Raw genomic sequence first — 69960 nt, 5'->3', positions numbered from 1 at the left:
CTGGATGGAAATTATGTATATAAAAATGTACCACTTCCTCAATGATTGTTCATTGCATTAGTTGTATACAGTGGGTACGGAAAGTATTCAGACCCCTTTAAATTTTTCACTCTTTGTGTCATTGCAGCCATTTGCCAAAATCAAAAAAGTTCATTTTATTTCTCATTAATGTACACTCAGCACCCCATCTTGACAGAAAAAAACAGAAATGTAGAAATGTTTGCAAATTTATTAAAAAAGAAAAACTCTACTCTAGTAAACATTCTTTTAAGGACAAATTAAAGATTTGTTTCCTTATCAAATATAGTTTTATTTTTTAATAAAATGACCATGCCCATTCAAATTTCTTGATTTATTGAGATTGATTTTTAACCTGAACAGCCAAAAAAACCATAAATACACAGATTTCAATATAAAGACGACTTCTTAAGTATCCTTGGAAAACCTGGCAAAATAAGCAAGTTTATTTACCTGGGGAAAAAAACAAACTGGGGGCAGACAGGCCTAAAAGTGCTAAACTAGTTAACCGTTGTACATGTGGATGAAATGCAAGACTAAACCGGTTCTTACGTGGATGGGGGGCCGGTTTTAGCTGGCTGCGTTGTCATAGTAACGACTTCTCTATAAATACTGTCAGGCTCACCATCTACCGTCTGCTCCAGTTTTAATCCTTGTAGGGAAGTGACGCAGGTCCAGCAGCGGGCTGACTTGTGAAGGGCTGCCTTGCGCGTTTTTTTTTATCCCATCTTTCGGGTGTAATGGACAAACTCTTTGTAAATGCTTTTTAAGGTAAGCGGTTTTTTGATGTCGTATTACTGAAGTAATGCGGAGAACGTTAGATTTGATCTTAAGCTTGTCAGCTAGCCCGCGTTAGCAAACCATATGCTAACAGCTAACGTTAGCTTGCAGGCTTGCTCAGTGAGATCTTAAAAAGAACAATGAAAATGGGACTCTTGACTGCAGGGTATTCATGATATTTCTTCGTATCCGTAGGAATTGCATGTGTAAGTCAACTGAATGGTTTTGGAGGGTTGACTAACTTAGTACTAACGTTACGACGTGGCCGGTGTGGTATGCGGCTAGTTAGCGGCCAGGTTTTCTATTATCTGTGTTAACTTTAGGTAGCTAGGTGAGTAACAGGCATAACATTTGCTTGTGATGGTAACTCTTCAGAGCAATCGGATTCTGTGTGTTTACGCTACTCTCAACAAGTTACTTTTTTAATTTTTTTTTTAAAGAGTCGTGTTAGTGCTAACTTTAAGTGATGCATTGCCTCATGGCACGAAAAGCTGTAAGCGGAACCGGCACATTGACGTCGGCGTAATTTGTTAGTCGTTGATTGGTTCATTTTCATGCCATTCTACTAACTGGTGGAGGGTCTAACTTGTAATTGCACATGGTGAGACTTAACGACTTTGACTTGTTTAGACATATGGTGTCAAGTTGTGATAGTTACAAGACGAATCGGCATTGATGTTTAAATGTCTTGGGCGTCCCTGAAGCCTCGCGTCTTGTAATGTGAACGGCGCTTTAATGCCACTAAAGTGAAGTGAGTTAATAGTTATATGGTGACATTCTTCGCCCTGCTTTATTCTCCCGTTGACTCAGTAAAAATATAAACATGTTTGTTTACAGAATCATCACTCTAGGAAATTACACACTGGCCACTCTGCAGGCCCTGGCCTCGAGTCTTATTTGAAGGGATTTAACTTCACCGGTGAGCCACCTTGGCTTTTCTGCACCTAAATAACAGACGTACCAAATTCCATCTCTTTCGTATCCAAGTAAGTGTATCGCCATATGTGAGTTGATTCACTACTGTCGTTTCATTCCGACAGCGTTTTACAATCATTCACTGAAGAATCATTCTTTGGGATTTATGTAACATTTTAAGAATTTCCCATGAGTGGGGAACAAAAGACTTTTCTCCAAGTTGAATGTAATCGCTGTGTTGCATCCCCCTTCTTCCAGTTCACTAGTGACCAATCAAAAGAACTTGTGACCATGAACACTGCCACACCCACTGAATTCCCATTTGAATTTGCTTTCCTGGAGGAGGGCTTCTCTGCCAAAGATATTGTTGAACAGAAGATTAACGAGTCATCCATGACGGTGAGTGTCCTGTGCTGGCATTGTTTATAACCGTAGTTGTTAGGTAAGCAATGTCAAAAAGGTTCAACTGAAAACAAATGGCAAACTGAATTCTAAGTAAAGTTTCTGGTATTGTTGGTGTGCATGACAATATTTTATTTATATATATATATATATATATACATAATTTATTTTAAATTGGATATTAATTGGTATTTAAAATCTGCTCAGGATGACAGGGATGCCTTCTACATCTGTGACTTGGGAGATGTGTTGAAGAAACACCTTCGCTGGATGAGGGCCCTACCACGTGTCACTCCTTTCTATGCTGTCAAATGCAATGACAGCCAAGCTGTGGTTAGGACCCTGGCATCCCAGGGGATTGGTTTTGACTGTGCAAGCAAGGTGTGTTGAGAAATGCACCATAGTTTGTCAGAATAACATAATGCAAAGTTTATCTAAAATTTCAGTGGTAGCTTTTTTTTTTTTTTTTAATTGTTAAACGGACACTTGTGTTGCTGAGTTGGCATATTCTTTCTGTAGGCAGAGATTCAGATGGTTCAGTCTCTGGGAGTGGATCCAAGCAGAATCATCTATGCCAACCCCTGCAAGCAGGTTTCTCAGATCAAGTATGCAGCCACCCATGGGGTCCAGATGATGACCTTTGACAGTGAGGTGGAACTCATGAAAGTGGCCCGTTGTCATGATAATGCCAAGTAAGCCATTTTATATTCATAATGAAGGCTTTCAGTTTTAGGTTTTTTTTTTTTCTTCTTTTTTTCCTCTCCCTCCCAACACAGTTTAACGACTTGGTGTTTTTCTGCTCAGGCTGGTGCTGCGTATTGCCACAGATGACTCAAAAGCAGTCTGTCGTCTCAGTGTAAAGTTTGGGGCTCCACTCAAAGCTTGTCGAAGTCTTCTGGAGAGGGCTAAAGAACTAGGGCTGGATGTTGTTGGTGTGAGCTTTCATGTTGGAAGTGGCTGCACTGATCCTCGGAGTTTCACCCAAGCTATTGCTGATGCCCACTGTGTTTTTGCTATGGGGGTAAGTTGTGACTGCACTATATGCATCTGAATTGAGGGTTTTTACCCAACAAAGGAAGAAAAGTCACCAAAAACTCCTAATTTTGTGACCTAGAATGAGCTGGGTTTCGGTATGAACCTTTTGGACATTGGTGGTGGATTCCCTGGGTCAGATGATAGTCCAATCAAGTTTGAAGAGGTATGTATTTTGAAATTTATCGGTATCACTGCTGGGGCTTGTTTTTCTTTGCTAGTCTGATTTGCCTCTGGACATTTACTTCTTTCTAGATCACAGCTGTAATCAACCCAGCCCTGGAGAAGTATTTCCCTGTTGACACTGCCGTTAAGATAATTGCTGAGCCAGGACGCTTTTATGTAGCCTCTGCTTACACACTGGTTGTCAACATCATTGCCAAAAAGGTCATCATGGATGAGGAGTCAGGTTCTGATGGTGAGAGTAGTGATTAAAACACTAATTTGCAGAGTTTGATACTGGGGGGGAAAAAAAAAAAAATCCATAGTAATTATTCTTGCTTTACAGAGGAAGATGAAGGAGCCAGTGAGAAGACACTGATGTACTATGTTAATGATGGAGTGTATGGATCTTTCAACTGCATACTCTTCGACCATGCTCATTGTTTACCAACACTGCATAAGGTTAGGTGATATTCAAGGATATAAATGGCCACATGTTTCAGATATATGGGTGAATGAAAGGTGAAACAAATGTGAATGTTTTTCTCCTCCTGTCTTTAATACTAATAGAAGCCAAAGCCTGATGAAGTCATGTACCCATGCAGTATCTGGGGCCCAACCTGCGATGGCCTTGATCGCATTGTTGAGCAGTGTAACCTGCCTGAGCTGCAGGTGGGCGACTGGCTAGTGTTTGAGAATATGGGTGCCTACACTGTGGCAGCTGCCTCCACCTTCAATGGTTTTCAAAGACCAGACATACATTATGTCATGTCCCGTAATGCCTGGTGAGTAGATTTTTACTAAAGCTCGAAAGGGTAGTTGATGGATGGCTCACTGAAAGTGTCTAAAACATTTGTAGGCTTCAGTAGCTTGTCTTTCTGGAGAATCTAACTTTGTATTGCTTTTTCCAGGCAACATATGCAGCAGATTCATTCCCAGGGCCTGCCAGCTCCTATGGAGGAGTCCTCTCTCTTTGAAGTACCAGCCTGCTGTGGTCGAGAAAACTGCTTGAAGATGCCCACCCACTCTTGCCAGACTAATGTGGTTTAAACACATACTGTACATCACAGAAGTGTTCAGCCTAGCGTTCTTCAATTAGTGGGGAAGGTTTCGCTCCCCAAATGTATGTGAAATTGCAAGGCCAGTTACTTGACAGGAGAATGAGAGGGATATGTTGCGCACATTTCTGTATGGAAGCTGGGGGTCAATTCCCAATGCAATGAGGCTGAATCACACTTAGGTTTCTTTGTGGGTTCCAGGCAGTGTTACAAGGCAGCTTTGTACTTGACTTTCTGCAGTCTTCCCGCCTTACTTTAGGGAAACAACTATAAGAACTACAATTTGTTGGAATCAGCAAACTAGTTACTCTGCAAATTAAATCACTTATCACTGAAAGTTTTCCTTCACCATAGATCTCAATTCTTGACACTTTCAGGTGGTGAAGGGTTAATGATAATGGTAGCAGTGGGTTGCTTAAAGTTTCAGCAATCACCAGTTTTGGGGGTGAGATTAAACTAACCCTTCAAATCTGTTAACAGTGGAAGCCACATCCTTAGCAAGTGACTCTCAAAGTGGTGGGTGGAGGGGTGATTCTTTTCCTCATTAAATAGCTGCTATATTAATATTTATCCTTTCCATGACTGTACAGAACCCCACAAGTGTTAAGATGTTAATGTCAAGGCCCATATTTGTTTTTGCTGGCATTCCTACAATAGCATCAGTGTGTTTGTTTTGTAAATGCTTCTCTGAACTAATTCCCATGCAAAATTTAAATACATATACTTAGAGGCCATATTCATTAATCATACTCTGCACGTTACAAAACCATCATGTACTGACTGTGCTGACATGGCTGCAGCAATTGCAACATCTTTTCAAACTGTAGTATAGATTCATATACTAAGACATTACAGCTGCATGTCAAGCTTGTGATCCACACACGTTTCAGACACTACAGGTGCCTCTAAAAACAAATCAAGATAAACACCTAAAAAACAGGGACTCAAAAGGGCAGACTGCACCTCCTCTCCTTATTTTCTTTTATGTTTTGTATGTTCAAGGCAAGAAATCTGTTTAAGCAATGTTTACCCATAGATTTGAAATGGATATGAAAGAGATGGGATTGCAAATTCATGCTTTCCTATGGAAAATTTTTTTGTATTTTTTAACAAATAAAACATTAGGTGCAGAGCCAAATTACAGATGTTCTGTTTTATTCAAGTGGGACCAAATAATTTCAGTTGCTGAAATAACTACAGCACCCGGGGCCTTAGAAATCTGTTTACAGAATGTGACTAGCCCCATCTATTGGTTATAAAAGGATATGCTCAGATTTTTGCATATGTGCAGTTAAATGCTTAGTTAACGCTTATCTGACATCGATGAATGTTCTTTCATTTCACTGCTGTCTGCTTGTCGCTTGCAACTGTGCTTCAGTAACAGCAGAGTTGACACTCAACAACAAACCCAATCACACAAATTACTCACACTCAGGTATGGGATGTCAAAATACTGGAAGCCCTGAAGTCAAATTTGGACTTTAACACAATGCAGGAAATAGATTGTATAACGTAGTTCTCAGTTCACAAAGTTTCATTTGTCTGTTACTAGAGGTTAACATGAAGTGAGTACATATTGATATTCTAATAATTCTGTAATCAGTGATCTAACAGTTCCTTATATTAAGTTTTGTATTTTTCTCTCTTTATTTTTGAATTAACTAATTTTATCTATTATCTAATTTTAACTATTTTATCAGCAAATGTTAGGTCTCATAGCGTATCATAAATGGAGAATTTTATGTTAAACTGGTGTTCTGTTTTTGTAGTTTATTATGCCAATACACCCAATACATTTTTAGGAACCACAGTGCTACAGATGATCATTATCTCAGTTTTTTCTCAGACATCATCTGGACTGTTGACCAGACCAGTAATTTATACACCTTGAAAACAATTCACAGTGTAAACATGTTTCTTCAAGCCACAGGTTAAAAGGATATTTCCTAAAGGAGTTCACAAAATCAACTATAAACTCATGCCATTTGTCGATTCAACAGCCTGACTCATATCTGACAATATAATCAAAAAAAGGTTTGCATCTAGGTCTTTATGTAGTTTGCAAATACAGGAGTTTTTTGTTTGTTTTTTGGTACCAATTTTTAAATTGAAAATAAGAATCACCACTTATTTTAATTTCATTACAAGACATCTTAGTAAGCAACAGTGACAGCAGTGAAGCAGGAGAACAAAAAAATAACAGCATCTGTATCTGCCAGTATATGTAGCATAAATACATGCTGTACACAGGTTGTATGACCATACTCTAATTGCTAAACTGTAAAGGCTGGTTTCTGCTCAGGTTTATAATTTCAGCACAGCCATGCCATTCTTCTCGTAATGCTTCCTGATGTACTCAGTAATGGCGGTCTCGTCGTTCATTTCTTTCCTGAACAGCATAATGTAACACTTTGGGGCCAAGTGACCTCCGAGGATGCTGTAGCTGGAAATGAGTATGGCTGTACATTCCACAGCTCGTTTGTACTTTCCTACCAAATTGATATAAATGGGGATGAAAAGGATCCAAATAATTAAAAACACCAGCATACTGACAGTGATTAAACTTGCATTTTTATACAAATCGGGCAGCTGTTTGCCTTTGAACGCAAACAGGAAACAAATAAGGCCCAAGAAAGCATTGTATCCTAACATGGCTATAAAGAGTTCTTCAGAACCTTTGTGACAGTGCAGCACAATGGACGTGCCTACTATATCCATATATGGATATGGGGGGTAGTAGTACAGCCATGGCACACACAGGGCCAACTGGATCCCAGAAACTACGGTCACCACAGCTGCTGGCTGATTCAGCTTCTTCATCCAGGATCCTATCTTCAAGTCAAAGCTGAAGCCCACCAAGATTTGGAGCAGGTTGGCCAGAATGCATGAGATGCAGAGGGAGAAGGCTATGCCAAAAAGAGGCAGGCCTGCCATGCAAGAGGCCCTAGTGGGCCTTCCTGTGAATGTAAACGCAAGGCAGAAGCAGGCCAGCAGGGAAATAAGCTCCAAGAAACACAAGTAGCCTCCAACTGCCTTGACGATGGGACTGTTACGATAGATCATAAACAGAACGGCAAACACCACAGTAACAATTATCCCAAAGGATTCCAAGAAAGTCAGAATGATAATTAAGGGATCTGACCAGTGGAGGAATTCTTCAGTTTTATCCAAACATTTATCCTTTGCTGGAGATGAATAACTGGTATTACTGCAGCTCTTGCACTTGTCACCTGTAAATGTAGACAAATGTCTTTATTTTAGTATTTTCATCAGAAAGAATAAATTTCTTTGAATTCCTGAAATAGATAATACTTTGTTTAATGCAAATAAGGAAGCAACCAAGCGAAGTAACGTGACAGTATTTGCAAATGAATGTAAAACTGGCAGAACAACAGCTTTTCTGTTGAACAACAGTATGTTAGAAAGAATTCTAGGTTAGAAAACTCACCATTTGCAGGGGAATATTCTCCATCTGCACACTGAACACAGTCTTTGCAACACTTTTTGCTGGTCCCTTTTAGTTCGTACCCTGGTTTACATGTTTTAGAGCAGTTGTAAATAGTTACCTTAAAGAGATAAAACAGAATCAGTGAAATTGGTGTTCAGAAATGATTGTGGGAAACATATGATAAACAAATGACCTCACATTGACTCTGAGCATTTTAGAAAAATGCTTATCGACTTTGATTGTTCCATCTGGCCAGTATTCTCCAATGGATTCTATGTGTTTGCAATGACTGCATTCAGGCGTACTCCAATGTACTATATCATATGGCAAACTGGGGTCTCCACTGGCATTGAAGAATATGTTTGTGCTGTTCAAAGTGAGCTTGATATTCTGGATTTCCTTGAGAAGCTGAGGAGACAAAAATAAATAAAACTGTATTTACAATCAAGATATGTTATTATTGCTTCTACTACGAGTAAAACAACAAATCATGATGCAGCATAGGAAATACACTGATCAACAATAACAGTATGACCACTGACAGATAAAATGAATAACACTGATGATCTTGTTACTGTGGCATCTGCCAGCATGTTGGGTCAATAAGCAGCAGTGGACATTAAGTCCTCAGAGGTGATATGTTGAAAGCAGAAGAAACAGGCAAGACGAAACAGTAAAAATGTAAAATATGTCAGCAAGGTATCTTCACTATACCTCCAAGGCTGTAAAACTGGCACTACGTTCACACCGTTGGCTGTCACACTTTAGCAAGTTCCTGAGACCCTCAGCAATGACTTGAACAGCTACATAGGCATTGTATGATTCATCCTGGTCAATGTAACCAGCCAGGCAACTTAGGGGCAAGCATTGCTCTTGGCCCAGTTGTCTGTTTGTGCAGTTAATTTTTCCTTCACTCTCAGCCTGCTCAGAACAAAGTTTGTAGCGAGCATTAAAATCATCAAGAAATGCGTTGGTGGTTTTGTTAAACCGTGACTTCACATAAGCATCAAAACCAGGCACCTCATTCCTCTTAGAGATGAACCCAAAAACCTGCCCAGCCAACTCGATGCCTGGCATTTTAGAGACCTCTGCAGACGTGGACCACGAATCACTTGCGATCCAAGTTCTGTTGAAGTTGTATTTAATAGCTGCTTCCATGATGATGCCAACATTGGCGTCCTTGGTGAAAATGATGATGGCCTCTGCAGTGGACTCATTGATTTTTTTCACCAGTGTATTAAGCCATGTATGGGTTTTGGAATTGTTCTGGGAAAAGTCACCAGGCAGAATGTCAACAAATTCAATGCAGATGAGCTCTTGATTGAAGATGACTGTAAGGGCATCGCTCCCATACTTCCCATACTCATCATCACTTCCTATAATGGCTACTGTTTTCCAGTGAAACAGCTTCACCAGTTCTGCAATGGCCTTTGTCTGAAATTTATCACTTGTTATTGTTCGCAGAAAAGTGGGGAACTTCAACTTCTCACTGAGCAGCCCACTTGTTGATGCATAGCTTATCTGTGACAAGCAAGAATAAAATCATATTAAAATTCTTCTGCATGTAGTTTGCAAAACTGACCTATGAAGTTTATCAATAGATTATATTTATTCACATTAATGGATTTGCAGAGATTCATATTTCGTTAGGAATTCAGCAATTTAGAAATTAGCTTTGTGTGTATTTTTAACTGTAGTGAACAGGTACAGAGAAGACAAACCTGTGTAACTGAAGACAGAGCAACAACTCGTGCGACAGCTATTGATACTTCAGAATACCTGTCACCAATCACCACCTTTGTTTTGGGTTCAGTTAAAGTAGATTGAATGTCTTCATTTAGTTGACAGCTCTGAGGGTTTGGCTGCTTCTGCAGCAGTTGAAGTGTTGCTAGGATGGCAATGCTGACATCTCCACAAGTGTCATAAATGTCATATCCTAAGGTGATGTTGGGTAGAACCTTTGGTGTGCGCTGGTTTATTTCTCTGATGGCATATATCAACACTTGAGTGTGTAAGAATGTTCGGAAATCATATCTGCAAAAGATGAAATTTACAACTGAGTTCATTTTGGCTACAGCATATGTTTTCTAAAAAGGCTTGTCTAATGAGGCTTTACTTACTGAATACAGGAGAGTGGTCCGAGTGTTGTGCTTCTGTTGGTCGAAAGGTGAACAGGGACCAGTCCTCCAATGATAATATCTCCAGCAGAGTATGCATGCCGAAGGCCTGTCCCTCCTGAACAAGGGTGAAATACAGTCAGGATGCTGACACACACACATAAGAACATTGTGGATATGCTGGGGCTCAACAGATACGTGGAATCATTAGCTTCTTGTTCTACATTATGACTGTTTTTGAACAATAGCTCACATATATCATCCCTGTGTGGGAAGTATTAAAGGGTCATTTGCAATGTCAGCATCTGAATTTGAATGCAAAACACTCATTCTTACTAACACATCCTCAAAACAATGGATAGGCAAGAACGGAACAACATGATTTGAATTGTTCATAGATGAGGATTTGCTCATGGCTACAAATAGCTCATTATCAGTTTGTATGATCTCTCATCTTCAGCTGGACGAGGCAGCAAGGCAGCATTTAGTATATTTGCCCGTATTTTAAATCATGCATTGTCTCCTTTAGTAGTGCAAACTGTGAATGTTTGCTCTATTGTCCATGAGAGGGCAGCATACAACACATCAGCTCCACTCATTTAATCTGTGTTTCAAACAGCAACTTAAACTATAGTAATGTGCCAATAATGCTGTAAATCCATAGCAGAGATATATTTTGCAAATTAATTCAAAACGTGTTAATTATTGGAGAGATATCCTGCAGGTGCCCAGAATTTTATTGTCAGTTCCATCACAAAATGAGCAAAACTCCATCTGCTAAATGTGCAAAGTTTATTATGGTCACAATCTCCAGAAAAAGCGAGTGAGCCTGGAGTTTTTTGGCTTTAACAGCCATCAAGAATCATCAACTTCAAACCCACTTCTTGGATACTTGTTATATAAGCAGTGGTTGGAAACTAGTCCATTACATATAAAAGTCCTGCATTTGTGATTTTATTTAATACATATGGAGAAGTAGCAGCAGCAAAATGTGTCAAAAATATCAAAAGAAAACTTGGCCTTTAGTTAGACAATGGACTCTGTCAGCAAGAGTAATATATTCTATAAAATTGGGTCACAGTATTTAAAGGTGTAAGCTAAACTTTTGTTTGAGGTTGACCAAATTTTACCTCATTTACACGCGGGTTGGTAGATTAATCTGCATGTATCATATTTTATAAGATGATCACATGAAGAATTATAATTGTCAAAGCAACTCTTGTCATTTTAATGTAGGGGAGGAAAAAGCACAATACTTGCCTCTGAAATGTTGTCAGGTTGAATTATAAACGCTCATGACTATAAGAGTACAGTGTTTATAAATGTAGATTCAAGATTGCGTCTGAAAATGATGAACAGATGGTTAAATTACACCTTTTAAGAAAAATAAAAAAATAAAAAATTAATTTTTACCACAAAAATTATTAAAATAATAAAAATCATTTGAGTTTGAAACAGGAAGTGGCTTCTACATGTGCCAGCTCATTACTTGTTACCTTACAATCGGCAGCAGAAAAAAAGTAGTGGGTAAGTGGGAAACTATTTGCTAATTGAGTGCACTGTAGTCCACTATATAAGGCTGGACATTCAGACACAGCCAACGTGTGAGTAGATATTGATATTCTAGTAATTATCCATAATCAGTGATAGTTTTATGTCATGATTCCCCTTTGGGACTTCCAGCCGGGGGACCTGTATTTTGTAGAGAATTCCTGTCTTCCCCCTGCTCTGGTCTCCGGTAGCTTTACTTTAGTTATTTGTGTTCATTAGTTTCACCTGGTGTCTATTGTTTATCCCTTTCACCTGTGTTTAATCACCCTTTGTGTTTTCCCTATTTATACCTCCCTCCTTCCTTTGTTCCCCGTTGAAGCATTGGTTGTAATTAGTGAACTAAGAAGTGTTGATGAGGATGTTTTTTATGTTGACCGTCTCACCCGGTCTTGTAAGCTTACTGTCTCACCCGGTTCTCGTGGGCTTAGTTTGTTTAACCCTGGAAATCCCAGGTGGAATAAAAACCTTTTGTTGTCCAGCATTTGGGTCCTACCGCCTCTCCTTTCCTCCAGCACCTCACCAGCTCATGACATTTTAGTAGTTCATTTCATTAAGTTGTTTTGTATTTTAATGCACTTTTATATCTTTTTATTTTTGAGTTAACTCATTTTATCAGCAAATGATGTTAGGTCTCGTAGTGTATCATAAATGGAGAATTTTATGTTCAACAGAGGTTTTTTTCTAGTTTATTATGCTAATGCACACAGCAATTCATGTTTAGGAACCATGGTGCTGCAGATGATCATTGTCTCATTAGTTTTTAAATAAATCAACTCTGCGATTAGCCATTCGTCAGATTAATTGTCTATACAGTGAACATTCATTGGAAGTGAGAAACTTCACAGTAAAAATTAAATAAAAAAAACAAACAAAACAAGCCCAACCTAACTATACAAATGAACAAACTTTAACGATACGATGGATTATACACGTTCCCATAAAATTTGATCAGTTCCATTTATGTGGTCATTTAAATAAATCTGTAAACTCATGCCATTTGTCGATTCAACAGCCTGACTCATATCTAACAATATAATCAAAAAAAGGTTTGCATCTAGGTCTTTATGTAGTTTGCAAATACAGGAGTTTCTTTTTAACAGTTTTTTTTTTTTTGTATAATAAGAATCACCACTTATTTTAATTTATTTACAAAACATCTTAGTAAGCAACAGCAACAGTGACAGCAGTGAAGCAGGAGAACAAAAAAAAAACAGCATCTGTATCTGCCAGTATATGTAGCATAAATACATGCTGTACACAGGTTGTATGACCATACTCTAATTGCTAAACTGTAAAGGCTGGTTTCTGCTCAGGTTTATAATTTCAGCACAGCCATGCCATTCTTCTCGTAATGCTTCCTGATGTACTCAGTAATGGCGGTCTCGTCGTTCATTTCTTTCCTGAACAGCATAATGTAACACTTTGGGGCCAAGTGACCTCCGAGGATGCTGTAGCTGGAAATGAGTATGGCTGTACATTCCACAGCTCGTTTGTACTTTCCTACCAAATTGATATAAATGGGGATGAAAAGGATCCAAATAATTAAAAACACCAGCATACTGACAGTGATTAAACTTGCATTTTTATACAAATCGGGCAGCTGTTTGCCTTTGAACGCAAACAGGAAACAAATAAGGCCCAAGAAAGCATTGTATCCTAACATGGCTATAAAGAGTTCTTCAGAACCTTTGTGACAGTGCAGCACAATGGACGTGCCTACTATATCCATATATGGATATGGGGGGTAGTAGTACAGCCATGGCACACACAGGGCCAACTGGATCCCAGAAACTACGGTCACCACAGCCGCTGGCTGATTCAGCTTCTTCATCCAGGATCCTATCTTCAAGTCAAAGCTGAAGCCCACCAAGATTTGGAGCAGGTTGGCCAGAATGCATGAGATGCAGAGGGAGAAGGCTATGCCAAAAAGAGGCAGGCCTGCCATGCAAGAGGCCCTAGTGGGCCTTCCTGTGAATGTAAACGCAAGGCAGAAGCAGGCCAGCAGGGAAATAAGCTCCAAGAAACACAAGTAGCCTCCAACTGCCTTGACGATGGGACTGTTACGATAGATCATAAACAGAACGGCAAACACCACAGTAACAATTATCCCAAAGGATTCCAAGAAAGTCAGAATGATAATTAAGGGATCTGACCAGTGGAGGAATTCTTCAGTTTTATCCAAACATTTATCCTTTGCTGGAGATGAATAACTGGTATTACTGCAGCTCTTGCACTTGTCACCTGTAAATGTAGACAAATGTCTTTATTTTAGTATTTTCATCAGAAAGAATAAATTTCTTTGAATTCCTGAAATAGATAATACTTTGTTTAATGCAAATAAGGAAGCAACCAAGCGAAGTAACGTGACAGTATTTGCAAATGAATGTAAAACTGGCAGAACAACAGCTTTTCTGTTGAACAACAGTATGTTAGAAAGAATTCTAGGTTAGAAAACTCACCATTTGCAGGGGAATATTCTCCATCTGCACACTGAACACAGTCTTTGCAACACTTTTTGCTGGTCCCTTTTAGTTCGTACCCTGGTTTACATGTTTTAGAGCAGTTGTAAATAGTTACCTTAAAGAGATAAAACAGAATCAGTGAAATTGGTGTTCAGAAATGATTGTGGGAAACATATGATAAACAAATGACCTCACATTGACTCTGAGCATTTTAGAAAAATGCTTATCGACTTTGATTGTTCCATCTGGCCAGTATTCTCCAATGGATTCTATGTGTTTGCAATGACTGCATTCAGGCGTACTCCAATGTACTATATCATATGGCAAACTGGGGTCTCCACTGGCATTGAAGAATATGTTTGTGCTGTTCAAAGTGAGCTTGATATTCTGGATTTCCTTGAGAAGCTGAGGAGACAAAAATAAATAAAACTGTATTTACAATCAAGATATGTTATTATTGCTTCTACTACGAGTAAAACAACAAATCATGATGCAGCATAGGAAATACACTGATCAACAATAACAGTATGACCACTGACAGATAAAATGAATAACACTGATGATCTTGTTACTGTGACATCTGCCAGCATGTTGGGTCAATAAGCAGCAGTGGACATTAAGTCCTCAGAGGTGATATGTTGAAAGCAGAAGAAACAGGCAAGACGAAACAGTAAAAATGTAAAATATGTCAGCAAGGTATCTTCACTATACCTCCAAGGCTGTAAAACTGGCACTACGTTCACACCGTTGGCTGTCACACTTTAGCAAGTTCCTGAGACCCTCAGCAATGACCCGAACAGCTACATAGGCATTGTATGATTTATCCTGGTCAATGTAACCAGCCAGGCAACTTAGGGGCAAGCATTGCTCTTGGCCCAGTTGTCTGTTTGTGCAGTTAATTTTTCCTTCACTCTCAGCCTGCTCAGAACAAAGTTTGTAGCGAGCATTAAAATCATCAAGAAATGCGTTGGTGGTTTTGTTAAACCGTGACTTCACATAAGCATCAAAACCAGGCACCTCATTCCTCTTAGAGATGAACCCAAAAACCTGCCCAGCCAACTCGATGCCTGGCATTTTAGAGACCTCTGCAGACGTGGACCACGAATCACTTGCGATCCAAGTTCTGTTGAAGTTGTATTTAATAGCTGCTTCCATGATGATGCCAACATTGGCGTCCTTGGTGAAAATGATGATGGCCTCTGCAGTGGACTCATTGATTTTTTTCACCAGTGTATTAAGCCATGTATGGGTTTTGGAATTGTTCTGGGAAAAGTCACCAGGCAGAATGTCAACAAATTCAATGCAGATGAGCTCTTGATTGAAGATGACTGTAAGGGCATCGCTCCCATACTTCCCATACTCATCATCACTTCCTATAATGGCTACTGTTTTCCAGTGAAACAGCTTCACCAGTTCTGCAATGGCCTTTGTCTGAAATTTATCACTTGTTATTGTTCGCAGAAAAGTGGGGAACTTCAACTTCTCACTGAGCAGCCCACTTGTTGATGCATAGCTTATCTGTGACAAGCAAGAATAAAATCATATTAAAATTCTTCTGCATGTAGTTTGCAAAACTGACCTATGAAGTTTATCAATAGATTATATTATATTCACATTAATGGATTTGCAGAGATTCAGATTTAGTTAGGAATTCAGCAATTTAGAAATTAGCTTCGTGTGTATTTTTAACTGTAGTGAACAGGTACAGAGAAGACAAACCTGTGTAACTGAAGACAGAGCAACAACTCGTGCGACAGCTATTGATACTTCAGAATGTGTCTCACCAATCACCACCTTTGTTTTGGGTTCAGTTAAAGTAGATTGAATGTCTTCATTTAGTTGACAGCTCAGAGGGTTTGGCTGCTTCTGCAGCAGTTGAAGTGTTGCTAGGATGGCAATGCTGACATCTCCACAAGTGTCATAAATGTCATATCCTAAGGTGATGTTGGGTAGAACCTTTGGTGTGCGCTGGTTTATTTCTCTGATGGCATATATCAACACTTGAGTGTGTAGGAATGTTCGGAAATCATATCTGCAAAAGATGAAATTTACAACTGAGTTCATTTTGGCTACAGCATATGTTTTCTAAAAAGGCTTGTCTAATGAGGCTTTACTTACTGAATACAGGAGAGTGGTCCGGGTGTTGGGCTTCTGTTGGTCGAAAGGTGAACAGGGACCAGTCCTCCAATGATAATATCTCCAGCAGAGTATGCATGCCGAAGGCCTGTCCCTCCTGAACAAGGGTGAAATACAGTCAGGATGCTGACACACACACATAAGAACATTGTGGATATGCTGGGGCTCAACAGATACGTGGAATCATTAGTTCCTTCTTCTACAGTATGACTGTTTTTGAACAGCTCTCAGATATCTTATACGTATGTGACAGGGTCATTTGCATTGTCAGACGGAATCTGAGTTTGGATGCAAAACACTTGTTCACTTCTTCACAAATGGATTAGTAAGACAACATTTGAATTGTTCATAGAGGAGGGTTTATTCACAGCTACAAATAACTCATTATCAGTTTGTATGATCTCTCATTTTCAGTTGGCTTGGACAAGGTGGTGTTCTGTATTTGCCTGTTTTTTAAATTATGCAATGTCTGTATTTTTGAGGTCAGTCACACCACATGCAAACTGTGATACAGTTTGCATTATGGTCCATGAGAGGGCAGCATATTAAACATCACATATTTAGAATTTTGGCTTAAGGTAGGACCACCCTATAAACTACTCCATTACATATAAAAGTCCTGCATTTGTGATTTTACTTAATACACAGAGAAGTAGCAGCAGCACATTGTGCTAAAAATATCAAAAGAAAACTTGGCCTTTAGTTAGAGAATGGACTCTGTCAGCAGCAGTAATATATTCTATAGATACTTTTATTCATCCACCATGGGGGGAATTGAGATTGCAGCTCTCATATTTGCTTTTACACAGAAATGTCACCATATACTAAACATAAACAGATAAGCTCACGCAGTCATTAACATACAGTGCATCCAAGTATTCACAGCCCTTCCAAATCATGGCCATTCAACTGAATTTACCACAGGTGGATTCCAGTCCAGTTGTAGAAACATCTCAAGGATGATCAGTGGAAACAGGATGCACCTGAGCTCAATTCTGAGTGTCATGGCAAAGGCTGTGGATTATTTATTTTTTAAAATTTAATAAATTTGACAAAAAAAAAAACTAATGAATTTAATTCATTTTGGAATAAGGCTGTAACATAATAAAATGTAGAAAAAGTGAAGCACTGTGAATACTGCACTGTAAATCTCACATCAACAGTTACTGTTAAAAAGTCTATTGGTTGTGGGGATGTAAGATTGTACAAGACTGAGTCACAGTATTTAAGTTAAACTTCTATTAGCTAATTTAACCTCATTTACATTCTGCTTGGTAGATTATTCTACATCTATCATATTTTATAAGATGATCACATGAAGAAATGTTAGGTTGAATTATAAACCTGTTTATAAATCAGTAAATAAGTAGTGTGCTTATAGTAAAAGTACCACTGTTTTCAGTGATTCCTGATTTAGCAGTGTTACTATTCTTACAGTAAGTCTAATAAAAAAATTACATGTATCATTTTGTAATAATTAGATAATAAAAAGCCTTAATATATAAAAGGACAAGGCCAAGTTAGTTTAAAATGTAAATGACAGTAACAGATGCTGTCAGACAGGAGCCACACTTCTGCAGCTCCTTCGTGCATTTCAGCAGCTCCCTCTGGATTGGGCCTGTTATCCCCCACACCTTGTGGGCTGTCAACCACATCATATAAATAGGCTGAATTGGGCTGTAGTGGTGGAGACCCAGAGGATACCCAGAGGAGGAGAGAAACTGTGAGCAGGCAGTATGACTTCATTCATATGGAGACTGGTCTGCTTCACTGGCGTCCTGGCGACGACTGGAACTTTCGGGAATTCTCAGCTTCGGTCACAGGATCGGCACATTTACTCAATTACTCCCACAAACCCACGAGTGTCCCCGCAAGGCCCCCCGAGGTTCCATCATCGCTTTGAAGATACCAGATCTGTTGAACAAACATCTGACGAAGTACTAAGTGCTGAAACCCAAGAGGTGCAGCTGGGGGATTACACTGTCCGCGGCTACCAGCAGCAGCAGCAGGAGCAGCAGGAGCAGCAGCAGCAGCAGCAGGAGCAGCAGGGCACCCGACCGGGTCCGGGTGCCAACATCTACCACCGTGGAGGTTGGTAGGATATTTGTGCATCTCATGCATGGGCTTTTTCTTATAATCAAAAACTCCTCCCCTCCTCTCTGGCTAAAGCATTACATACACTGTATGCTGCACGATTTTGTAAAGTGGCAATTATGTTTTCATATCCAGGTACTTGGAGAGTGCATCTTCAATTCAATCTGACTAAAATACAAGGATGTGTGAAAATACAAAATATACAATGTGTCATCAATACAGGCAGACATAGGCTAACTAATAAGAAAATGGTGGTTACGGCCCATATGATTCTGTCTTTGCTCAGGTTAGAAAATGCAGTGGCACAACCCAAACTGTCTAAAAAAAAATAATTATTTTTGTTATGCTGCTAATGGAATATTGTTGTCTTCAGAAAATGTTTGTGTCATTAAATGTCCATGTGCAATTACAGCAGAGTACAGTATTATATAGTGTATAATGTATTAATGATAATGTATAATAATGTATTTTAAGTAAGGCACTGTGTGTCAGTAAATGTGCAGATCACTAAATAAGCAGAATATAGGTTATATGTCATCTCTGATAACAGCACAAAAACCTTGTAGTGCAGACTTTTCCATCTCACACACAGAAATTGGTACTAAGCTAGTCATTTTTTACTCAGGCCTCTCATGTTACATCTCATTTTGCTTGCTTTAAACCTAATTACCCTCTGTTCTAATGTTTTCTCCTCCGCCCTTTCACTTTCCCTGCCAAAGCTGGTGGCACTAATTCCAGGTTTTATCGCTATCAGCCTTCTCATCACCAGCTGCCAAAGAAAAGCCAACCGCTCTCACAGCTGCAACACAATGCTGCACCATCTGCATCCTGGCAGCCTGCGTCCATCAGAGGTGCTGCAGGTAGAGCCACGACTGATTCTCCTTTAAGTCCCAAAAGACAGCAATTGAGTTGTGGATTGTTTTCATGAGTTTCACATATAGAATAGCAGAATTAAAAAGCCACCATGGTTACCTAACATAGTGTTTTTTTATTCATATCTATGAGACTAGGCAGGATCATACAACTGAATCATGGTTTCTAAACGGTTTGAGCAAAAACTGGACATCATCAAGGAGTTCTTATCAAGTTTGGAGAGTTATTTTAAATGCTGAAAAATACACTTGTAAATCTATTTAAAATGTCAATTTATTTTTTTTGCAGCAACAAGATCCAACTGCAGAAATCGGCCTATCGACCTGGTCTTCATCATAGACAGTTCTCGCAGTGTACGTCCTGCTGAGTTTGAGAAGGCCAAAGAGTTTTTGCAGGATATGGTGGACAGCCTGGAGATCGGGTCTGATGCCACACGAGTAGGCCTCGTTAATTATGCTAGCACGGTGCAGATTGAGTTTTTACTGAAGACATATTTTGACAAGTTGGCCCTGAAGCAGGCATTGGTCCGTGTTGAGCCTCTCGCTTCTGGCACCATGACAGGCATGGCCATTAAAAGTGCCATGGAGAAAGCATTCACTGTGGGGGCAGGGGCCCGAGCTGGCTCCATGAACATTGCCAAAGTGGCCATCATAGTGACAGATGGGAGGCCCCAGGACCAGGTGGAGGAAGTGTCAGCAGCTGCTCGTGCATCTGGGATTGAGATCTACGCGGTGGGAGTAGACAGAGCTGATATGACGTCCCTCCGCCTTATGGCTAGCCAGCCACATGATGAACATGTCTTCTATGTGGAGACCTATGGTGTCATAGAGAAGCTCACTTCAAAATTTAGGGAAACCTTGTGTGGTAAGGGTGATGATGACGGGAGTGTGGATTTTCCAATAAATGGAATTGATAAATATGGACTAGGCCCAGATGGCAGGAAAGACGGTAATGGAATTGATAATGAAAGTGATGATAAAGAAAACAACGGTATGTCAGATCCATCTTTTTAAATTTACCTTTGGATATATAGACACCACCATAGAGGGACTCTCCATTTTAAAGTACACGGTTCCCTTGCTTTGCTTTTAAGAACAACTACAGTTTACACATTTACCACCACATGCTGTGTTGGGTTTTCCTACAAAATGGTCTTTACCAACTGTTGCCCTGTAAATGGTGAACCCATAGTATAGTTTTAATGCAGTCACCATTAAACATTCACAATAAGTCATGTACTAACCAATCTAAAGACGACAGGGTAAAATCTGAATACGTAGTTTGTGTACTTTAAAATGGTTGAACCCCAATATGATGCTGCCTACACCTTTCACAGGGAGCATACTGCGCCCTACACTCCGCAATGCAGCTTCTGCCTCCTGCCATGTGCATCATTTGGGCTTCTGGCAACATTAACAGCCACTTATCCTGGAAAGCAAAAACTCAATTAGCTTCTGCTAGATTTGACTGAAATCTATTTGAGTGAATAGTTTGGGGTTTTAAGAAGTTTTTCCACATATACATTTTTATAATTGCTTTATAAGCTCTGAGATCATACATAAACATTTATTTCCAATTTAGCTTTAAATATTCTAACTAAAAGAAAAAAGACAATAGAAAACATGTTCACAAAAGCAGCTAACAGCAGGCCATGCTTTGCCTTAAAATATCGCCATGAGGTTGTCTTACTTTTATGTAAGCCATGAGCCAACGTTTAGAAAAAATAATCAAATTCTTTATTTAAACAAAGCACTACATTTCTTAGAGTAAAGAACTTGTAGATAAATATGTATGTGGAAAAAAATGAGTAATAATGTCAAGCATTTAGCTATTTTCTGATAAATGCATGTATATTGTAGATATTTTAGTAGCCTAATTAGTGTATATGAGAACTTGGAAAATACATAAAATTTGGTAGGATTTCAAAATAAAAGTCTTATTTCCAAATCGCATGTACCGAGCCTCTAAAGAGCAAAGGGATCAAACAACACATGTTTTTCCTCAAGTAAAACTATATATGACTAGCTTTAGGTCACTAAAATGACACCTTGAACCGGAGGAGTGAGTTCAGCCTCTGTGTTTTTCCTGACTTATGTCCAAGCACAACGTTCTTCACTATTGAAGGCATCATGCATGAGTGTTGCCTGCAGAATCTTCTGTTGCCAAATTTATGTGAAAAGTTATTGAGGTGACATCTCATCCTTAATAAATAACACACGATCTGAAACCTAAATCACTACAACACTGTAGTTGAAACACAGAGATCAAGCAAATTAATCTGCATGTGGCTTTTTAGGATAAAATTGACTCATTTAACCAAGGCATACTTACAACTTACTAAGATTCCTATGACACAAAATGATGGATCTAACTAGACCTAAGCCAATCAGACATTGGAGTTTTTCTTCTCAGGTTTGGATGCATGTGCTGAGGGTCACAATTGCCAGCACATTTGTGTCAACAGTGGCAAATCGTACAACTGCAAGTGTCGCCCGGGCTATGTCTTGAACCCGGACAAGAAAACATGCTCACGTAAGAACCTTTGTCGTTGTTTTAATGGTCTGTCTAGTATGTCAAGTGTCCCCAAATCCCTTTTTTTGTTTGAAAATGTTGAACTCTTTTTCTTGACTGTGTTTCTTTTCAGGCTCTGATGCATGTGCCCAGGGACATGACTGCCAGCATATTTGTGTCAACAGTGGGGACTCGTACATGTGCAAGTGTCGAGTGGGATATGTGTTGAATCCAGACCAGAAAACGTGCTCACGTAAGAATGCAAATATTTCTGTGTGAGTGTGAGTGTGTGTGGTTGTTTGTGGTTGTTTGTCTCTATGTGGCCCTGTGATGGACTGGTGACCTGTCCAGGGTGGACCCTTGCCTTCCACCCAAAGAGAGCTGGGATAGGCTCCAGCTGATCCCTGGGACCCTGGTTAAGGATTGAACGGGTATAGATAATGGATGGATGGATGTAAGTGGGATATCTTGTGAATGCAAATGTGAAAACATAAGAAAACCCTTGAGCTATTTAACAGGCCACATATTTGCATTTTGGCACAGATTGTCTTTAATTATGTAGTAAAAAATCTGTAGAAATACCTCGACTTGGAAATCAGTGAGGTGATTTTGTACCACAACAGGAATGCTGGGCTGTTCCAAGTGTTTAGATATTGAAGTTTGCGAACCACTGTAGAAGCCATTAAAGGATCTGCAAATGAAGGCATTTCTACACTTGGTTCAGCTTCAGTTGTGGTGGTTGTTGCTTTGATTTGAGTTATTCTAAACAATGGGAAGTGAATGTCCAATTTCAGCTTGAATTTGTACATGCTCAGACACAGGTCAGCTTTTCTGATTTTTTACAGGGTAGTGTATTACAACAGGTTGTTGAGTTCAGCTACAGATTCATGTCACTGTCTCTTTTCAGATTTGGATACATGTGCCCATGGACATGACTGTCAGCATATTTGTGTCAAAAATGGTGATTCATATCTCTGTATGTGTCACGAGGGATATGTGTTAAATGCTGACAAGAAAACTTGCTCACGTAAGAACCCTTACCCTTAGCTTTCACACTCATCCTTTGGCGCAGTATCTCAGATTTTTCATTATATTTGGTACTCAAGTAAGTCATTCTTTGATGCATGGATGAATCTTGGACAGATACACAAAGAATTGTGTGAATGATCATGACTTGAGGATTGCTTAAGCAGAGGATGAAAGACGACCCACCTAAAATGTGCTTGACAGATGTAACTGGACTGAATGTTTTATCTTCTGGACTATCTGTTTTCAGGTTCAACTACATGTGCCCAAGGCCATGACTGTCAGCATATTTGTGTAAATACTGCTGATTCATACATTTGTAAATGTCATTTGGGATATGTATTGAATGCTGACCAGAAAACATGCTCACGTAAGCACCTTTATCATTTCAGTCGATTTAGAGTGTGTTTATATTTTTAAATTGTCTACATCATCATTTAATATGAATGCAACCTTTACTAAGGAAGTTAGCTGTGGATGCTAGCTGTAGGAGTGTCTTTTTGCAGATTTGAATTCATGTGAACAAGGACATGACTGCCAGCATATTTGTGTCAAAAATGGTTATTCTTACCATTGCAATTGTCATGAGGGCTATAAGTTGAACGCAGACCAGAGGACATGCTCACGTAAGAACCTGAGTTTCACCTACACTATATACATTGTCGCGTCCTGGCACAAATGGTCTTCCTTGTTTAATTAGACTGAGCTGGTTAGCATGTGGAAGTGTTTTTCAGGTTCAGACTCATGTGCTCAGGAACATGGCTGCCAACATATTTGCGTCAACATCGATGACTCGTACATGTGCAGATGTCGAGAGGGATATTTATTGAATACAGACCTGAAAACATGCTCACGTAAGAACTTGGACTTTATCTGCAGATAATATATGTCTTCATGGTCTAGATTAAATGCAGAAAATGCATAGAATTTATGGCCTTTATGTATTTTTTAAATGTTATTTATCAGCTTCATCAAGTACTTCATAACTGATGGTGTGTGATGAGTTAGCTGTGGAGTTTAGGACGTATCTCTTTTCAGGCTCAGATGCATGTACCCAGGGACATGGCTGTCAGCACTATTGTGTCGAAAATGGTGATTCTTACCATTGCATGTGTTATGAGGGCTATGTGTTGAACACAGACCAGAAAACATGTTCACGTAAGATCCCTAACTTTTACCTATATACTGTGTTTGATATGCTTGCACAGAGACCTAATGATGCACTGTAGTGTGCAGTGTATGGTGAATTTATTTTCACTGAACAGTATGTAGTTATATGGCTGATGCATGTAGCAGCATATGGAGTGCATACCAGCCAATTTACCTTGAATTGTACATTGAATGGAAATAGATGGCATATTATAAGCCCCACAAATGCTGCTTGGACACCTAGTTGATGAACATGACTGTCAGGAAACGGATCTATTCTATAAGAACTAATGACCAGACAAGCTCCAACAGTCCCAGACTTGATTGAACAATGTCATCAGGTGGCATATGACATGTGGAGATGTCTCTTTTCAGGTTCTGATCAATGTGCCCATGGAAATGATTGCCAGCATATTTGTATAAGCAACGATGACTCGTACATCTGCGAGTGTCAAATGGGATATGTGTTGAATCCAGATCAAAAAACATGCTCACGTAAGAACTTAGACCTTTTTTGTCAGATGTGGTGAAGTGTATGGGGTCTTCTTCAAAAATATTATAAATGCTCGACCATATTGTCCCATAATAGGTTCTCTAGAGGGTAAGTCATGGCAACTGGACTTCTAGTTTTTAGGTCGAAACCTTTCACTACTCATCCAAGTGGCTTCTTCAGTCTGAGGGAAAGCTGGTAGGACACTCACATTTATCTTTCAGGTTGGTTCCACTCCACCCCTAGCCTAAAAAAGGCTCATTAGTTAAGCTATGTCGATGGGCAGAGAGTTGTTAGACCCACACTCCAGGTGTCAAGTTAGTTTCACTTGAACACCCGCTACATAGGGAATGACCAGGTTTTTTCCTTAGTGGTTCTCTAGTCTCAGCTTTGTCTCTTATTTTCCTGCCTGATGTGGATGCTGCCTTGTTAAAACCCCACCCCTGTGGGTAGCCACAGGTTCAGAAAGCTTCAAGTGTGTATCCTCCTTTCTCCTGGCCTCCATAGAGGTAGGAATGTTGTTTGCTCTGAGTCCTGCTGACTGCTACTTTGCGTTGCAGTGGGTGATGGGAGTCAAATAGCAGGCATTGGTCTGTGTGGAGACTTCTATTACAGATGTTACATCTGACCTCAAAGTCCAGAAAGGCTAGCCTGTTCTCTTTGGTACCAATGGTTTTGGTGCCATCCCTGTGAAGGAGCTGAGAACTTTCTTCTCCACTTCTTCCATGTACAGATTTGCAACAATGGGAAACACAGGGGAGCCCATGGCACATCCATGTTTCTGTGTGTAAAATTCACCTCCATAAGAGAAGTATGTGGTGTTCAGACATAAGTCCAGAAGTAGGGAAATTTGGTCTGGGTTGGGGCTGCTCCTGGCAGAAAAGGTCTTCTTCTAACAGATGTTAAAGCATCGGTGGTGGGGATGCTATTGAAGATATGAGTAAATGAGAGTTTCCTACAAGCTTTCCGTCAGATTGAAGATGCTACTTGGGTGAGTAGTGAAACGTTTCAACCTAAAAAAATTTAAAACCAGTTGCCATGACTCAGTCTCTAGATAACTTCACCTGGACGACTGAGAATCTTCACAGATAGATAATAGGTTTTGTTACTTACTGTAGGTTTTTGATTGATGTAGTCAGGGAGTGTTTCTTTACAGGTTCAGACACATGTTCTCAGGGACATGACTGCCAACACATTTGTGTCAGCACTGACGACTCGTACGTATGCAAATGTCGAGAGGGATATGCGCTGAATGCTGACAAGAAAACATGCTCACGTAAGAATTTTCTAACAGATTTTCCCCAACACCTCATTGTTTTCTCAACTGACAGAAAAAAAATATACATTGACTGAATTGGTTGATTAAATTGGGTGGAGAAGTTTAGGTCAGTCCTTGAGTTCAACTGACTCACCCTATGGTTGTGCTTTTAAGAGAAACGGAGCAGGGTTTAAAATAGATAAAGGGATCCTTAACCGATAGACTGTGTCAGACGTGGAAGTGTTTCCTTTCAGGTTCAGATGCATGTGCCTATGGACATGATTGCCAGCACATTTGTGTCAACAGTGATGACTCGTACATCTGCAAGTGTCGAGTTGGATATGTATTAAATGCAGACCAGAAAACATGCTCACGTAAGCATTTATTTCATTATGTATTATGGATGTGCCTTTAAAGTCATTCAGCATTAAGCCCCTCATCAAAATTTTAAAGCCTCTATCTAAGCAGTAGAAGGATATGAAACAGTTCAGGTATCACTTCTTGTTTTTTTTTTTTTTTTATTTGAACAGTTTAAAAGTTAGATCAGTTTCAGTAAGTTATGGGAGAGTGGGTATGTTGAAATGTATAGGTCACATGGCTGTGGGACCCACCTCTTTTAACTCCAGGTGTCCAAATGATTATTTGTGATGTCATAAAACCTGTGACTAATAACTAATGTGTCAGCTTTTCTTTTCAGGTTTAGGTTTGGATGCATGTGCACAGGGACATGACTGCCAGCACATATGTGTCAACAAAGGGAACTCATATATCTGCACATGTCGAGTGGGATATACTTTGAACAGGGATAAGAAAACATGCTCACGTAAGAAACATCTTCAACATTTTTGCTGCACTTCCAGAGGTTGTATGTTCTTCTATAACAGCTTAAAGAATTATTGTGTCACTCGTATTATACTATACTGTAAATGTGCAGGGCAGCACGATGGATTGGTGGTTAGCACTGTTGCCTCACAGCAGGAATTCTGGTTTGAAACCCATCGGGGATCTTTCAGTGTGGAGTTTGCATGTTCTCCCTGTCCTTGTGTGGGTTTTCTCCAGGTACTCTGGTTTCCTCCCACAGTCCAAAAACATGTTTGTCAGGTTGATTGGTGACTCTAAATTGCCCATAGGAGTGAGTGTGAGTGTGTGAGGTTGTTTGTCTCTATGTGGCCCTGTGATGGACTGGTGACCTGTCCAGGGTGGACCCCTGCCTTTCACCCAAAGAGAGCTGGGATAGGCTCCAGCAGATCCCTGTGACCCTGGCTTTCAGGAAAAAGTGGGTATAGAAGATGGATGGATGGATATAATAGATGTATGTGTGCGTCTGTTCTCATGGATTGGCAGAGGATTTCATGAATATTATATTCATTAATAATATTATGAATATTATTATATCATGAATATTATGGGAATGACAGCCAAAGTTTCACTGACTTAGTTACCAAGTCAGTTAGATATGTAAGTGTCTCTTTCCAGGCTCAGACCCATGTGCTCAGGGAAATGACTGCCAGCATATCTGCATCAACAATGGTGATTCTTTCAACTGCAAGTGTCAAGTGGGATATATGTTAAATGCTGACCGGAAAACATGTTCACGTGAGAATTTACTTCTTTTTATATGTATACACACACAATGGTGGCAATATACTGGATCCTAGATAATGTTTTATAATTTGCCCAGTACAACAATTCTTAAAATGTGAGCGTCAAATCATTGTATTGTGTAGTGAAACAAGTACTGAGCTCAGTCTGACTGAGCAGTTGTGTCACCTACACCCATATCAACAGCTGGCCATGGGCTCCTTTTATGCACTCTCCCCTTGACACTTAAAGAGGTTTTATCAAAAATGGATTGTTCTGTCTGCTTGACTTGACAAGAGCCAGTCACTGACACTGGGAGGGTCCATGTCTGTAGATTTATTTATTTATTTCATTTAAACTTTTACCAAATGTTTGTCTTTCTGTTTCCGTCCTTTAGTTGTGGAGAAATCTGTGACTGAAACTGTGTCCAGTGACACACAGTGCAGTACCTCCACTGGTCCAGCCAATCACAGCACAGGTTACAGACCATAAAAGCTTGCTGTGCTGCCTGCTAAGGCATTGGACGTTGTGGTCTGATCAAACTGAGAACTTTAGTCTGAGTAAAGAATTACAACATTAGGTGTAACTGACTTGCCTGTTTCTTTTTCAGTGATATGGTATTATACATGTATGTGAGTATATTGTTTGTATGTGAGTATATAGTTTAAATGATTACCACATCTTGAAATCCTAGTTTAAAGCTAACCACACCTGAACCTTGTGAATAACCACTTATGATTTGTGATTCAATAGTTGAGATGACTGAAACATTCTAAATCGAATCTGTAATTCCACTCACAAAAGAAAAATCACAGATGTTTGACACGTTTGAAACAAAGCCTCATATGGAACATAGGTGAAGGTTTTAAAGGCCGACTACCTCCTTAAGAAACAGTCCTTAGCTGCATTTCTTTTTTTATACTCTGCAGTCAGTAGAAGTATTATAAAGACACTATACTTACATGTTTGTTTCTCATTCTTTCAGAGGAAATGAGAAGTGAAATAACCCAAGATGCCTGCATCTGTGAAGCTCAAATTGTGTTCCAGAAAAAAGTGCAGTTAACCATGCAGGAGCTGAGCAGAAAACATATCCTTTTGCGTCCCATGGTGAATGATCCACATAATGAATTGGATGTACAGATTGAAAAACTGTGATTATTACTGTATTTGAAAAGAATTTGTGTTAAAATGTTAGTTCTTTGCATCGCTGCAATAATTGCGTGTCTTATTAGTACTTTTAAGTTATAAGTTGAAAATGAATCTAAACTGATTTATAGTGGCCCAGTGCCGTGGCCAAATGCCAATCATTGCAACTTTAAAAATCTGTATTTCCTTGACTGTATGTTCACTTGATGAGCTTTCAGACAAAGTGAACCTTATTGAGGGGCAGCAGGATTACTAAAAACAGCAGTGCAGTCAAACCACATGTCCAAGTCATTTGCAACTTTTTAAATGTCTTCATGTTTCAGTAAAAATGGCTAAAATTTGATAAAGTGTATATGATATTGATTTGTATGCAATATACTTCTAGTATTATAATTTTCTATTTAAACCAGTAGTTTTTACATTAACAACACTGTCTATTACTACTTCCTCCAGTAAAGTCAGATATTACCTGTGTAAATTATTTGTAAGAAAAGCATTTCTTCCTGATGTTGAGTTGAGACAGTGAGATGTAAAATAGTTAGGTAAAGTGTAGAATCAAAAGAAGCAGTAATATGAAATTATGAAACAAATTTAAAAAAATGAAACAAATTGTTAAAGGCTTAATCTGTACTTTTCATAATGAATGTTTTAGTTATGTGTGTGTACTCCTGTGAGAGCATTTCTTGTGCAGTGTTCTTGCTAAAATACAGACTCTATTCATATCCGTAACACAATAGCTAATCACTTATACAACAGCATTGCTTTTATCCCTCTGATTATGGCATTACAGATAAAGACCAAAATCATAGCTGACAAAATTGTCCCCTGGCAGTGTTAAATCACAGAATTACCTTGTCATTAGACTGAAATATTTCATCAACTTTATTGTGCAACAATGATAGGTATTGTTTTGTTTGTTACACACAGGTGCAATTGTTTTGTGGGAACAGGGAAAACAGTTTCGGAAGTCCATGGGGGATTGAAGTGCTTCAGTGCACTTTGCACACTTGGAAATTAAGTCATGGACCAAAGTTTCTGGCAGTAGTCCTGGTCGTTGTTTTAAAACTGGGGTATTCACAGAGTCTGAGTTAAGATTCATTCACTATTGTAACAAGTTAAAATGTAGGCTATTTCATTGTACAGGAATTTTCTACATTACACTCATGTACTGTATTTTCTACGTTGTCATATCCATGAAAAAAGTGAAAGGTGTACTTCTGGTGTAAAATGACGTGCTATGTGTATGACATTTTGGTGCTTTTGTCATAGAAGATGAATTGGGAGTAAAGTTATAAATAAATTCTGATACACTGGATCCAATACTTTCCTTGTATTGCATGATGTTGTCACCAAATGGACCTAGAGCTGTGATATGATATGATATAATATGATATGCACTCTGACAATGACAGGCTACATTCATTGATGTTTCCATAGTGGTTAAGTTATTCGGTGGGTCTATTGATAGGCGTTCTTTTATAGTTCTTTTATAGTTCTTTTACAGTCTATGTGTTTCCACAAAACGTTACTGAAATCCCCTGTAAAAGCAAAATGAAGGACTCAATTTAATCCGGGAGCCATGGGGACTGCATCGACCGCTGGCCTAAAGAAGAGGGCGTGGAAAAACAACTACAACTACCAGAAAGACACCAATATAAGCGCTTCCGGTTTACGGTTACCATGGGAGACCAGGGGAAGCTAGAGGCTTTGAGGAGTCAAGATTATCTACATAAATGAAACGTCCAACCTGAGCAGTTTTGTAATATTTAACTAAGATTATTCACTGTAGTTACTTGTGTCATCACACTGATGTTTACTGGTTCCGGTACTAGGTAACTATCGCGTTAGATAGGCAACGTTAATGTGCAAAGCTAACGGTAACGTTATGCTAACGCCACATTGACCATATCGAGGCGTTAAGTCACTATAGCTAACTGCCTCTTTTGCTCACTGACGGTGGGCTGGTGTGTTGTTACGTTAATGTTAACCAACGTTGGTGTAACTAAGCGCTTCATTTCGGTCTAATATAGAGGTCTGTATCGTTATCATCACCACCATGTTTATATACCTCAGCAAGAAGGTGCGTAACATTACTTAAGACACTCTCATGCGGTTGGCCACCTTCCTAGTCACTTTATTGATGGCCTTGGTGCCTTGGGCTCATTGGTGTTGTCTTACAGATTGCTATTCCCAATAATATCTATCTAAAATGTGTCTCCTGGAATAAAGACCAAGGCTTCATTGCGTGCGGAGGAGACGACGGCCTCCTGAGGGTACTCAAGCTTGAAACTCAGACAGGTAAGTTCAGGATATGGAGCTAACGTAACCCTCATGAAACCCAGTCTGTGTTAACCTAAATATGAAATTATTATTATTAATACTATTTTTTTTGGAATGAAACAGTAAAACCCTGCATAACAATAAACACAATCTGTGTAACAACAAACACGATCTATGCAACTTTTAGCAGTGCTGTACATGTCTCAGCGTTGTCGGGCATTTGAACTCTTGAGCAGTGAATAACCGTATCATAAACTGAACAGATAAAAACGCTCGTCAAGTATGGTTATAATGTCCACATGTCGCTACATGCAATTCTGAAATAATCAGTTCTTAAAGTCCCTCTTTAGTTTCTAAGATGACTTAGCTACAATTAAATCTTCTTAAATCTGTTTCTACATAGATGTAGGTATGTTTGCTGATTTTTTTTATTTTTATTTTGTCCTGTGGATGAGAAGGTACATTTTTTAGTTTTGAGAAATAATGTCCCATGAATTCAGATTATTGTGCCATTTTCTTGTCGGTCTAATCTGTTATGTAATACTCATGTGGTTAAGATTTGAAGGCTTGTCAAAACACCTTTGGCTCTATTCTAGTACCTGTGCGTCGCATCACTGTAAGATGAAATGGTCCTACCTTGCCTACTCCAAACTACTAACTATTACTAGTTATTATGATAATTATTATTATGACTAGTTATTACAAATGTGAAAATTCACCAGTAAATAAAAAAACAAGAACTTCTTCTTTCTTCTTCTTATCCTTTCGGCTGCTCCCTTCAGGGGTTGCCACAGAGAATCATCTGCCTCCATTTAACCCTATCCTCTGTATCCTCTTCACCCACACCAACTATCCTCATGTCCTCCATCACTACATCCAAGAACCTCCTCTTTGGTCTTCCTCTAGGCCTCCTTCCTGGCAGCTCTAACCTCAGCATCCTTTTACCAATGTATTCACTGTCCCTCCTCTGAACATGTCCAAACCATCTCAATCTGGCTTCCCTGGCTTTTTCTCCAAAACATCTAACATGAGCTGTCCCTCTGATGTCCTCATTCCTGATCCTATCCATCCTCGTCACTCCCAGAGAGAACCTCAACATCTTCAGCTCTGCTACCTCCAGCTCTGCCTCCTGTCTTTTTCTCAGTGCCACTGTCTCTAAACCAGACAACATTGCTGGTCTCACCACTGTCTTGTCCACCTTTCCTTTCATTCTTGCTGACACTCTTTTGTCACACATCACACCTGACACTTTCCTCCACCCGTTCCAACCTGCTTGCACATGTCTCTTCACTTCTTTTCCACACTCTCTGTTGTTCTGGACTGTTGACCCAAGGTACTTAAAATCCTCCACCTTCTTCACCTCTACTCCCTGTAACCTCACCGTTCTACTTGAGAACTCTGTGCCAATATTATTTTGGTACAAACTACTGTTTTTGAAAATGTTTTGGTTTATTCATTAAGAATTATTTACTGGTTATTTGTGTTCTTCCTTTTTCTATGTGCTTTCTCAACAGATGATGCCAAACTCAAAGGTCTTGCTGCACCCAGTAATCTCTCAATGAACCAGACACTAGAAGGCCACAGTGGTAAGCTGTAGGCAGTTGTTGACGAGCCTATTGTCATTATAATATATTAGAGAAGCAGCTATTGTCTACAGAAGGAAAGTTGAATCAGTTTGTGTAATGCCAGGACCTCAAGGGAACTGTCTGACGCTTCACAATTATTACACTTGTAGGTGCAGTGCAAGTGGTCACATGGAATGAACAGTATGAAAAGTTGACAACTAGTGACCAGAATGGTCTCATCATTGTATGGATGCTCTACAAAGGTGATTACTGCATTCAGACATACAAAAATTTAGGTTGTCCTGTAATAAATTTTCTATATAGAGTCCTTTGCCTTTGTCCTTTCCTAAGGTGCATGGTATGAGGAGATGATCAACAACAGGAACAAGTCAGTGGTGAGGAGCATGAGCTGGAACGCCGATGGCCAGAAAATCTGCATTGTGTATGAGGATGGAGCGGTCATTGTTGGGTCTGTCGATGGTAAAAACCGATTTACAGTGAAATTGGTACAAATCTGATAAATAGCAATCAAAGTATTTTTCCAAACAGATTTAGCTTAAAATGACAAAGAATTGCTTTGTGGGGAAAATGAGCAGCTCATAAAGGCTTTGTTTTTGTAGGAAACCGGATTTGGGGAAAAGAGCTAAAGGGAAATCAGCTTGCGCATGTGGCATGGTCACCAGACAGCAAAATCCTCCTTTTTGGCATGGCTAATGGGGAAGTACAAATCTATGACAATCAAGGAAACTTCATAGTGAGTGCATATCATTGGTTGATAAATAAGAAATGCCAGTTTGTCATAGTATATTGTCCATATAGAACTACCTAGCGTAACTTTCCAATTAAAAATTCCAGGTACAACGTAGAGTCTCATATACCGTAGGAATGTTATTTTTATAGCTGCAGGCTTTCAACACACATGAAAACAGAAGAGATTAATGAAGAATGTATTGTTAAACATTATCAAAGGATATACAGTACCAGTCAAAAGTTTGGACACACTTTCTCAACTCAAAGGTTTATCCAAACCTTTGACTGGTACTGTATACTGTATTTGCATATTGGGTTTGGGCTAAACATTGTGTAATGCTTTAAATGGTGTGAAAATGTTTTAGGTTGGTGACTCATATTGGTATCAAAAAACACCACCATCCTTATGCATCCACATGAAATTTATTTTAAAAAATCAAATTTGATTTGCCTAATAGGATTGCCATCCTAAGAATGACTTTTTGAGCATATCATATCAAATCATATGCTGTCTTTTACTGATTATATATTAGTATGTATTGACTTTTTATAATCTTTATTATGTTTTAGATGAAAATGACCATCAGCTGTCTCGCCAATGTGACTGGAGCTGTCACTATAGCAGGTATCCACTGGTATGCTGGAACTGGGGGTTATGTCGAGCCAGACTGTCCATGTCTTGCTATCTGTTTTGACAATGGAAGATGCCAGATCATGCGTTATGAGAATGATGAAAGTAAGCAAAATAAAACCATTTTCCACAGGTTGAACTGTATTTCCCAAGATATACTTCAAAGAAATGTTTCGTAATGGTGCACTTCAAAGAAATGTTTGGTAAGGGTGCGAACTTGTTTTTGCAGACCCAGTGTGTATTGACACTCTGATGAATGTGGTCAGCATCCAGTGGAATCATTGTGGGAGTGTGCTGGCAGTGGCAGGCTCTCTCCGAGCCTCAAATGTAGAGAAAGAGTTTAATGTGGTGCAGTTCTACACACCATTTGGAGAGGTGAGGGTGAAGACTTTGTTCCCTTATACAGGATTTTTTTTTTTGAAGTACAGGTTTTTCAACTCACATGTGGTGTGCCTGTTAGTAGTAGTACAGTAGTAGTCAGTAGTCAGTAGTAGTACTTTTATACATTTAAGAATGTAACACAATGGATGGAAATAAAATGTTCCTGTTGTAGCTCTATTTTAGGCAATTGGAAGTGTTAGTAGTCTAGATGTTGAGTTTTAAAAAGTCTAAAGAGTCAGCAAAATAATTTTTGAGGTAGCCTACTAGTATAAATAGTAAAAGCATATGTATCATGTAACACATTAGATCTCACAAATCCTGCGGATAAAAATACATAAAATTTGTCCACCAGTAACACCCTTTCATACTTAAAACAGCATCTAAGAACTCTCAAAGTTCCTGGGAAGCAGATGACAGGAGTTGCCTGGGAGGGAGGAGGGCTACGTATTGGTCTAGCTGTGGACTCCTACATATACTTTGCCAACATAAGACCAGACTACAAGGTAAATGCAAACACTTTCACCTGATATTATCTATATTTTTCACTTTAATTAAAATGCTTCTACAAAAGAAACAGTTCTTCAAGACAGCCTTTGAGAATCCTTTAATTTGGCATGAATATAAACTTAAACACATGCTCTTCATTACAAAAACAGAGTTTGTTTCCTTACTGAAAGCAGATTTGGCAATAAATGCCTTTTGTGGTCAGTGACTTGTCTACTATTTTAAATGATTTCAGGACACACAGTTCCTAAGCTTTAGGTTTTCCTAATCTACCAGCTCTTTATCTGTCTTAACAGTGGGGCTATTGTTGCAGCACAGTGGTGTATGCCTACACAAAGCCAGAGCGGCAGGAGTACTGTGTTGTATTCTGGGACACAAAAAACAATGAGAAGTTTGTCAAATATGTCAAGAGCTTAATGTCCATCACTACCTCAGGGGACTTCTGCATTCTGGCCAGTAAGGCAGATGACACTCAGTCTCAGGTACAAACACATCTTACATAGCAGCAATCGGAGGAAAGAAAAAATAGCTTGAATAGGAATCAAAGAAATACACTAGTAATAGACTGAACTATAACAATTAGGATCACAATTTTTTCTCTGTTGTCTGTCACAGGAGGACTCCGAGTTAGAGTCTGGAAGTCATGCAAGGGTAATGTACAAATCAAAGTGCACTCCTTAGACGAGAACTATTTTGACATATACTTACCCATAGAATAACCTTGCCCTACTCTGTTTTTCAGTATGTCCTGATATTGTGCAACTCCATTGGGACTCCACTGGACTCAAAGTACATTGACATTGGTGAGTCCATGCAGTAAATAGAGATTACATTCAGTAGTCAACTCATCCTTCAAATTATAACATATACTATAAGCAAGTTGTGTGCCTGATGTGCTTGTATACAGTGAATATACAGTAGCCATAATTGACCATAAGGCTGGCATTTTTCTTCAAGCCAGTGTGAAAGCTTACACCCTGTGTATGGATAGACGTGAAATGGTGGTTGGCTTTCTGCCTCCTGCTGCCCACAGTTGTATCTTACACAGGTACTCAGAATCCCATAGCAAACAGACAGTGAATACTTGATGTCTTTTTATCTCACAGATATTCAGAATTTTGTTTCTGCTGCAGACATGGCCAGATGTTTGCTGACAAGTTGAGGTCAAGACAGTTCGGAGTCTGCAGCTTAGAGAATTTGAGTGGTCTAAATGAGTCTCAGATAGCTCACCTCAGCACATAATTAGAGTGAGCTTAAGTGCATGCCTTTTGGATATTTCTCTCTTGTGGCCATATGGTCGCTTTTTTCTCCAGAGTAGTCAAAGTGTATCTATTTGAAAACATGTATCCCTAGAATTGGGGAAATTATAGTTTCACAGATTTCCAGTGATTCACAAACATTTGGCTGATTTTTCAGTGTGATATGGTGAAGTTTACGATGGAAGAATACAATGTGAACAGCTAACTACACATTATGTGTACTGTAATACTGTGTTGTTTGAGGTCAACAGTAAGCCCTAAAAACACATTAATTGGTGAAAATGATAACACAATGAGACGAAAAAGCTGAGCCTACACATGATCCACCAAACTGCGTCAATAAGTAGCTAGTGCAAATTAATTATCTCCAAATGACACAAAATTCAAAATGTGTCACTTGTTTATTTGGTCAGATCCACTGTTTGTCACCATGACCAAGACACATGTGATTGCTGCATCCAAAGAGGTTTTCTACCTGTGGCAATACAGAGTGGCAAAGAAATTAACTGCTCTGGAGATCAACCAAATGACCAGAACTAAGAAGGAGGGAAGAGAGAGGTGAGTTGCTTCAGGTAATGTAGGCATAAAGTAACCTGTACACTGGAACTGCACCCAAACCTGATGTCAGGAGAACAGTAATCAACAAATCCAGGTAGTAGAGGAATGTGGCAGAATTAAAAAACTGCCATATCACAACCTACTGTACAACCCAAGCATATCATGGAAGGTTACAGGGAGAAAGTATAACCACAAGGCTAGATTCTGTGATTGAATGGATGAAACCTTGGGTTTACTGGCTAAGTGTTAAAGTGTTGGTACTGACAGTACTATGAAAGGGATTCATTCATCTGAATGAAATGCCACTGAGGTCCCAGACAGGCAGGGCATGACCTAATGTTCTGCCAGAGCTACTGTATCGCCACATCTAAACCGCAAGACCAGTCACCTCAGTGGAAAGGGCAACTGTTTGTCTGTATGGTTGTCTCTCTGGCTCTTTTTCATTTGTTTTCACTTCCTGCCCCTCTAGACTCTATCACATTGACAGCAATCCATCTGGAGCCAATGGCAGTGGTCCAGATTTTGCAAAAGCCTTTGCAGTAAGTGACAAAACATGTGATTTATTTATTTTTTTAATACTCAGTATCATGGAAATAAAATGCATTTCATTGAAACATTTTAGGACAATATTGTTAAATTATTACAGTTTTCATATACAATTAAAAAATTACAGAAATATATAAAATAATAAAAATGATATTTGTTATTAGCTCACAAGGGAATACATTTAAACATAAAGTGTTGTTTCTTTACGAAGAAGGTAAATTATGGTGGCACATAAATGTTTGTTCTGTTTCAGCCAACTCGAGATCCCATCTGCTGTATCACAGCAACAGATAAGACACTGATTGTAGTAAGTGCATGTTTTATTATACAATTTTGAATCTTACATTGAAATGAAAAGTGAAAATAGAACAAAAGTTAAGTAAAACATTGAATCTTTGGATATGTGTATTTACAGGGCCGTGAGTCCGGCACCATCCACAGATACAGCCTCCCAAATGTTGTTCTTGTCCAGAAATACACTTTAAACAACAGAGCCTACTTTCTGTCCCTGAACTGCAATTCCAGGTAAATTTTGATATTAAGAAATGACACATTGTACAGATATCCATTGTTAATCAACATTATTAATCAAACATAGTTTGAATTCAATATTACATTTTAAAGCCTAATACTTGGAGTGCTGTCATGTCTAAACATTACCTTCTTTAGTCGTCTGGCCATAATCGACATCGCAGGCGTGCTGACTTTGTTGGACCTGGAGGTTCGTGCCTGCACAGATGACACCACAGGGAATCACCAATCTGCAGGAGATCCATCCAAGTTTGAGCGCAAGGATGTTTGGGACATGAAGTGGGCAAATGACAACCCTGATCTATTTGCCATGATGGAGAAGACCAGGATGTATGTCTTCAGGAACCTAGACCCAGAGGTGTGTGCTCAGTACCTGTGTTGGTCAAATAAAATTTAATTTAAAGCTTTAACCTTATCTACACTGTTGTATTGTTACTAAATAAACCTTTAGAAACTCTTTCAATTATGTATTATATTTTCAAAAACAGGAGCCCATCCAAACATCTGGATACATCTGCAACTTTGAGGACTTGGAAATCAAATCTGTCTTGCTTGATGAAATTATGAAGGTGAACCTTAAAAACAAGATGCACTTGATGTGCTATTACAGTGTGAATTAAAGGTTTTCTTTTTCATCTTAAATATTTTAAAGGGGAAAATATACATATGTGAGGAGTTATTGTTGACTGATTGCAAATTGTTAAGAATGAATCACTTTGTAATATTAACAGACATAAAGAGAGTGAGCTTCTCTAAGAGCTATGGTAGATTTTTGTTGTAAGCTAAAAGCTGCAGCTTGTATCTGTTGAGTGAATGAAATACTCAGTTATGGGATGTTGCTTTACAGGATCCAGAGAGGCCTAACAAAGACAACCTAATAAACTTTGAAATCCGCTCCCTGAGAGACAGTCGTGCACTGATTGAAAAAGTTGGGATTGAAGATGCTTCACAGTTCATTGAAGATAATCCTCACCCAAGACTCTGGTAAATGGAAAATGTTGGTCATTACCTTTTATTCAGCATGGTTTTTGACTTGGCAATATCTTCAGTGAATGATCCTACAGTGATACATTTTTATCTTTTAAGCAAAAAAACATTGAATTTTATTGCAATTCCTAAATTGGTCATTTGAACCTTGTTCTCAGGTGCTGTTCGCGTGAATAAAAAGCGTCTATGTATGTGCTGGTGGAGGAGGATGGTTTGGCAGAGTATTATAGATCGATACTATTTTTTATTTTAAGCAGTAGTGTGATTGCCTGTGATGGACTGGTGACCTGTCCAGGGTGGACCCCTGCTTTTCACCCAAAGAGAGCTGGGATAGGCTCCAGCAGATCCCCGTGACCCTGGTTAAGGAATAAACGGGTATAGATAATGGAGGATGGATGGATGGATAGTGTGACTGCCTTTTGTGTTTTCTGACTGGTGTGTTATGTTTTGCAGGATCCATCAAAATCTGGCATTACCAAAAAAAAAGGCCCTAAAACTTCTAGACATCAGGTCTAGCCTGTGACATGAACATACTTTGCACACTCATTTCACAGAATTACAAAGTTCATAAAATGTTTATTACTGATGCATTAATTATTGACAATGACTGTTTAAAGAGCACTTAAATATAAATGCTGAGTGACTTCATAGTGCTCTAACAATAGCTTTGTTCCAGTTTAAATTGAACTGAACTAGATTAGAGTGGGTGTAAGGATTGCTACATGCACATTATGGCATACCTACAAGTGACAATAGTGAACTGCCCCTTTCTCTCTTGTCCACCTATCAGGCGTCTACTTGCTGAAGCAGCCCTGCAGAAGTTGGATTTGCAGACAGCTGAGCAGGCATTCGTGCGCTGTAAGGACTACCAGGGCATTGAGTTTGTCAAGCGCCTAGGGAACCTGCAGAGTGAGCCCATGAAACAGGCGGAAGTGGCAGCCTACTTCAGTAGGTTTGAGGAAGCTGAGCGCATGTACCTGGATATGGATCGCAGGTACATTCAGCCATAATTGCCTGGGCATATTTGTTGGTGATGCCCAAATGTCCCTATATACTTATGTATTTAGTCTTATGTCTTTATTTGCTCAATTTGTACTTGTTATTTTTTTTATTTTTTTGTTACCTTATAAAATGTGTTGCCATCAGCTTTCTGGCCATGATGTGATGATAATAACAGAAGGTGGACGTATCTTTCTCTGCAGGGACCTTGCCATCAGCCTCAGAATCAAGCTGGGAGACTGGTTCAGGGTACTTCAATTGCTCAAAACGGGCTCTGGGGACTGTGATGACACTCTGCTAGAACAGGCCTACAATGCTATCGGAGACTACTTTGCTGACAGGCAGAAATGGTATTGAGATTTTGTTTATCCTAATGCATACATACTGTATACTTTAGTTAGAAGCTAAAAATACTATACCATATTATGAATGCTGCACACCAGGGCACTTTAGTCAACAAATACATTAATAAACCTTTAAAAATGCCTTTATCTGCTCACTACATTATAATGTGTTATAGTATGTTTTCATTTATCAGTTTTTATGCTTGTAAATGTTGTTATGCAAACAATTCAACAAATGTGATAGTGTTTTATTGCTCTCCCAAATGTCACTGTTTATCAGTAGTGGTTTATCAAAATATTCCATTATAATGATTAAATGAAAAAATTGTTCTACATACATTTTCTTTGTTTTCAGGGCCAATGCAGTGCAGTACTACCTTCAGGGTCATAACCAGGAGAGACTAGCAGAATGCTACTACATGTTAGAGGACTATGATGGCCTGGAGAGACTGACCACTGTCCTGCCACAAAATCATAAACTTTTACCTGTGAGCCAAATGTGCAGGATTGACCAAAAAAAATAACCCATTTTGGTGTTCTCTTAGAGCTTTATGTGCAAGCTACAGATCTCGACAAATCTGTACCCTAAAATAGGAATAAAGTTACTTTATCTCATATATTCTCATTTTCCATCTCTGTTGTGTAGGAAATTGGACAGATGTTTGTCACTGTGGGCATGTGTGAACAAGCTGTGAATGCCTATCTTAAATGCAACCAACCCAAAGCTGCTGTTGACACTTGTGTCCATCTGAACCAGGTGAGAAACAGACAGAAAATCTGTGGCGCCTGACTTTCCAAGCAGCCCTTTGAACACTTTCTCTCAGTGAGCTTCAGATTCAGCACACAGTTTGACCACAGCAGTCACTGTGGCACCTGGAGTCCACCCACTTCCATCCTCCTTCTGAGTGATATTTAGCTCTGAAGTGTGAATGCTACTCTTAAATTCTGTTCTTATAATGTAGATGAAATATAAATAGACATTACGTAGGAGGACATTTTAGCAGGAATTTGATAAGAATACAACCTTCCATGTAAGCTGCAACAATTTTGTAAAATGGGTTTAGCCAGAGCTTGCTTTGTTGTAAAGGACATTAAATTTGTGCTGTAATTCACGGTCTGTTCACACAAAAGGAAAAGTCATTAGCAGTCCCAGCTTCCTCCTTTTAGGCACTTTCTCCTGCTGTGTTAATGCTCTGTTTCTGGCAACAAAATGAATAGACTGTCACTTCAACTGTTACCACTTAGCCCTCCTTTCACCACAGATGGTTTGGAAAATACAGTGTCTTCTAATGTTATCTAACTGTTGTGCTCTTAACTGTAAGTAAGATAGGCAGCTATTGATAATTTTTGGAAGCGTTTTAATACTGAAAGGTAAGCTTCAGATTTTCACTCAAAGAATGCTGTAATTATAATCCTGATTTTGATTTTTCAGGTTCTTAAAGCAAATACAGTGTTCAAAAGCTATAGGAAAATTATACAGTAATAGTTATTATGAATGACTGATGTGTTTTCTTACAGTGGAACAAAGCAGTAGAACTTGCCAGGACCCACAACATGAAGGAGATTAAATCTCTTCTTTCCAAATATGCATCACATCTTCTTGAGAAGAATAAAACCCTAGAGGCAGTGGAACTGTATCGGAAAGCCCACCATTTCCTTGATGCAGCTAAACTCATGTTTAAGGTAGGTGTGTCATTTTGCAGGTCATTTTTCATTAGCTGTATTCTCTAGTGCATAGTTAGGAAAACAGGCATCGAAAAGATGAATGTAATGTGTTGATCTTTTAGAAACATTCATTTGCAATCACCAAGATAAAAGTCTGCATCATAAAACCTTCCTTAGAGCATGTACGACAGGAGTGATCTCTCTCTTTATTATCGACACATCATGTGATCACCAATCAACAGAAAACAATACATTCTTGATATGTAACCTTAAATAAAATTGACTCTACAACATCTCATCTAGTGCTAGTGATTGTTAGCTTAAAAACTGGATTTATACCCGGGTTTATTTTCAACTTCTCTGGATGACTTGTTTGGGAACACGTACATGGCATAATGGCAGATAGCAGACGAGGAGGCAAAGAAAAGGACCAGACCACTGCGGGTGAAGAAGCTGTATGTGCTGGCAGCATGTCTTGTTGAAAACTATCACGAGCAGATGAAGACGTCACAGCAGAGCAAAGCCAAAGGAAAGAAATCGGAGGTATAAATATTTATCATTCTGAAGCTGGACAGCTGTATAGGCAAACATTGTGTACTGTACTCTTTTTATAGCTAAACTTAATATCATTTCATATTTATTTTTCATTTGCTGTAACTAGGCAACATTTGCTCTTGCTGGGTTGCTTGAGGAAGATGCGACCTCATCAGATAATCGAATTGTGGACAATGCCTGGCGTGGAGCTGAGGCGTATCACTTTTTCCTGCTTGCTCAGAGGCAACTGTATGAAGGCTACATGGAGAATGCCATGTGCACAGGTACCAAATCAGATAGGATACTTTCACATATTAATCAATAAATGACTTTAAACTTTTAAAAGGATTATCCAGTGGCCATAATTATTTTGATTATGGAATAATCATTTAAGTATTTTTTTAAGGAAAAAATGACACACATTTGCTATTTCCTGTTCTGACAATGTGAGAATATGCTGTTTTACAATATGAATGGAAACACTTTAACTTGAAAATATTTGAGTTCTGCATTGTTCAAAGTATAAGAAGATAGAAGTCTACATGAGCTCTGAGAAACTGTGATGAACCTTTTTAACTATTTGCACATTTTATAGATTAAATGTCTATTTGTTTAATTAAAATTTAATTAAATTTAATTAAAGCATAAGGGACAATCTGGTCTAAAATGAAAAATACTTTGATTTAAGCCCTTGTATTTTTCTCACCTATTCAAAGACTAACTCAGCTGTTAAGTAGTTGCAGACCATGTGGTTATTCCAAAAATCAGCTCAATATATGACACTGATTGACTATCTGATTGCATTTTATGTAGGCATACATTGTAAGGAGCAGTGTTTTGACTGACATGAGGATACATATATAAAGAGTGAATTTTTACTACAGCTGTGTTTGTCATACATGCAATAGATACATTTTACACTACATTTGACAGCACCAGGGCTGGAGGAAACCCAACTTAAACATGGAGAGCGGTTACACTAGCAACCAGTCATATGCTGTCAGATAATTAGTTGGAATTTGTCATGAAGGTATTATTGGACTTTGGTAGTCTGACAGGACTGTAAGTCAAGTTAGCTCCCTATCCTAGACTAACCCAAACAGAGTGGAAGTCTAACGTCATTGTTTATCTCCATTTTTAAAGCCCTTCACCTGCGTGAGTATGAGGACATCATCCCAGCAGTGGAGATCTACTCTCTACTTGCCATTTGCTCTGCAGCAAACCGGGCATTTGGAACATGCTCACAGGCCTTTATCAAACTAGAGTCTTTGGAGAGTCTGGATCCTGAACAGCGGCAATTATATGAAGACCTGGCCCTGGAGATCTTCACCAAGCATCCGCCAAAGGACAGTCGTGCCCTGGAGCTGGACAGATCATCAGAGGGGTGAGTACACCAGTGGAATCAAATCAAATAACCTCAGTTGAAGAAAACATTCTTCAGGCCCTACTGAGCAGAGCAAGGAATAAAACGGTATTAAAACATAACTTTAGTTACCCTCAGCTCTACATATGATCAAATTTAAGAAATTAATTTCTTCATAGGAGCATTCCATTACTCAATATTACTATTTCCATACAATGTTCAGGCTCATCAATCCCAGCTGACACTCTGCAAGAGGTGGGGTACACCCAGGTCAGGTCACCACAGGGCTGATGCATTCAGGCAGTCACAGATTCACACTCACGTCTGTGGGCAATTTAGAGTGACCACTTTAACTAAACCCAACCTGCATGTGTTTGGACTGTGGGAGGAAACTGGAGTACCTGGCACACAGGCACAGGAAGAACATGCAAACTCCACCCAGAAAGGCCCTGGGTTGAACATGATTTAAACCTTCTTGCTGTGAAGTGCTAAACACTGCAATGCTGTGCCACTGAAAAGTACTATTTCCTCTGTTTAGTTACAGTAGTTGGGAAATGCATAAAACAGGTCAAGCTTTCAGCTCAAACTCAGTCCAAACACTGATGAGAGAACCAGTTCGCTGTGATTGCAAAATCACTTTTATCATGTTATTTTGATACCTGGAAAGAAAATAAATTTTGCCATTTTTCTTCTGGGATTCATTTGGAGAAATCCATAAATGCCATTTGTATGTCAGTTTGAGTGTAGGCTGATGGCCCTCCAAGAGTTTAGCTTAGGTCTGATAATCAGTGTCTCTGGAATAATGTAACGTATGTGTATGTGACGCATAACTTCAAACTGAACACAGATATATTAAGTGTATTCTCAATGACTGCCATATTTGAAAGAACAGTAGTAAACCATAACTTAAACCACATAATAGCTTTGTTAAACCATTTGGAAAGTATATTAAACATTAACAGTGATTTAGGAATACACAGACAACAGCATCCAACATTACTCTTGGTTTACATTTCTGTTTTGTTTCTAAGAATTAATAAAATACTTGTTTTATTGCATTAGAGACACTGTATATTGGCAGCCTTTGGCCAACACTAGTAAAATAGTCAAACAATGGTAAATAAATAATAAACAGAACAGAACAACCATGATAAGTAGCAGGGACATTAGTAACCTAAAAAAATAACACAGTTGATCAGGCCACTTTTCTACATTCTATTTTTACTGTTTTCTGATGCCATACTACCTGTCAATATAATCTCTGCAATGACTTATATTTGTTCTCCATTTTTCCCTTTTAGGGCAGAAGGAAAGTTGCTCACATGTATCGTGACAGGTCTCCCAATCCAGGAGTACCAATTCTGGATGTGCAGTTTGTGTAAACACTGCGCACTGGAACAAGAGATCGGCAAATATAACTGCTGCCCACTGTGTCACTGCCCTGTAGCCTGAACTCCAAACCCTTAAGAAAATTTAAAGAAAACCACATTCCAAATTTTGTATTTTTGCCTTCATATACGTATACATTTTTTATTAGTTTGTGCAACATATGAACTGAAATCGCTGCACTTGGTTTAAATTTGATGCTAAAAGCTCTTGAAACCAACATGTTTTTGTGGTTAATACTTGAGTAGGAAGCTATGATGGGTGCTAACAGAACAGTCATCTAAACAGATCTTGTCATGAGCAGTCAACAGAGCCCTAAAATACTTTATTTTTCATAAGACTGTCTAGAGGTCAGTTTGGTAAATAATGACATGTATTTTTCTTGGTACATTTTTTTTTTTTTTTTTTACATAAATATGTCAAAACAAATAAACTATTGTGTGTTTGTTATACATAGATATCGATAAACACTACAAGCAGTACACAGAAAATGTTTAGCAAATATACATAGATTTATGCATTTTATACTTCATACAAATTACATGTATTGTTACAAATGAACTAAATTAGACTGTGCTGAATAAACACATTTATAGATATGATTTCAGTAGTTTTTTTGTTCAGTTACTTCAGTTGTCTGAGGGTGTTCAGGTATTATCCGATGGATGGTGAGTCAGCTCCTCACCTTGTTCGTATCTTTCTCCTCCACATCCCACTCCCTTCCCCTGACCTGCAGCACTCCTTCATCACAACATGCTCTGCCTCCCAACTCCAGGTGAGACCCCACACGTCGACTTATATGACATTTAATATTAGACCCTCAAGCAGTCGCTCCTTCACGCAACAGTGGCACCTGGCCCCACCCAATATACCTGGGTTCTTTCACAAACAGGTGACTACATGTAGCTTCTGGTCACTGCTGGTAATTATTTGTGCAGTCTAAAGGCTACTGTTAACCTTTGTTGGTATTGTGGTGCCCCCTGGTGTTGGTGCCTAGATCCATTTATTCATTGAGTCCTGGGAGGAAAGACAGGAGTGAGTGATAATTGATTAACAGGGTTAGTTGCTCATTAAACTGACAGTAAAGTGATAGTGGTCTGCCAAATATTTATTTCTCCAAAATATCTGCCCAATTTTTGCTGTGAGCTGAACTCAAATTCTGCAGCAACAAAAGCTCTACCACTACACAACCAGCTCACACACACAATGAACAAGGTTTAGCTCATGTTTGAGATGACAGCATGGCTCAGCAAGTGCTAAACCTAAAAATGTCAAACCCAGAAACACAATGGAGAGACAGCAACAAGGGGAGACAAATAAAGTCTGATGAACAAAACACTCAAACTGTGTGGACAAAGTGGCTCTTTAGAAAATGTTAATACAGAGTCACGAACTAAACTACTCATAAAAATGTGTATTTTGTCAAAATAAACCGTGTTACCTGTATTCTCTAAGCCCTTACACAGAGAAACTCTCCCTTAGACATTTCAGAACATTATGATGTTGACGTCCTACATGTCTCACCAACCAGTATTTTTCAAGGCTACATGGTGAACATGTAGTGGTGAAGACCATTTGTATCATTCTGTATGCAAACTGCTTCAAAACAAGGAACTGATTTTGGTCATGTCAATTTCATTAACAAAAATGTTCACAGCCAGTGAAATTCACTCCTCCTTGGGAAAAACACCACACACCCAACATCTTGATGCATCTGTTTTATGGTGGAGGGGAAAGCATCCAGTAAAATCACCTAGGATCAGTGATCTTGCTCTTCTCCCTTCAGTGCTCATTAATCCAACACTGCCCTTGTCCCCATCTCATTCCTTACCCAGTCTCAGGATGTTGAATTTGGGTGAAACCCTCCTTGCATTGGGAGGAACTTCCTTGTCTTGACATCTTGTTCTTGTCTTGACCTTGTTCTTTCCATTTAGCTGACTTCTTAGGACTTGCCTGTTTGGCTGTGGCTGCTTTCCTTGCGGCTTCTTCTTGGTTCCCATTTGCCTGTGGGATTCCAAGATACTTGTAGCTTTCCTCTACATCTGCTATGCTGCCTTCTGGGAGTTCCACTCCTTCAGTCCTGACAACCTTCCCTCTCTGTGCTATCATCACACCATGTTTTTTGACTGTTTTCAAAATGGCTGCATTATGGTTTGGACATGTTCAGAGGAGGGACAGTGAATACATTGGTAAAAGGATGCTGAGGTTAGAGCTGCCAGGAAGGAGGCCTAGAGGAAGACCAAAGAGGAGGTTCTTGGATGTAGTGATGGAGGACATGAGGATAGTTGGTGTGGGTGAGGAGGATACAGAGGATAGGGTTAAATGGAGGCAGATGATTGGCTGTATTTTGTATATACAGTGGGTACGGAAAGTATTCAGACCCCTTTAAATTTTTCACTCTTTGTGTCATTGCAGCCATTTGCCAAAATCAAAAAAGTTCATTTTATTTCTCATTAATGTACACTCAGCACCCCATCTTGACAGAAAAAAACAGAAATGTAGAAATTTTTGCAAATTTATTAAAAAAGAAAAACTGAAATATCACATGGTCATAAGTATTCAGACCCTGTGCTCAGTATTGAGTAGAAGCACCCTTTTGAGCTAGTACAGCCATGAGTCTTCTTGGGAATGATGCAACAAGTTTTTCACACCTGGATTTGGGGATCCTCTGCCATTCTTCCTTGCAGATCCTCTCCAGTTCTGTCAGGTTGGATGGTGAACGTTGGTGGACAGCCATTTTCAGGTCTCTCCAGAGATGCTCAATTGGGTTTAGGTCAGGGCTCTGGCTGGGCCAGTCAAGAACGGTCACAGAGTTGTTCCGAAGTCACTCCTTTGTTATTTTAGCTGTGTGCTTAGGGTCATTGTCCTGTTGAAAGGTGAACCTTCGGCCCAGTCTGAGGTCCTGAGCACTCTGGAAGAGGTTTTCTTCCAGGATATCTCTGTACTTGGCCGCATTCATCTTTCCTTCAATTGCAACCAGTCGTCCTGTCCCTGCAGCTGAAAAACACCCCCACAACATGATGCTCCCACCACCATGTTTCACTGTAGGGATTGTATTGGGCAGGTGATGAGCAGTGCCTGGTTTTCTCCACACATACCGCTTAGAATTAACGCCAAAAGGTTAAATCTTGGCCTCATCAGACCAGAGAATCTTATTTCTCATAGTCTGGGAGTCCTTCATGTGTTTTTTGGCAAACTCTATGCAGGCTTTCATGTGTCTTTCACTGAGGAGAGGCTTCCGTCGGGCCACTCTGCCATAAAGCCCCGACTGGTGGAGGGCTGCAGTGATAGTTGCCTTTGTGGAACTTTCTCCCATCTCCCTACTGCATCTCTGGAGCTCAGCCACAGTGATCTTTGGGTTCTTCTTTACCTCTCTCACCAAGGCTCTTCTCCCACGATTGCTCAGTTTGGCTGGACGGCCAGGTCTAGGAAGAGTTCTGGTCGTCCCAAACTTTTTCCATTTGAGGATTATGGAGGCCACTGTGCTCTTAGGAACCTTGAGTGCTGCAGAAATTCTTTTGTAACCTTGGCCAGATCTGTGCCTTGCCACAATTCTGTCTCTGAGCTCCTTGGGCAGTTCCTTCGACCTCATGATTCTCATTTGCTCTGACATGCACTGTGAGCTGTAAGGTCTTATATAGACAGGTGTGTGCCTTTCCTAATCAAGTCCAATCAGTTTAATTAAACACAGCTGGACTCCAATGAAGGAGCAGAACCATCTCAAAGAGGATCAGAAGAAATGGACAGCATGTGAGTTAAATATGAGTGTTACTGCAAAGGGTCTGAATACTTATGACCATGTGATATTTCAGTTTTTCTTTTTTAATAAATTTGCAAAAATTTCTACATTTCTGTTTTTTTCTGTCAAGATGGGGTGCTGAGTGTACATTAATGAGAAATAAAATGAACTTTTTTGATTTTGGCAAATGGCTGCAATGACACAAAGAGTGAAAAATTTAAAGGGGTCTGAATACTTTCCGTACCCACTGTATATATATATATATATACAAAATACAGCCTACAGCAGCTCCTCTGTGCTTAAATGTATACATGCTTAGGCAATTTATTTGATGAGAGGCCAGGCTGTAACCTTTGGAAACGGATTTGTGTTATTCTGCAGTAGGGTCCAGTTGTTTGGTACAGTCTATTGAGCGGATATTAACCTATATATTATTAACATCATTGATTTAATTGTCCTGTCCCCATACACGGATTGAAATGTTACTGCTCTCTGAAGGTTAATATAAAACCCCAAAAGGGTTTTTCTGCGCCCAGCCCAGCACTGAAGAGTCCACCACACATGAAAAGTTCAAATGTACTCGACAGTGGGAGGGCGGACCAGCCGTTCTGACCACTGTGCACTCCGGACTGAGCCATCAGAACCAGACACAGGACCTTCCCCCGCCGAACCGGGTAAGCAGCTGTAATCGCCTGGCCCAGCCTGTGCGCCTATAAGGACTTATGTGACATCTTATTCTGCTGCTCAGAGTAAACTCATTGTTTTGTCCGCTGGTTTAGATGAAACGTGTTTCCCGGTGTCATTTTAACCAGCGCACAAGTCTCCGCTCTTTGCCTTTAATACTTGTCTCATCATTGAAGATCATTAACTTGGGTAGCAACTTTTTTTTCCTGCTCTAACAAATCTAACCCTGGCTTCCCATTTCAGTGCTGTCTGACAGCTTATGTTGCCGTGCGTAACGCAGGACATATAAAACAGTGCTGCTGGTTTAAGAGCTCGGAGCAGAGCAGGCGGCAGGTAAAGGCTAAGACCAAGAGAAATGTGACAGGATATTTTCATGTCTATTGGGAGCATTGGGACCAGCCTGTAGCTACATCATGGTGTACGGACAGATCTTCCATCAGCACAGCCCTGATGATTCCTTTATTAAGGTCAACGTTGGAGGTTTCAAACAGCGAATGGAGCACACTGTTCTGAAACGCTTCCCACAGACACGCCTGGGGCGTCTTCTGTGTTGCAGCTCCAAAGAAGCAATCCTGGAGCTGTGTGATGACTTCAGTCCCTCTGAAATTGAGTATTTTTTTGACCGCAGTCCACTTTTTTTCTGTTACATTCTCAACTTTTACCTCACTGGCAAAATCTACCTGGTGGAGGGATTATGTGTAGTCTCATTCTTCCAAGAGATAGAGTACTGGGGCATCAAGGAGTGCCACCTCGACCTCTGCTGTAGCAACAAACTCCATGAGCTGATGGAGCTTATTGAGGACAAGTACTGGGATCAGAGAAGCAATGAACTGCAGCTTCACAGCTCAGGCTCTTCCACTGAGGAGCTGTCAGCTTTGGACCAGAACACGGACATGTTTGAAGGCTCCTGGTGTGCAGACCTCCGCAGGAATGTTTGGAATCGCCTTGAAAATCCAGGTTACTCTGCTGCAGCCAAAGCGATGGCTATAGCATCTCTGAGTGTGGTCATCATCTCCATTGTAGCCATGTGCATCAACAGCATGCCAGACTTCCATCAGGTGGACGGCAATGAAAAAGAAATTGAAAACCCAGTGCTGACTTTCTTTGAGCACCTCTGTGTCCTGTTCTTCTCTGCAGAGTTTCTTCTTCGTTTGGCTGTTGCACCATCTGCCAGGAAGTTCTTGTGCAGCCCTCTCAATATTATCGATTTAATGTCAGTGATGCCATTCTATGTTACTATATTCTATGACATGACGGCGGAAAGTGAAAGCACAGACCTGGTGAATGTGGGCAAGGTGGTACAGATCTTAAGGTTGATGCGAGTCTTTCGCATCCTGAAGCTGGCTCGCCATTCAGCTGGCCTTCGCTCCCTTGGTGCCACGCTGCGACACAGCTCTCAGGAAGTTGGGCTACTGGTGCTTTTTTTGTCTGTGGGCATTTCCATGTTCTCTGCTCTCATTTATTTTGTAGAGAAAGAATCTCAGGAGTCAGAGCTTCAGACTGTCCCTATTGGCTGGTGGTGGGCCACCATTAGCATGACAACAGTGGGCTACGGGGACACCTTCCCCGTTACACCTGCCGGGAAGCTGATAGGAACCCTGTGCATCATCTGTGGACTGCTGATTGTAGCTCTGCCTGTTACTAACATCTTCAATAAGTTCACCAAGTTCTACCAGCAGCAACAGCACATCGATCTGAGACAAAACAGTAACTGAAGCCTCTCAAACAAGTGGTCCAGAGAGTCTTGCAGGAGGAAATGTCATTAATCTGTAAAGTCACACCCTCATTCATGGCTTTGGAGCGGAGACAGTATTGACTGGCACATATATTAGGGTTGAGTGTGGTTCACCATTCACCATGAGCAAAAAGAAAAGTTAGCTACAAACTAAACTGTAAAAAGAAGCAACTCTTCTTGTTGTTCGCTCTGTAAAATGTCAGTAAAATCCATCACAAAACTCATATTTACATCTCAGACTGTTCTCTAAATTCTAAATTCACATTCGAATCTTTGCTTTAATTGAGAGTGCAGGGCGACTGCTAATTACTGGAAAATAGAAATATATTGAAACACATTGACAACCATTATATAGTAAAACTAGTTTACTGATGGTGCATTGTATTGCTTTTGAATTCAGTATTTAATTTTAATAAGATAATATATTTTTTCTTTCAAAGCTCAGCAAAAAAAAAGACAAAATGATTTTAAATCATAACTAATGCATGAATAGCTCTGTAAGTCTGACAGTAAAACAGGAAGTTGCACTCATTCTTGCATTTATGGCAAGTTTTGAAATCTTTTTAGATATTAGTGTCCTGTAGTTGAAAATGTCATCAATGCTGTCTCCAAGCCTATGGTCCTGTTGTGGACTTCATCTGCTATTGATCCAGGAGTCTTTTTTTAATCACATTGTTGTATTTTCTTTCAGAAAGTAATTTAACTCTTCATGACCTACTATAGAACAAGTCCGTATCTTATTTGTTCGGCAATTCCACAGGCATTTAAAAATAGATATGCAAATAAGCTTGCGGGCACTCCCACAGGGTCAAAAGGGTTAATTGCTGCATCCAAAGAGAGGCCTCTGGCTGTTTGGATCATCTGCGTTATGTGATGGACCTGGGCCAACAACAGTGAGTCAATAAAAATCCTGACAAGGTGCTGAATTCACACAAAGTCATTCAACGATGAGTATTGATGGTGTTTAAATAAAGAAGAATAAAACTGACAGTAAGAGGTTTGCACCTGGGTTTCATCTTTTAATTTAGGATTGACATAGCCTACACCTCTGATGGGGCTGTTAACAGGTTATACTTCACATCTCTGTTCAGCCTATATATCAGTAAACCTTCACTCATACTGTGTTTTTATGCTCTCTCTCTCTCTCTCTCTGTTGCTGCAGTCACCTTCATTGACCGTATCTTTGTGTGTTATCAGCACAGACAACAATATGCAGATCAATGAAAACACCAAATATCCAAGCTGCCCTCCAAAGGATGCCACAACTGTGAACAACAGAAACTTCTATCTCAACTGAACTTATTTTAATATAAATCACGGCCTCTGTTAAACTGCGTCTGAGCTGAAGTAGTGATCTTTAGTCAGATTAGCCTCACTGGACACTGATGACTCCAACATTTATAGCTTTTTGCAGCTGTCAGCCATATGTACCCTTGGCTTCAACCCTTAAATCTACATCAGCACTCAGGGATTTTGTCTCCTTTGTCCTTCCTCTCCGCTCAAAGTCACACAGTATTGCACTCTGATTTAGTTCATTGCTTCAGTCGTTCTACCAAGAACATCACTGTCAGCAATATCTGTGGTCATCTCAGTACTGAAGGACAGCCAGGTGGTTTACTGCCGGATGGAAATACGCCATATGATGCGCTGAAATGAGCCACTGTTCAGACACATTTTTTGTTCAGTAGTTGATGCTATAATTTGTTTCACATTATAAAAACAATAAATTGAAAATTCAGTAATTTACATGCATAGAAAGTTAACATAGAAAAAGAAAGAAAATACACTCTAAAGTGCAGCTGAAGATCATGTGAAGCTTCAGGAGTATAATTAAGACAAATTAAGTGGATATGCTCCAAAGTTTAGTTTCAAAGCCTCTCTATGTGTACATAAACACTGTTGAAATACCTGCAGTATAGGCAGGAGAAACAATTATAGCAACCAGCATTCATGTCTATCTACAGTATGTATGTATATGTATGTGGATGTAGTGTGTACAGTAATGCTGTACAGTTTTGTCATTTTATTGAAAGTAGGCTGTGTATGTTTGTAGGATTCTCTTCTGTCAATTGCAATCCAATATGGACAGAAAATATCACATTACTCTGTCTGTCCTTCTATGTTTTTATGTCTGCTTACATCGACTCTTTATTAACTTATCTTACTGTAGTTGTATGTCGGTCTTCTAACTGGAGCACAGAAAGATGAGCACATTACACTGATCCTGGCTACACTCCCATGGTTCCCTGTGTTTCGTTGTTTGTCTTTAAAGCTTTAAATGGTCTTGCCATTACCGTACTGAACTTCTCTACCCTTATAGTCCTGCCTGTTCACTTAGATCAGCTGATCACCCGCTCCTCGACGTATAGAAAACAAGGAGAAAGCTCAGAGGAGATAAAGCCTTCTCTGTTGCTGCCCCAAGGTTGTGGAACAAATTGCCTCTGTACGTTACACAGGCCCCTACACTATCCATGTTTAAAACTCCACTCAAAACTCATCTCTGTTCTCTGGCTTTTGGACCAGCGTGACTTAGGCCCTATTCATTATTTTTATAGCTCTTTGATTTTTTTTTATTGTATTTGACAATTATTTAATCTGTTTCCTTCGGTGTTCATTTAATTAATGTGGTGGATATGGTGTATGGCACTTTGTGTCAGTTTCTAAAGTACCTTATAATTAAAGTGTTATTCCTACTCGATAACACATTTATTTGCAATTAATTCTCCTATTTCATTTGAATGTGTTCTCTAGATGCCGTTCTCTGCTGACTAATAGCCCTGGCTTACTTATCTTCTGAAAGTTATACAAAGGATTGAGAACATTTTCATCAAAACATGTAATACTTATAAAATTTAATATCAACTATGCAACTGAAAACACTGCAGAGTAGGTGAACACATGGTATCTGAGAATCATTTTTACAGCCTCATCCATATTTCTCAATGTTTATTGCTTAATTAGCCTTTCACCACTTTGTTGGTCTCAGTGCCTTCACAAGACTGAAATTAATTCCCCTTTATTTACCTTTGTTGGGTTAGGAGCTGTTCTGCTTTACACAGCACATTCACTCATGTTCACTCACAATAAGCGAGTTCTTGAAATGCAGTTCTTACAGCAGAGTAGCAAAGCCTGCACTCTCACTCTCTCACTGAAACCTGAAGGAAAAAATAAAGGGCCACAACTATTTAAGTGTAAAATTCACTGTGAGCTGCAATGGAGTGGAACTTTGTCACTAACCTTGTGCTCTCTCTCTCTCTCTCCCCTAGTTTGTGCTTTCTCCCTCTCTCTCTACAAATGAACTAAATTGAATTTAACTGAACTTAGGAGTCATTCCCAGCACATGAGAATGACATGAGCGGGAGAGAACGAAACAAATATACACATGGTCTCAGCTGTCTTTGCAAAGCAAGCAAATTCTTCTGTCATGATTAAATTACACTAATGTGTCACCTGCCTCACCTCGCCAAGTGTAAAAGATGAAAAGTGCTCATGCTTGGATTTCTATTCATATTTGGTTGGCACAATCATATTATACTTACATGGCGCGTTAAAAATGATTGCATACCGTCAGTATGATGCTGAGGAACACAGCTACACTGCAGCATCTCAGTTGTTTCTGTAAGACATGAAGACTCATATTTTTAGTTCTGTCTGGAAGATAAACAAGAAGGAGGAAACCTAAATCCAAATTAAATAAAAACATCAACGAGGAAAGGGGGCTGAAAATAAAAGATCTAAAATAAAAACAAAATGACAGAGAAACAGAATATAAAAGTTAAATTAAGAAGTGATTTAATAGCAACGCCAAAATCTCAATCCAATACCAAGTAATTTAAGTCCAGGATCACTGAAATTGATACACATTTTATGGCTGAAAGATGTTAATGCTATCTCTTCTCCCCCTTCATCTTATTGATTATTGGTTATTGCACCTGTTTTTCTGTTTGTTTCTGTCTCTACTGTTACATCCCTTCTCCCTCACTTCTGTCTCCGCTCTCCTCATCTTTCTGGCATATAATCGAGGCACAGGTCGAGGTGGAGGAGTAGCTGCAATCTTCCAGTCAAACTTATTATTAAACTTTCATCCTCAGAACAGTTATAACTCATTTGAGAGCCTCACTCTTAGTCTCTCACATACAAACTGGAAAACACAAAAACCAGTTCTACTTGTCATTTTGTACCGTCCACCTGTTCCTTACTCAGAGTTTTTAACTGAATTCCCTGACTTCCTGTCTGATTTAGTGCTTAGATCAGATAAAGTCATTATAGTGGGAGATTTTAACATTCATGTAGATGTTGAAAATAACAGCCTCAGCATTGCATTTAATTCTATATTAGATTCAATTGGTTTCATTCAAAACGTTAATAAACCCACCCACTGTTTTAATCACACCCTTGATCTTGTTCTGACCTATGGCATCGAAATTGAACATCTAATAATTTTTCCCCCAAATCCTGTTTTGTCAGATCATTCTTTAATAACTTTCGAATTTAAAATGATGGATCATGCAGCGTCTGGAAGAAAATTCCACTACAGCAGATGTTTATCTGACAACGCTGTTAATAAATTTAAGAAAATGATTCCATCTTTATTTACATCTATGCCAAGTATAAACATAGTGGAGGGCAGCTGCCTTAATCCTACTCCCTACCAAATTGATCATGTTGTTGACAGCGCTGTAACCTCACTGCGTGAAACGCTTGATTCTGTAGCCCCTCTGAAAAAGAAGTTAGTGATTCAGAGAAGACTAGCCCCATGGTATAATTTACATGTTCGTACCTTAAAGCAGGCATCACGAAGGCTGGAAAGGAAGTGGCGTTCCACAAACTTAGAGGAAATTTTTCTAGCCTGGAAAAACAGTCTACTAACATATAAAAAAGCTCTCCGTAAAGCCAGAACTGCATACTATTCATCACTAATAGAGGAAAATAAGAACAATCCCAGGTTTCTTTTCAGCACTGTAGCCAGGCTGACAAAAAGTCACAGCTCCGTTGAGCCCAGTGTTCCCTTAGCTCTCAGCAGTGATGAATTTATGAGTTTCTTTACAAATAAAATCACAACTATTAGAGATAAAATTCAGCAGGTGCTTCCTATACCTGCAACAAATGAATCTTCTACTACAGTAGCTCTTGAATCATCTGTAGGACCTCAGTTATGTTTAGACTGCTTCTCTCCTATAGATCTCTCTGAATTTACATCAGTAGTTGCTTCATCGAAATCATCAACGTGTCTCTTGGACCCCATCCCGACTAGACTGCTTAAAGGTACCCTGCCATTAATAAACTCATCTTTATTGGACTTGGTAAATTTATCTCTAGTATCAGGCTACGTACCACAGGCCTTTAAGACTGCAGTAATCAAACCTTTACTCAAAAAGCCTAGTCTTGATCCAGGAGTCTTGGCTAATTATAGACCAATATCCAACCTGCCATTTATTTCTAAAATCCTAGAAAAAGCTGTTGCTAAGCAGCTATCAGACCACTTACACAGGAATGAACTATTTGAAGATTTCCAATCATGATTTAGAGCACATCATAGTACAGAAACAGCACTGTTGAAAGTTACCAACGATCTTCTCTTAGCCTCAGATAATGGACTTGTTTCGATACTTGTCCTCCTAGACCTTAGTGCAGCATTCGACACCATTGACCACAACATCTTATTACAGAGACTGGAGCATGTGATTGGTATCAGAGGAACAGCGTTAAAGTGGTTCCAATCCTATTTATCGGACAGATTCCAGTTTGTTCATGTCCATGATGAACCTTCCACACGAACAAAAGTTAGTTATGGAGTTCCACAAGGTTCTGTGCTAGGACCGATTCTGTACATCTGTACATGCTTCCTTTAGGATATATCATTAGGAAGCACTCTATTAATTACCACTGCTATGCGGATGACACTCAGTTATATCTATCTATTAAACCTGTTAACACAAACCAGTTAACCAGACTTCAAGCCTGTCTAACTGACATAAAGGCTTGGATGACCAGTAACTTTTTACTTTTAAACTCGGAGAAAACAGAAGTCATTATATTTGGGCCTAAAAATCTCAGAAATAACTTTTCTAAAATTATAGCTACTCTAGATGGCATAGCCCTGGCCTCCAGCACTACTGTAAAAAACCTTGGAGTTATTTTTGACCAGGACATGTCCTTTAACTCACACATAAAACAAATTTCTAGAACTGCATTCTTTCACCTGCGCAACATTTCCAAAATTAGGAACATCCTGTCTCAAAATGATGCAGAAAAACTAGTCCATGCATTTGTTTCCTCAAGGCTAGATTACTGTAACTCATTACTATCTGGATGTCCTAATATCTTAATAAAAAGCCTCCAATTAATCCAGAATGCCGCAGCCAGAGTCCTGACAGGAACTAGCAAGAGAGATCATATTTCTCCTATATTGGCTTCTCTTCATTGGCTCCCTGTAAAATATAGAATAGAATTTAAAATCCTTCTTCTCACATACAAATCCCTTCATAATCAAGCTCCTTCATACCTTAAAGACCTCATAGTACCATATTATCCCAATAGACCACTTCGCTCTCAGAGTGCAGGCCTACTTGTGGTTCCCAGAGTTCTCAAAAGCAGAATGGGAGGCAGAGCCTTTAGCTATCAAGCTCCTCTCCTGTGGAACCAGCTCTCAGCCTGGGTTCAGGAGGCAGACACTCTCTGTACTTTTAAGGCTAGACTTAAAACCTTCCTCTTTGACAAAGCATATAGTTAGGGCTGGCTTCAGGCAACCCTGAACCATCCCTTAGTTAGTTATGCTGCTATAGGCCTAGACTGCCCGAGGACCATCGGTGCACTGAGCTCCCCTACCCTAACCCCCCCCCTTCTCTCCCACCTCATGTATATTCCACCATTGAATGTTACTAACCTTGTGCTCTCTCTCTCCCCTAGTTTGTGCTCTCTCCCTCCCTCTCTCTCTCTCTCTCTCTGTACCTTCTGCAGGTGTCCCTGGTCCTGGAGCTGTTTATCGCTGATGTGCAGTTACTGGCCCCACCAACTTGCAGTGTCTATTTGTTGTTTATTGTTGCTGTTCTTTTCTCTCTGCTCTATCCACTCACCCCAACCGGTCGAGGCAGATGGCCGCCCAAACTGAGCCCGGTTCTGCTGGAGGTTTTTTTCTTCCGTTAAAGGGAGTTTTTTCCTCTCCACTGTCGCCAAGTGCTTGCTCATAAGGGAATTGTTGGGTTTTTAGTTTTAGTTTTTGTAAAGTGCCTTGAGATGATTTGTATTGTGATTTGGCGCTATACAAATAAAATTGAATTGAATTGAATTGAATATAATACGTGTATAGTCTCACAAGGTGATACAATACACAATATTGAGATCATCAGATGAGATCATATTTTAGCATGTTTTTTAACTTGTCAATGGCAAATACGTGAGTGGAAAGTCTTTTATTCAATTAAAAGTCCATCCATCCATTTTCTATACCTGCTTATTCCTAACCAGGGTCACAGGGATCTGCTGGAGCCTATCCCAGCTCTCTTTGGGTGAAAGGCAGGGGTCCACCCTGGACAGGTCACCAGTCCATCACAGGGCCACATAGAGACAAACAACCTCACACACTCACACTCACTCCTATGGGCAATTTAGAGTCACCAATCAACCTGACATACATGTTTTTGGACTGTGGGAGGAAACCAGAGTACCTGGAGAAAACCCACACAAGCACAGGGAGAACATGCAGACTCCACACAGAAAGGCCCCTGATGGGTTTCAAACCAGGAACCTTCTTGCTGTGAGGCAACAGTGCTAACCACTAATCCACCATGCTGCCCTCAATAAAAAGTCACAAAATACAAAACAATGCAGGTGCATTTTCAAATGTTTTAACTGCTCATTTTGTAATGTATTCACTTCAATTCAGTTCAATTCATATCTGTTTTATTTGTATAGCACCAAATCACAATAGAAATCATCTCAAGGCACTTTACAAAAACTAAAACTAAAAACCCAACAAATCCCTTATGAGCAGCACTTGGTGACAGTGGAGAGGAAAAAACTCCCTTTAACAGAAGAAAAAACCTCCAGCAGAACCGGGCTCAGTTTGGGCGGCCATCTGCCTCGACCTGTTGGGGTGAGTGGATAGAGGAGAGCTCGTCACTTCAGTTCCACTTTCTGAGTATGAATCATCACATACAGTAGAAAACAACAGTCAGCACCTTGTATGCTAATTCAGGGTATCCACAGGTATAAACAAGTTCAATTTAAGACTTTTCAAGAAAACTACCACATTAAATGACGCTTAGGAGAAAACAGACTACTAAGAGTGAAAATAGACTTATTTTAAGTAAATACCCTGGCATCAGTTCAAAATGAACAGTAAATCAGGAGTTTCAGAACATGTTCCAAATGTGAAAGGAAAACCCAAACAAACATTTCTGTATTAAATGATATTCCAATAATCCCCGAGCAGTAATTATCAACAAACTCTAACCCACTAACATCCCAATGCTTTTCATTTATAGGAAACATACTCAACGAATATCACTTGTTACAAAAGTCCTACTGATCACAGAGAAATTTGTAAGTGGTGTATTTTTTCAGCACAAGAAGAGACCGTACTGTTCTGTTTGGGCTCCCTTCAGGCTCCTCTCTGTGCTCTTTGTAAACAACGCTTCCGGTGTACACGTGCACGGTGTTGTCACGAGCAAAGTGTCGCACGCGTTTCACGTTACAGATGCTCGGTTACACCGTCGTGTGTGGAGTAAGTAACACGTGTATCACACGTCTCAAATATGCGGCGAAACACCTGACTAACGCAGTGCTATGTACTAATATCGCGAGACTAACGTGCCCTGGGATCAACGCACTACAAATTAAGTAAACACTTGCAAATAGACCAAACACGATTATGAATCTTACAAGGCAGGATCTTAGTCATATACCATCTTTTAACTTAATGGACACCTCGACTGCCAAGATTTGTTTTATACCTACATGTCAAGAAACAGAAGAATTCGCCCACTTTTTTTCCAGGTGGCTGTGCTTATTGGAACTGATATGTAGAGAGGATTAACTGGAAACAAAAGTATTTTATGTCACCAATAATGTTAGAGAAGCAACATAAACAGATTCATAGATTTTACCCCACTAAGAACTACTTAAAGTTTAAACAGGACATCAACACAAACTGCTACTTCATCTGTGACTGTCAAGCTGAGGACATCACCACTTGTTTTGGTTGTGTGACTATACAAAGGACATCATCTCCTGTATATCCCCACAAATCTCACTGAAATATGAAAATGTGATGTACATTTTCTCATTAACCTTATTTTGCTTTTTGCTAAATCTATGGAAATCTCAATTTAATGGACACCAACCCTCTTTTGTTGATTTCAGAAATGAAATCAACAGCTATAGACATATTGTTTCATCTTGTACAAACAAAAAGGCTGTAAAAACTGTAATGCCACTGAAAAGACCCAATGTATTTACGTTTTCTGTCCAGTTTCTGTATCCATTTAGTGTTTGATGACTCAATATATTGACCATAATATATAATATATAAAAGTTTGTTAAAAAAATTGGAAACACAAACAACTTAAGAAAACAGCTTCAACACATTTAGAACAAGAAAAAGGAGAGAAAACCAAATAAAGACATGCTGCAAATAGCACAGACAACAGAAATAAACACTACAGTACTGTACACAAAATTAGGTTTCTTCATAAGTTGTTCCTGATTAACTCTGAATCTGCCACTGTGGGGCACAAGTCGTAGTAACTCTTTCAGTACTCTTCATCATTAGTTACTCTTTTTGTGCACCCTGAAGTAAAGTGACACATCATACTGAGTAGCCTACTTACTTAGTAGTTCCTCATTACCTTTAGATTAGGTGACCAGTAGGCCTACTTATGTTTTTGGGGAACTCTCATGTAAAGTGACATATAATATTGAGGGTTCAATGAAATTAATCTGATTCCATACCATTAAATTGTAATTTTAATAATCTTAATCATTTTATTGACCTGTTTCAGCTTTTGCCCAGTATGTGGTTAGCTAAATTAACTCTGTCATGCTGTAGAGCTGTAACTCCCTCCTGCAACCACATGAGTGCGGTAAACACTCAGGATTTCAAATACTCCAATCACAATTCTTCACTTCACCAGCAGGGGCAGCATAAAAGACACTTTCAAAGTAAAACTACTGAAATACTGATTATAATATAATGTAATGTAATGTAATGTAATGTAATGTTCTGTCCTCTTCCACTTACTGGGGATGGTCAAAGCATGCAGCAATAGCACAGTAATTCCCAGCAGTGCTGACATTAATTTAGAATATATCTGTTGTCTCTTGGTTTCTAGATAATTCAATTCAATTCAATTCAATTTTATTTGTATAGCGCCAAATCACAATAGATAAAAAACAAGATTTTTTCAATTCTGGGGCAAATGTAACTGATACATCCTATATACTTTAATTCTATTGATAAATGTGTAGTACATCAACGTGGCAGACCAAAAGTAGTCATTCAGTGAGGATCACAGGCATGTGCAGTTATATATTGTGGACAAAGTCTAAAGCTATTTAAACATTTTTCATGTTAATTAGCTGTGGGATATTTAAGTTAAAACTACTGCAACAAACACCAACATAACAGAACTATTACATTAAACACTGTCTATACTACATATTAAATGTTATTTTCTACATTGGTTTTTCCCCATTACATTGGTTATTATACCCTGTGCTTTAGAACCGAGATGTTTCAAAGAAGCAAAGCAATTGGGCTCCTGAAAAAGCTCAGAAATATTCCTAAGACTACATTTTATTTACTTCTATCTCTATCTTTGTCGTTCATCATTTTTTCTTTTCCTTTTTTCAAACCCAGTTTTATCTTGTCTACTAATCTTATTTTGCTAATTTGGCCTAATAAATTTAGTGAAATTCTCAACAAAAACAAAACAATCTTAGTTGAAAATGATTTTTTTTTATTTATTTATTTTTTTTATTCATTTAAATTAACAAACACTGCTATACATATTGCTGTTTTTATTCATTTTGAATCATTTTAAACAGTTAAAGCATTTGGAAAAGAAGTAATAGTAGTTGAAAACAGGTGACAGACAGCAGGTGACATATACAGTAAAAGATCTACAGTCAATGGCTTTCCTATGTGTGTCAAGGGGCTTCCAAATATTTCAACATACAGACATATCAGACTCGCCCACAGTAATTTTTTTTTGGTTATCATTTCACCTCTTTACAAACAGAATCAAAGATTTCCTGTTGCATCACATAGCCTTCCCAAACCAGTAGCAGCAGCTTGTGTTCAATTTCAGTCTGTTTTCTGCATCCAGCGCAACAAAAAGGTTTCCAACCACAATTTCTATTCTTCTGTTAAAGGAAAGGGTTTGAACAAAGATGACACCTTTAACCCCTGACAGTATATTCATTAGGAATGTCTGAAGTAAACAAAAAAGTCCCACATATCACTGTTGTGTCCTTCTCAGTGCACAGTATTGATATCCCTCATCCGTTTCAGATACACATGTAAAAAGAATGAAAAAGAAGTGCTTCATAGAAATATTACATTTTCTCAAGGTGTCTCCTCTCTCATCTCAGGCCAGCTGTAGAGAAAGTCTTCTTATCCCTTCTTTAGAGTCAAAAAGTCAACTGTCTTGCCCATGTTTAAAGCCATTACTGCTTCCACTAAGTTTCTACCGAGTACCTCCATGTTGGCATATGTCCATACACCCATAAATCAGCACATCTGAGTTGAATTTAAACATCATTCCTTTACTAAATGTGACAGATTTACAAACACAGTATAAACAGGGTTGACATCATTGGCAGCTGGCGACAGTCTAGACCACAGTGGCTTTTGCAAATTTGAGCAAAATCCCTCTGTTTAGACAAAGATGAATCACGGGATTACCTGTGTCATACAAACCTTTTTGGCTTTTTTGAAACCTGACCTGCCCTTCAGAGGCAGTGTTGAAAAAGGTAAGAACTCTATTTAGAGAATGTGAGGAACAAAGAACAATCTGGTGGAGGAGGTGTTTTGTTCAAACTGTTTTTTTTTTTTTTTTATGTCTGAGCGAAAGAAGAACCTTTCTTTCTTGATGAGACACAAAGAAGCGATGGTGTGTTTTCTTCCCCTCCACACATAGTACCACCTCTGCAACACTTTGGCTAGACCATTCAACAGCCTGCAGTCCCACAATGCTCTTCAAATAGGGTTTCTACTACATATAAGAGATATCCCTGACATCAATGTAAATCACATACACTTAGTCATAAACAGGTTGTAAAATTCAGGTACAGAATCACTGAGGAAAAGCACACCAATACTACTGTAAAGTCAAGCCGCTATGGCAAAAATAGAGTACTGAGGAACTAGTCATTGATTTAAAGTTGGCTTGTATCCTTTGCAACACTGAGGAGTGTGTAAGTCACCCTGCAGATGACCAGTTTGCTTTTCTACAGGCAGATTAAGGAGAGGACAATGTCTCAACAAAACACTTTATAAAATTTAATCAGCACAGGCCATAAATACAATTAACATGATGGAAATAACATCAGAAAAATGTGTACACACTTTTTTTTTTTTAGTAGCGATTCCTGAATCAAGGTCCGAGTTAGGAAAAGACAAATCTAAATGGGAAAAAAGATGAGATGAAGTCTTTGCTCATTGTCTCTGTCTCCCATCAGAAATTCCAGTAGAATGCTGACCTCGTTTAGTGATTTATTGATTCGTCTTGGCAGAGTGCAAGTGTCAGCCACATGGCTTTTTAAACATTTTCAAAAAATAATATTAAGAATCCCGCTCTCTAGTTATAATCACAAGTCACAATTGCCAGATTTAGGCATGTCTTTCTTCAGAATAGTCTACCCAGTAAACAAGTTGACACTCTGGAGTTGAAATGGCAAAGGGATGACACTTTTTTTAGGATTGAAGCACACGTTGACAAATTAAAAAATTGTTACACTGAAGCTGAACAAAAAGGAATATGCGGCATAGCCCTTGTGGGTTTCCCTGTGGAGGGGAAACGGCTCACATGGTCAGCTTGGTCTGGACTTGAATGTGCTCTTGGGTCTTTAAAAGACACTAGAAGAGAATGGGTGGGCGCGCAGTCGATCCTCATGCTTGCCTTCAGCCACAGTGTTTTGTCAGCTGCGCCAAGCCGACCCTTCGCTCAGAGGGCCAGGAGAGTGGGGGAGTTGAGGGAGTCTGAGGACTGGTCACCACTGCTGCTGCTGCGCCTGTGGGCCTTGGAGCAGGACTCGGAGGAGGGTGAGGGGCTCTCGGGCTCCAGCATGTTTGGGTAGGTGAATATGAGGCTCGGCGCGTTGGGCGTAGCAGCAGGGGTGGATGCCGCCACCACTGGCGTGTTGAGGCTGTCTCCATCTGTGCAGTATATCCCACTGCTCACACCACTGCCACCCAGGCAGATGGGCTTGATGACGGAGCGCTGCAGCTTGCCCACATCCGCCTCGTCATCATCCTCTGGCTCTTGCTTCACGACCACCTGGTTCATTTGAGCCCGGGAGCCCATGTTGGGGCGCATGGTCAGCTGAAGTGGGGCGCACTGCTGCTGCTGGTGTTGCTGGTGCCCTGTTGGCTGGTGGCGCTCTTCAATGGGCAGCTTGCACACAGGATTGTGGGCAACAAGCATGAACTCCAGCTTGTCTTTCTCCTTCTGCAGGTTCTCAATCTCCTTCTGGAGGTCTGCTTTCTCCTCCTCCAGCTTCTCAGTCTCCTGTTTACAGAGAAACAGGAAATAATGAGGAACATTAAGCTAGAGTAGAAAGTGAAACAGCTACACTGGCACCTAAATCACTATGCCAAAAATGTTATAAGCACATCAGGTCTAAGATCACATAAAGAAATACGACAAATGGGGATTCAGTGAGAAAATGTCAAGAAAGTGAAAGCAGAGATGTAGCAATGATCGTCACACCAATCAGAGCTTGATAATGTACAGCCATATGAAAAGTTTTCATAAGTATATAATAATATAGTCAGCTTGTATGTGTGATCCCCCAATGGGCCAACAGAGGGCACTGTCTGTTTGCCATTTTTCCTTAAACATAGAAAGTAGCAGAAGCAGAAACACATTAAAGGAAGAATTTGTCAAGGGCCATTTACATATAAGCTCGAAACCCTTGGCTTGAATTTGAGCTTGACGTAATGACTATTTGTATCTCAGTGATGTGACATCTGCATCAATAATGTTATTAATGTATCACATAAATGACAAAGATCCTATAAAAGCTCTTTGCCAGTCACAGATATTGGGCAGATAATGATAAGCTGACATACTGTCTGAAAACTTTGACTCATGGGCAAAGGTATGAGGAAGTCAAAACAGGACTTGCCCAGTGAGACACTTATGATATCAATCCGAGATACCATAAAACATCAGAATACTGTTCTTTCTTTTCTCTGGAAATGACACTTCCTTATTTGGAATTTTTAAAAGAAATGGGCGTGAAGAAGGAAGAGCTTTTTTTTCACCCCCTAGAAGCGTTGGGTGCGGTGTGTGTGTTTGTATATGTATGTGCACGCACACGCATGTGTGTGTGTGTGTTGGTGCAAGCAGCGTGTCTCTATGTGGGATTTTGAGACAAGCAATTTGCCCCTTTTACAAAATGTCCTGCATTCATGGAGACAGCTGCCTACAGCAAATTCCATTCCTGGGGGTTTTTTAAGGCCTGACAAGCTCAACTTCACTGTAATTCCACTAATTAGTCCATTTAGATGCCGTTACTGTCTGCCAGGCAGGGCCTCGTGACAGCCCTACCTCTGTCTACAGCTCCCTGAGACAAAAAGCTTTTCATTGCCTGTCATCTTTTCACTCAGACCTTGCACTCAGAGACACAGCCAGAGTCAAACCAGTAATGCCAGGTTGTAAATTTAGGTGTGGAGTTCAAAAATCTGGACTCCTGCCAGACTCCTGAGCAAGACTTTTTTTTCCCTCTTGTGCAATGTGCATTCTCTGTATACAAATCATTTCTTTTGTTTTTACATTTTCTGTATCAACAGAAAGCATGTTTTTCCAAGTTTTGCCAAAAATACAGGAAGTGTAGGTTACTAGCAATAAGTGGTTGCTGCATAAGAGGAACAAGACACTCCAGCACCAACACTGATTTGTGGTTGTTTACTATGAGTAAAGTTGAACCTAACTGAGGACAGCGATCTGAGCTGGTTCTTCTGAGCACCGGTTTCCAGGTTTTTACTCACCCCTTGCAGCATCTCGGTGAGCTCTCGCCTCCGGTTGCGGCATTTGGCTGCAGCTAACTTATTCCTCTCACGCCTCACCCTCCTCTTTTCCTCTTCCTCTGGGGTAAGCTGAGGGCAGGTGAATAAAGGAAACGGCAGGTAAAATAAGCTGCTTGATGGGTACACAATCAATCCAAAGTGAAGAGCAGCAGTACAAGAACTAGGTGATATTACTGTCCGACTTTGAGTGGAATAACAATGTTGCAGACACTTTATTGCTATGGTAAATTAAAAGTAATAATCAAAATCACCTTTTCAGTGTTTTACAATTAGTCTAATAGGGTGTTTTGCTTTGCTTCAGTGCAATGGACCTTCTTAAGCAACAAATTTACACTCTCTCCACTCTGTCACCCCAGGCCCCTCACCTGCTCATCTCTCTTGCGTCGGCCCCTGGTGTCCCCAATGGAGCGGATGACTCCAGGCCGAGCCAGCGTGTTGTGCCCCAGCAGCCCTGGCCCATTAGTCAGGTGATGGCTGTACGGGTGGGAGCGGGAGTAAGGGTTGGACATGGAGGTGATGACGGTGGGCTGCACCATCCACTGCAGGTCTTGGCTGGTCGTGATTGCATTAATGGTGGGTATGAAGGCACTGTTGGAGCCGGGCATGTCGACCCTGTACTTCTGGACAGAGAAAGAAAAAGTGACAGGTTTAATGTCAGCACACCTGCACGGATTCACACCACCACATTGTTCAATTCACACATTTTCCACAGTTCAAGCACGAAGCAATGATTTAGTCCACATAGGTAAAACACTGCATATGCTAACCCCCTGGAGTGGGCACATGCTGTATGACAGCCCAAAATGTCCAGTGCACCTCACTTTACTACAATAACCAGTGCTTGAATATTTCATGTCTTTACTTGAAAGAGAGTTCAGAAGTATCATATTAGTCTTACATGCAGACTACACATAATTATACACTTTTGAAGGGCTAAGCCTAAAATATATAAGATTATTTGATGGCATAAACCTTCTTCATTTGTCTGAGAGATTACTGCATTGTAAGAAATCTGTAATTTTAAATATAAGTGACAGAAGGAATTATTTAAATACTGGAAGGAACCATTAATTTAAAAAAATATATTAGTGATGTCTGTCATTGGAAGGGAATCATAAGGCATACAATGATGCAGAATGATAAGATGCTGGTCCAGAGACACGAATATGACTCCAAGCCTCTAAACATGTGGCAGTTAACTCCTCAAACACAAAAATACTCCTCTCTTTTAAAAGTACAGTCCACATGTATGGGTGAATATGAGTCATACATTATGACCAAAAGTGAGAAGTAAAACGAGGGGACGAGAAATGTCAGATCAGTGTTGCTTTATGTCTCTGGAGTCCACAAACAGGCACGCTGCCTGCCTGTGTGCGTAACTTACGCACGTACCCATATCCCCGTTATTCCCGACTTTCCGTCGGATATCCCGGCAGTCTATTGGAACTTTGTTTTTCTGGTGAGTCATTGTGTATGGGATTTGTTAAGCACATGTGAATCGCAGTCAGTTCCAGTAAGAGGGAAGCGGCCAGCTGTAACAAGCCAGATTGTTAGCCAGAAATATGTGAGTGGAATTTTTGAAGAGCTTGGCTTCAACATAAGAGCATTAAAATTCCTTTTATATAAACACAACAAATGAATAAGCTGTGTGCAGTGGAATGTGAAGGACATAAACATTCAGTGATTGCACTGAACACAGAGAAGCCTACTAAAACTTCTGGTCTGATAAAAATGCTTTTGGTCTAATAAAAAAAAAGAAAAAAACGTCTTGTTTTGATATGTCTCAATAAACCTAACAAAGAGGTCATGTTCCAACCCGCTCTAATGGGAAACAGGCAGTCAGTGTGTGATTACAGGGAACTGGAGCAATGATAGATAAGGGCCAAAAGTCGTTTACCATAATGTCGCGTGAGGCTTTTCCATCGAATTTCACTGTACAAAAGGAAAAGGAGTAGGTAAACAACATGCCTCTTCCCGGACTGTTACCCTTTTATTTGTGAATATACGTACACCAACAGTGCAGCGTCAATCTCATCCGGGATCTCTTAAAGCATAACCTTTGATGAAACCAAAGGGAAGGGTTGCATGGGTTGCTGTTTAAGCGCGACAAAACGGTTATTGGCATTGCCAAGGAAATATAGGCTGCTGTTAGCCCTGCGCTCCCGCTGTCTGTGCGCACTTTAGGAAATGTGCCATATGCAGCCCGAACCCCGACTGATCAAATTAGACTACAACATGGTCTTTTCGCCATCATTGCTGCCAAGAAAATATTATCTTTGACTGAGATGAAATTTGCTCTGCAACAACACAACGGTTGATGTTCACAGTGCATTAACTCCTGGTTATGAAAAAATAAACATCTTCTATCTATTGTGTTAATGGCTGTGTCAGGCAATACATGCCTGTTGCGTTTCCATTCTAAGCTTTTATCTCTGATCTGTTTATTATCAGAAAAGCGCGGATGCAAACAGCTCAGGGTATGATATGTATGTGCTCCAAATTTCTCTCTTTACACTGAATGCGCGTTGGCTACGAGCGCAAAGACAAAAATCGTTGTTTTACGCACGGATAGAAAATAAGACAGTGCTTGACAGAGACGGTAAAAACTGACATCTGGAAATTACAAACAAATCTGTTTTCTATTACCGTATCCCATCATTTCTGTACAGCGCACAAATCACCTTAATCTGCCAGCGCAGCTCGTACGTTAGGAAGTTTCCTTACGGGAGCAGATTCAGGAAAACATGGGTTTAATACCAATTTGTGCTAAATATGCACGTCTTCGACATCAACTGCGCGCACCAGTCAGTGAGTAAATTTAGTATAGGATCATAGTAAATAATCAGACTGTGTCTATACGGTTTGTGACATAATTCGAATGAGTCGGGAATACTTTTGCATCTGTTGAATAACCGATGCAATCTGTGTTATTGGGTTCTCCATTTTTCCTCGACGAATAGGGGAAAGGAAGGTGGAGGCGCGCTCGAATGATCAAAAAAAAACAAAACAAAACAAAACAAATCTGCGGGTTAAAACTATCTGTAATTCTGAAATGTAGTTTAAATTAATTCAAGGAAAATATGTGTTAGGGTGTTGTCGCGACAGACCAGTGTTACCTGGTAGCTCGAGGTAGAGATCGGACTTCCGATCGTGCTGCTGCCGCTTGTGAAGGACTCTGGCTGGGCCGGAGAGGTGCTGCTGCCGCGGGACGAGGTGTCGTAGCTCCCGGAGTATTCCTGGTACATGATCCAGGAAAGAGGAAGATTTCAGTAGACTGTTTGAGCTCTGAAACGATTTTTTAAAATCCTCGCAGATAAAAGGCACCAACAGAAAAATCCTCTGACTCGAGACGTTGTTAATTTGAGATATCCAGAGAAGAGTTGGCAGAGACAAAGTGCACTTATGCTCCTCTAAACTACCCTAAAACATCTCACAGATATTGCAAGTTAGAATATTATTTTCCCTGTGTGTTAGCCTTACTTTTAAAAGCTATTTGCTCTTGTGCTTTTAGTATTCTTGAGCCGCAGGTAGACCTACACTACACTGTTAAAGATCCTCGCAGGTGCGCAAACTTCAACCCTAAGTCAGCAGCACACCCTCAGCAGTCAAATCCAGATGAGACAAGTGAGCCTGCAGTTACAGTGACTCACGCAGGTTAGCACGCTTTAAAACCTATTGCCTGTCTGAGCTTCTGAGTATTTTCCGTCGTTTTGCCTACTCCACACTCTATCTGAGCTCTCTGCTGTTCATGGAACAGTTCTGACTTTTTTTTCTTTTCCTTTTTACCACACTTCCTAGAGATGACTCACTTCAATGGCACTATGAAGAACTGCAACGGCTTTTCAACACCAACGAAACAGCTGACGTCACGCCTGGGCGTTGCGACTTCGTCCAGGGAGGGGTCGTGGCTGTATAAGGCATCGAAGAAGAAAGCTCTGCTTTAAACATCCTTCTCGTAGCGGATCGTGGTTATATAATCGAAAAGCGCGCACATCGTAAATGGAGCAAATATAAATATACATATATGCGCCTGGGCAAATGCATATTTGGAGGTCGC

At 39.7% G+C, this 69960-nt stretch overlaps 7 protein-coding genes and 1 long non-coding RNA gene across 10 annotated transcripts; 4 read left to right on the top strand and 4 right to left on the bottom strand.

Annotated features, from left to right (window-relative positions):
• Positions 1-658: 658 nt before the first annotated feature.
• Positions 659-5505, top strand: odc1 (ornithine decarboxylase 1). Its single transcript, XM_026307609.1, has 11 exons — positions 659-789; positions 1636-1784; positions 1972-2112; positions 2323-2496; positions 2635-2807; positions 2920-3136; positions 3230-3313; positions 3403-3565; positions 3656-3771; positions 3880-4094; positions 4221-5505. Exons 3-11 carry the CDS (start codon positions 2005-2007, stop codon positions 4357-4359), a joined length of 1389 nt encoding a protein of 462 aa, XP_026163394.1. The 5' UTR covers positions 659-789; positions 1636-1784; positions 1972-2004; the 3' UTR covers positions 4360-5505.
• A 1097-nt stretch (positions 5506-6602) lies between these two features.
• On the bottom strand, positions 6603-11067 carry LOC113130033 (G-protein coupled receptor family C group 6 member A-like). Its single transcript, XM_026306320.2, has 7 exons — positions 11063-11067; positions 9936-10079; positions 9537-9849; positions 8530-9336; positions 8014-8223; positions 7816-7933; positions 6603-7597 (listed from the first exon to the last, which is right to left on the bottom strand). Exons 1-7 carry the CDS (start codon positions 11065-11067, stop codon positions 6672-6674), a joined length of 2523 nt encoding a protein of 840 aa, XP_026162105.1. The 3' UTR covers positions 6603-6671.
• A 1662-nt stretch (positions 11068-12729) lies between these two features.
• On the bottom strand, positions 12730-16230 carry LOC113130778 (G-protein coupled receptor family C group 6 member A-like). Its single transcript, XM_026307627.1, has 6 exons — positions 16064-16230; positions 15665-15977; positions 14657-15463; positions 14141-14350; positions 13943-14060; positions 12730-13724 (listed from the first exon to the last, which is right to left on the bottom strand). Exons 1-6 carry the CDS (start codon positions 16228-16230, stop codon positions 12799-12801), a joined length of 2541 nt encoding a protein of 846 aa, XP_026163412.1. The 3' UTR covers positions 12730-12798.
• A 1587-nt stretch (positions 16231-17817) lies between these two features.
• Positions 17818-28218, top strand: LOC113130022 (matrilin-3-like). Its single transcript, XM_026306310.1, has 8 exons — positions 17818-18172; positions 18895-19035; positions 19337-19912; positions 21461-21580; positions 21693-21812; positions 26180-26305; positions 26959-27078; positions 28049-28218. The coding sequence occupies exons 1-8, from the start codon at positions 17818-17820 to the stop codon at positions 28216-28218; spliced, it is 1728 nt and encodes a 575-aa protein (XP_026162095.1).
• Positions 28219-29888: 1670 nt separating this feature from the next.
• On the top strand, positions 29889-44875 carry wdr35 (WD repeat domain 35). Its single transcript, XM_026309989.1, has 28 exons — positions 29889-30289; positions 30390-30507; positions 32004-32075; positions 32225-32317; positions 32406-32534; positions 32675-32808; positions 33375-33540; positions 33665-33810; positions 34194-34319; positions 34617-34802; positions 34936-34971; positions 35063-35123; positions 35993-36137; positions 36607-36676; positions 36937-36990; positions 37099-37208; positions 37353-37572; positions 37703-37783; positions 38062-38198; positions 38992-39195; positions 39404-39550; positions 39900-40032; positions 40191-40301; positions 41063-41227; positions 41612-41752; positions 41871-42027; positions 42887-43127; positions 44408-44875. Exons 1-28 carry the CDS (start codon positions 30266-30268, stop codon positions 44556-44558), a joined length of 3558 nt encoding a protein of 1185 aa, XP_026165774.1. The 5' UTR covers positions 29889-30265; the 3' UTR covers positions 44559-44875.
• Positions 44876-45183: 308 nt separating this feature from the next.
• On the bottom strand, positions 45184-59349 carry LOC113130212 (uncharacterized). Its single transcript, XR_003295672.1, has 3 exons — positions 59234-59349; positions 54190-54266; positions 45184-45509 (listed from the first exon to the last, which is right to left on the bottom strand). It is a non-coding gene; the product is annotated as an uncharacterized LOC113130212 (long non-coding RNA).
• Positions 49329-50630, top strand: LOC113130205 (potassium voltage-gated channel subfamily S member 3-like). The gene has a single exon (XM_026306618.1). The coding sequence runs from the start codon at positions 49329-49331 to the stop codon at positions 50628-50630; it is 1302 nt and encodes a 433-aa protein (XP_026162403.1).
• A 2305-nt stretch (positions 59350-61654) lies between the features above and the next one.
• Positions 61655-69706, bottom strand: fosl2 (FOS like 2, AP-1 transcription factor subunit). 3 transcript variants are annotated; one of them, XM_026300784.1, is made up of 5 exons: positions 69232-69706; positions 69020-69139; positions 66269-66523; positions 65865-65972; positions 61655-64380 (listed from the first exon to the last, which is right to left on the bottom strand). In XM_026300784.1, the coding sequence occupies exons 3-5, from the start codon at positions 66506-66508 to the stop codon at positions 63817-63819; spliced, it is 912 nt and encodes a 303-aa protein (XP_026156569.1). In that variant the 5' UTR covers positions 66509-66523; positions 69020-69139; positions 69232-69706; the 3' UTR covers positions 61655-63816. The 3 variants fall into 3 exon arrangements, with proteins under 3 accessions (XP_026156569.1, XP_026156577.1, XP_026156560.1); XM_026300792.1 differs by having other exon boundaries at positions 69384-69706; XM_026300775.1 differs by having other exon boundaries at positions 69020-69706.
• Between the last annotated feature and the right edge of the window lie 254 nt (positions 69707-69960).

This window comes from Mastacembelus armatus, chromosome 22, assembly GCF_900324485.2.
Source record: "Mastacembelus armatus chromosome 22, fMasArm1.2, whole genome shotgun sequence".
NCBI classification, from domain to species: Eukaryota; Metazoa; Chordata; class Actinopteri; order Synbranchiformes; family Mastacembelidae; genus Mastacembelus; species Mastacembelus armatus.
This window is presented reverse-complemented; position numbering and strand designations above follow the sequence as displayed.

Bases quoted from the DNA above. Each gene is read 5' to 3' on its own strand.
- odc1 (XM_026307609.1), top strand. From the start codon at position 2,005: ATGAACACTGCCACACCCACTGAATTCCCATTTGAATTTGCTTTCCTG. The intron at 2,113-2,322 runs GTGAGTGTCCTG...AAATCTGCTCAG, and splicing joins TTAACGAGTCATCCATGACG to GATGACAGGGATGCCTTCTA. The intron at 3,314-3,402 runs GTATGTATTTTG...ACTTCTTTCTAG, and splicing joins GTCCAATCAAGTTTGAAGAG to ATCACAGCTGTAATCAACCC.
- LOC113130033 (XM_026306320.2), bottom strand. The intron at 9,337-9,536 runs GTTTGTCTTCTC...TGCTTGTCACAG, and splicing joins CTCTGTCTTCAGTTACACAG to ATAAGCTATGCATCAACAAG. The intron at 7,934-8,013 runs GTGAGGTCATTT...TATCTCTTTAAG, and splicing joins CTAAAATGCTCAGAGTCAAT to GTAACTATTTACAACTGCTC.
- LOC113130778 (XM_026307627.1), bottom strand. From the start codon at position 16,230: ATGTTCTTATGTGTGTGTGTCAGCATCCTGACTGTATTTCACCCTTGT. The intron at 15,978-16,063 runs GTAAGTAAAGCC...CATCTTTTGCAG, and splicing joins GGACCACTCTCCTGTATTCA to ATATGATTTCCGAACATTCC. The intron at 14,351-14,656 runs GTATAGTGAAGA...TTGTCTCCTCAG, and splicing joins CCAGTTTTACAGCCTTGGAG to CTTCTCAAGGAAATCCAGAA.
- LOC113130022 (XM_026306310.1), top strand. From the start codon at position 17,818: ATGACTTCATTCATATGGAGACTGGTCTGCTTCACTGGCGTCCTGGCG. The intron at 18,173-18,894 runs GTTGGTAGGATA...TCCCTGCCAAAG, and splicing joins CAACATCTACCACCGTGGAG to CTGGTGGCACTAATTCCAGG. The intron at 21,813-26,179 runs GTAAGAATGCAA...TTTTCTTTTCAG, and splicing joins AGACCAGAAAACGTGCTCAC to GTTTAGGTTTGGATGCATGT.
- wdr35 (XM_026309989.1), top strand. From the start codon at position 30,266: ATGTTTATATACCTCAGCAAGAAG. The intron at 40,033-40,190 runs GTGAGCCAAATG...TCTGTTGTGTAG, and splicing joins AAAATCATAAACTTTTACCT to GAAATTGGACAGATGTTTGT. The intron at 41,228-41,611 runs GTAGGTGTGTCA...GCATAATGGCAG, and splicing joins CAGCTAAACTCATGTTTAAG to ATAGCAGACGAGGAGGCAAA.
- LOC113130205 (XM_026306618.1), top strand. From the start codon at position 49,329: ATGGTGTACGGACAGATCTTCCATCAGCACAGCCCTGATGATTCCTTT.
- fosl2 (XM_026300775.1), bottom strand. From the start codon at position 69,148: ATGTACCAGGAATACTCCGGGAGCTACGACACCTCGTCCCGCGGCAGC. The intron at 66,524-69,019 runs GTAACACTGGTC...TTCTCTGTCCAG, and splicing joins TCTCTACCTCGAGCTACCAG to AAGTACAGGGTCGACATGCC. The intron at 64,381-65,864 runs GTGAGTAAAAAC...CTCTGTAAACAG, and splicing joins TCACCGAGATGCTGCAAGGG to GAGACTGAGAAGCTGGAGGA.